This window comes from Poeciliopsis prolifica, unplaced genomic scaffold (assembly GCF_027474105.1).
Source record: "Poeciliopsis prolifica strain line A6 unplaced genomic scaffold, Auburn_PproV2 SCAFFOLD002, whole genome shotgun sequence".
Lineage (NCBI taxonomy): Eukaryota > Metazoa > Chordata > Actinopteri > Cyprinodontiformes > Poeciliidae > Poeciliopsis > Poeciliopsis prolifica.
Window position 1 is genome coordinate 23,783,288 of NW_026562377.1, and position 58,544 is coordinate 23,841,831.

The 58,544-nt window shown below is 40.7% G+C and overlaps 2 protein-coding genes across 5 annotated transcripts; one reads left to right on the forward strand and one right to left on the reverse strand.

Annotated features, from left to right (window-relative positions):
* Nucleotides 1-438: 438 nt before the first annotated feature.
* gabra5 (gamma-aminobutyric acid type A receptor subunit alpha5) lies at nucleotides 439-27,465 on the reverse strand. Of its 3 annotated transcripts, none has more exons than XM_055020191.1 (10): nucleotides 27,330-27,465; nucleotides 25,415-25,499; nucleotides 25,176-25,300; nucleotides 22,863-22,930; nucleotides 22,140-22,360; nucleotides 17,788-17,870; nucleotides 9,053-9,196; nucleotides 3,671-3,823; nucleotides 3,181-3,392; nucleotides 439-2,972 (listed from the first exon to the last, which is right to left on the reverse strand). In XM_055020191.1, exons 2-10 carry the CDS (start codon nucleotides 25,495-25,497, stop codon nucleotides 2,682-2,684), a joined length of 1,380 nt encoding a protein of 459 aa, XP_054876166.1. In that variant the 5' UTR covers nucleotides 25,498-25,499; nucleotides 27,330-27,465; the 3' UTR covers nucleotides 439-2,681. The 3 variants fall into 3 exon arrangements, with proteins under 3 accessions (XP_054876166.1, XP_054876173.1, XP_054876170.1); XM_055020198.1 differs by lacking the exon at nucleotides 27,330-27,465 and adding an exon at nucleotides 27,129-27,244; XM_055020195.1 differs by lacking the exon at nucleotides 27,330-27,465 and adding an exon at nucleotides 26,804-27,089.
* On the forward strand, nucleotides 6,538-52,543 carry gabrb3 (gamma-aminobutyric acid type A receptor subunit beta3). 2 transcript variants are annotated; one of them, XM_055020182.1, is made up of 11 exons: nucleotides 6,538-6,767; nucleotides 28,579-28,626; nucleotides 30,489-30,580; nucleotides 30,710-30,777; nucleotides 41,217-41,437; nucleotides 42,626-42,708; nucleotides 43,087-43,224; nucleotides 44,123-44,275; nucleotides 47,018-47,262; nucleotides 48,259-48,342; nucleotides 49,191-52,543. In XM_055020182.1, the coding sequence occupies exons 1-11, from the start codon at nucleotides 6,673-6,675 to the stop codon at nucleotides 49,536-49,538; spliced, it is 1,575 nt and encodes a 524-aa protein (XP_054876157.1). In that variant the 5' UTR covers nucleotides 6,538-6,672; the 3' UTR covers nucleotides 49,539-52,543. The 2 variants fall into 2 exon arrangements, with proteins under 2 accessions (XP_054876157.1, XP_054876150.1); XM_055020175.1 differs by lacking the exons at nucleotides 6,538-6,767; nucleotides 28,579-28,626 and adding an exon at nucleotides 30,159-30,417.
* Nucleotides 52,544-58,544: the final 6,001 nt, after the last annotated feature.

A 58,544-nucleotide genomic window follows, 5' to 3' on the forward strand; every position in this document is an offset into this window, starting at 1 on the left:
AGCAAAGAGCTTTTATAACTTCAACATTGTCTTCAATGTCAACAGTCACATGGTTGGATGGCCATTATAACTCCATAACATTAAAACAATAATGTTATGTAATTTTTTTCGCGAGACAGAACTTTGAGAGTTTTTGTTATCTGTAAGTTATAGACATCAAAATGACGAAAAAAAAGTCTTCAAATATTTTACTCTATGTATAATGAACCTATAAAACATACATCCAGGTTTCACAGTTTTCATTTAGTTCAGTTTGATTTCCGTGAGAAAAAGAACAGATGTTTTTATTTTTATTAAGCACAGACAATCTGGATTAGCCTGTCTACATACCGCGTTTCTTTCAGAATGAATGAAACATCAGTCAGCAGCCTTTCATTAAAGCTTAAATGTCAGCAGCAACATTATTGCTTTATTATGACTGAGCACTAAGAGCCGGAAGACGGTGCGAGTGAAGCTTTATTGGAGTCAGATACAGAACAAAGTGCACGTTTTTGACATTAGCACAGGCCTTGACATTTGTCACATGAAAAATGGGATTAAAAAAAAAATCTATAGCAATGCTTTTATTAAAAAAGACGACTGGCGGATTGATGAAAACCTAATTAAATACATGTAAAATGTTGACAGTTTTAGCATGAACACACACAAAAAAATGTCATTCACTTCAGCGTTATTTATTGCTTCAGGTATTTGCTGTTAAAGCACAGACAGTTTCTGTTTACTTCAATGTCAATACAATATTTCTAAAAAAAAAACAAAGAAAAAACAAAACGGTTGTAAAGCGGGCATTAGGTCGCTTGATAAAGTTCGGACATTTAAGCAAATTCAGCTAAAAATAACGTTTGTATTTTCTGAGATATGGGTGAAAGAACCATTACATTCCATTGTTCTGTTAAAGTGATTTCCCGTTTTAGAAAAAAAGGAATATGGGTACAATAAATGTAGCTTCGTTTTTAAATAGACTGAATGAAAACATCGTGGCCACTCAAAATGTCGACTGCGGCTGTGGAGTGAAGAGGCTTAGTTTAAAATGAAATAAAGAAAGCGTGGCTGCATTTAATTGTCTGAAAGTACACAAACATGAAAACAAAACTCCAAAATGAACAATTGAGGTTTTCAAGGTGTCAAAAATCTTAAATTTATTACATTGCCAGAAGTACTGAGACATGCCCTCAACGTGCCAATCCCCTCCAAAACTGTTAAAATGCAACCAACTAGCATCTAGTACGAGCTAGCTTACGATCAAGCTAACAGTTTGTGTTTGTGGGTCACGTGAACTAAACTTTACTTCAAAGTCTTTTCATGTAACTTCAATAAAAAAAATAAAAAAAAACGTGACACATGAATGGAATAAAATGAAGCAACAGCAGGCTGGTTGTTTTTCCCCATTCTCTTGTCTTTATGTTAACTAGGGCTAAGCTAAGCTAAACAAAGCTAAAGACATCAGGCAATAGCTGTTTTTTTTGTTGCTTTGTTGTTTTTTTTTAATTAATATTGTTAAATATTTCTATTTGAACCCTGGTGATATGAATTGGTGTGGTCGTGACGCTTTTCTCCAGCCAGCATATGTCCGTCTTATTTTCATGCCAAAACAAGATATTTTCATTTATTTATTTTTTTTCCTCAAGGCTAATTGTCAAGTATGCTAGCTTTTAATCGTCAAGTATGCTAGCTTTTAAAAAAGACCAAAAAAACAAACTTATATCTATGAAAAAAAAAACCTGAATGTTTTCCTAAGCATAAAACCTTTTTAACTTGCCAGGGTTTAAACTACTTGACTCATTCTCTTATTGAGCACTAAAACTAGCAACTAACAATGCTGTTGTGTAAGCATTACATCGATATAAGTGCAAACTTTACCGGGCGAGTGGTGCTTTTCTAAAAGCAGGGCAAATATACAACTTTCTTAAGCTACTCCCGTACCTACTTATGTACACGGTTTAACCTCATAGTTTAGAAACACACCACTTTCAAAACGTTTCCCGCTTGAACAAAAACTCAGACTGATTAAACTCAATCGAGGACAAGCCACCGTAAATCTAAAGTAAGAACAAATAAACAACAACAACAATAACAAAAAAAAAAAACGTGAACGAGTCCACTAAATGAACTTTCTGAACCGGGTTTCAGAGTAAGGTTGTTGCAGGAGTGCAGAGTTCAGTGCATTCATAAGGAGTTATCGCACTCTGAAGGCAACACATTCAGCATGGCTATTCGGCTGCTTTTAACAAGAAAGCAAAGTTACATTTGCCTTGGTCCTGTTTCACATTCGTGGACCTCAAGGTTAACATTTACTGTACAAAGACTTTACAAAGATAAAAAGCGGTTTTGAATGATACAGTACAAATTGTTTACTTTGCATAGCATTTGGCCTTGCTTTTCCATTTCCAACTGAAAACTAAACGACAGAATACAAAATGCCAAATGCTCAAAATAAAAAATAAAATATATATATATATATATTAAGTACAACCAAGTTCTGAGTGAGCAATCATAAGTTAATCTTTTAGGTCGGTAATCATACATGAACTAACTCAAGGCAAACATGGCAGCACTTACCCGAAGCAACACACATGCAATAACTTGTAAATATCTTAAAAGAACAACAATTATGGTACAAGGACAAAGTGCTTGGCATTTGTTGATTGAGTTCTCGTCATCGCTGGCCTTCAGTCTAGAACTCACTCAGCTCCTTTAATCACCGGCTCCCTGTTGAGGTACGTGGCCCAGTACACCAGGTTGAAGGTCCCAAAAAGCACGGGGAACACAATCCTGGACATCTTGTCGATCTTGCTCACGCTGTTGTAAGTCTTTTTGGGGTCCGGGGCCTTGCTTTCAGACGGTTTGAGCTGAATAGTTGTGCTGTTTGAAATGGTGGAAATGGACGCGTCCTTGGTGAGGTTGGCTGTGTAGTTCACACCAGCGGAGCAAGTGTTGTTGGGCTTCATGGACAACGCCAGTGGGTCTTTTTTCTGCGGAGAAAGAGACGAGCTGTGGTTCTAGTAAAACTGTGGTGGTAAATATAGGTAATACAAGTTAAGGCGATACATGGAACAAAAGTAAAATCTGATGACCTGATGCTCATTTTCTAGTAGCTCAGCAAGTTTTGAACAAACTCTTCAAATGTTTAGCTCTGAAGTCCCCATCTTTGTACTTCGACATCAAACCCAGCGTACGTACCTTGGGCTGTTGGGCCTCCATCGCTTTTTTCCCGTCCCAGGCCCAGCTCCTTTTGGTGAAATAATTTACTGTGGCAAATTCAATGAGGGCTGAGAAGACGAAGGCATAGCACACTGCAATGAACCAGTCCATGGCGGTGGCATAGGCCACTTTGGGCAGGGAGTTTCGAGCGCTGATGCTGAGAGTGGTCATGGTGAGGACCGTGGTCACACCTGGCAGTGAGAGAGAAAACTGGGTCAGTCTTAGATATCAGAGTTGCAGTTCTGTTTCTATCACAGCAGATTAGGGCCTGGAAAACAGCCGGCTGCGTAGGAGAGTATTATAAACAGATCACGTAGTAGTAGTAAGAAAAAAAAAAGAAAACTACTGAGAAATATTCAGCCTCTAATCGTGGAAAGAACAGCTAAAGGTCTCTTTGGGAATCCTCCTATGGGTTCTGATGCTCAAACATTTCGACCACTGCGCAGCTCGACCCGTCTTCCAGACTCACCAAAGACGGTTCTTGCTGGCACAGACTCTCGGTTGAGCCAGAAAGAAACCTGGGACAGGATGACAGTCATGAAGCACGGCATGTAGGTCTGGATGACGAAGTAGCCGATCTTCCTCTTCAGGTAAAAGTGGGCCATCATCACCGTGTACTCGCCTGGAGACAACAAAACAGATGGACCGTCATTTCTCCATGTGCTTAAAACAGCACACTCAACTGATGGGAAGAATATGAGAGCTTTCTCGGTTTAGACAGGAAGCTTGTATTTCAGAACTTCAGAATGAATGGGATTGATTGCAGTCATTTTATAGTGAGAAAATGGCAAATGCCTGAAAAGTTATATTTAAACTGTTTGGACAGGTTGTAATGTCACGTAGAGCTGCATACTGAAACCTTTATTTAAAAATAACAAAATAAAAATATGAGTTCCAGTTTGTTTGGCTTTTCAAACTTTTGTTCTTTGTTTTTCAAGTAGTCACTATGAGTTTGAAACGATTAATTAGGTTAATTGTGATGTTTCGATTATTGGAATAATCGTCAACCGATTTAGCAGTCGATTAATCATTAACTGGAGTAGAAAGACTCAAAAAAAATCCCAAAGAACACAATTTGCTGAGAGAACATATTCAGAGCAGTAATTAATCCAGAATTGCACAAAAACATATCAATTTTGCATTTTGATGGCCCACTTTTTAAAAAATACTATATTATTGTACTAAAAGTCAGAAAATGTTCACTTTCTTATATAAAAAGAAATTGAATTATTTGTTTATAAGCATCTTTTGGGTGCATTTTGTAAAACTGTTCAGTGAAAAATCGGTAGAAAGCTTTAACCTGATTGATCGATTAATTGTCAGAATAATCGATGGAATAATTGATTTCTGGCCCTAACTCGCTGCAAGACTCTCACACGTCTCCCCTTCTCGTCACCGCAGGTTTAAGTTTTGTCACTAAAGCTTTGTTTCTGCTTTGTGGAAAACGTAAAGTGGAGACGCCGGCGGGCCCGGGCGACGTTCAAGTCGTAACAGGGAACTACTCCAACATTAATATTTGAGAGTTTGCTCTGAAAACCACAACGCCGTGGTTTGTTTGTTTGTTTGTTTTAAATGAAGGACATGCTCAATCTGTGGAATTTCTTTTCCTTCCTCTCATTAAAGCACCTGCGTGGCGCCCGGCCCGCCCTGATAAACCTTCTCTTTCTGGGTCATCCCGCCGGTAAACTCTGGCGACCCGGGCCGCGCTCACAGCCTCACTCTGCACGCCCTCTCTGCGCAGTTGCTGTTTTTCCATTCAAATGTAGCCCAGATTAAAAAGGGATTTTGAAAAAAAAAAAAAAATTGGCAGATTTCAACGCTCATACAAAACCACACCTTCAGTAACTTCCAGTAGAAATAAACATGACTATTCTCCCCACACTCCCTGTCTAGGATTTTCTGCTTTTAATCACAATACTTTACGGTAATTATTGTGATTTGAGCTGCAACTAACGATTATTGTGGTAACCGATCAAACTAATAATGAAAAAAATGCCACATTGTTCAGCTTTTTCACTTGACCATTCAGACATTATTAGAAATACATTGAACGACACAAATGCAAAAATAACAAAATTCTACTTTTAATTAAGAAAAACATTTTATTGTCTGAAATGTAACACTATAGCATTCCTTCAGAAAATCTGAACCAGGTGAAGTTCAAACTATGACACTGAGGAGTGGTTTTGGTTATAAAGGTGTTTTTATCTTATATACAGTTTTGGCCTCATTACTGCCCTGAATATGCTTTCTTTCTCAGAAAATTACCTTTTTTTTTTTGAGTCTGTACGCTTGAGTTAGCTCGCATTCCACGACGCCCGGCTCCAAGCCAGCGAGCCGGGCTTCTTACCCATTTAAAGTTTGAGAATAGGTTGAGATCGTTTCGGCCCCAAGACCTCTAATCATTCGCTTTACCAGATAAAAAAATTAGCTGACGATTATTGCAATAATTGATTAATCGCGATTAATCCAATAAATTATTCCAGCCCTCATTGCAATGAAGATAAAAGTGATGAGAAAAAAATTTTTGGTAATAGATTGATAACTGAATCTCATCACATTTTCAAAGAAAGTGATATTGAAAGAAACACTCATTGTGAATAATAATAATAATAATAATAATAATAATAATAATAATAATAATAATAATAATAATAATAATAATAATAATAAAATTAAAATCCTGCCTGCACTTGCTGCCATTAAATATCTGATTTTCTGTCACATGATCTGACATTAACCAGAGTTTTCTCCTTTAAATGAGTGATGCATTTATTTTTACAGGGAAAGAAAAAGTAGGTTGTTGGAAGGGGTGGGGGGGGAGAAAAAAACATTGTATCCTGTTAATCAAGTGAAGATTGCATTTGAATGATTTCCTTGTTTTGTGAAATCCTGTCGAGCTGCCGAGTCTGATAAACTATAGAAAATCCACAGATGACTGCTGCTTTCTCCTGGCAAAATCGGATTTTTCTGTCTCGCTAATCCCTTGTCACAATCTGCACTCTCTCTCTCTCTTCCTCCCTCTCTCTCTTTCTATGTGCAAGAACCACGTACATGTGTGTGGGTGCGTGGGTGTGTGACACAGTCCATCCCATTCTGTCAGGCCAGGCCACTCTTGATTGGGGACGTTCATCCTCGCCTCGCCTGAGCGAGACCGCCGAATTGGACCTGGACCGCATGCAGGTGCGAAGTGAGGGTGAAGGAGAGCGAGCGAGAAGCGGAGGGGACAAGACGGGAGCAAAGTTTGGACGGTGCGAGCCATGCAACAGGCGGCGTCATGTCTTCGGTGGAAGGGGTTCCCGGGTCGCCTTCACTCTGTGGACTGGTAGCCTGCAGACCTGCCCTGTGGGCGGGGGGCCACGGCGTGGGGGTCTCTGCTGTGATCTGACCTCACCTGACCTCACTGCCTTCTGGGACTGAAAGTGGATGGAAACCTCCCGGGTGTAAACAAACAAGCAAACAAACAAAACAATGCGGTTGTGGTGGATTTTACTGTCTGGGTTCTGGAGCGTCTGTGGGGAGCTGCCATTTATAGCGGAGAACAACGCGGCCATGCTGGTCAACTGGTGAGTACAGGTCCATCTGTTGGGCTGTGATCTGGAAGCAAGGTCATGCATTTAATAAAATAAATCACAACTTCTGCTCCTGCAGCCGTATTTGCATCCAGTCTGGTTAAACCGGTGGCTTCCACCACGTGTGCGTCCAGCACTGCTGATCTATTCCGGGCCCGCTAAGGAGGGTTTGGACCTCAGAATAGCTCGGCTAATTAAGCCCGTGCTGGCTCTGGGTGACTCGCCTTTACCTGTTCAGGCGGCGCTTTGCTGCGTGTGCAAACGGACCGCACTCTGCAGAACCTGCTCTGATCCAGAGCTTCCCACCACAGATTTGTCTCATAAACTGTTTCTCTTTCGTGCATCATCCGGTGTAAACGGGGCGTAGCGCCTGTTTGCATCTCTGGGAAGCCCGTCTTGCTCTCCCCTCCTCCTTTGTGACAGACTAACAACCAAAAACCAAAAGTATTATTCTTTACATAAGGGAATTAAGCAGATGCTGTCCAGCCCCTCCGTCTCTTCCTCAGCAGCCAATCCCTGCGCTGTGATGTCACTCGGTAAAAGCACAACTGATGGGCCTGCCTACGGATTAACCCTACAGACCCAGTGGCTCAGACCATGGATAAGTGATTTTTTTTTTTGCCCCCCCCCTCACCCCGTCCGCCCCTCCATGCGTCTGCCACCTCTCCTTCTGACAGCCCCAGAGACAGCTGGCTGTGTGTGGGAGGCCCACTCAAATCCTGGAGATTCATTCATTGCCCCCCCCCTCTCCTCCCCTCCTCCTGCCCTTATCCAGCTTGATTTGAAAACCAGGTCCAGGCTGGAGCGACGGTACGACTGCTGAGCTGACTGGCTGCTTTACTTCCTCCAGGTTCTTGAGGGGGTTAAATAAAGCCTGGTGGCCTGCCAGGCTTATAATACACTGAGGGAAACCCTAAGTAATGACAAATAGCCGTCTCTGTATTCAGTGAGTGCTTCTTCAGGTTAAATATTACCAAACATCTTTTCACAGTGATATTATGTGGCAGTATCCAGATATATATAAAAACAAAAACCTGCTTGGATTTGACTGGTGAAACAACATTTAAGCAGACATCTGTTTTCCTGATGGCTCCATATGAGTTTAGTGGGGCCACATAACTGGGTATTGTGGGCCAGATTTGGCCCATATGCCTTGAGTTTGACACATGCTTCACACATGCTTAGGACTGGACAATAAATCAACAACTATAGATTTCAATATACCAATAGATAATGCATCTGATAGAATGTTCAATGATGTCACTGAACTCCGACCCAGAACCGCACAGCATTCTGGGAGATGTATGCAGAGGAAAGGCTTTAGCTCTTAAGCACCCAAGTCTTAAAATTCATTGAATTTGTACATTGTGCCATGATTCCACTCTTGAACTGGACCTCCCCAGTAAACCAGTAAACCAGTAACTAGACATGAGCAGCTCTGAATGATTTTAGCTCAATACTCCAAAGCAAACAATGAGATGTTTACGGGTCTTTGGGTGTAAAAATGCTTTTAGCTTCTTAGGGGAAATTTCTATTAGATTGAGGTCAAAGCTTTGATTTGCCCACATAAGAATATAAACTGTATTCTTTAATCATTCTTTGGCAGATTAAATCGTGTGCTTAGGCTCACTGTCTTACTGCTTGGCCTATTTTCTCCAGAGACTTGTTTCAGTGTCTCAACATTTTGCTTTAGAGTACAGTGGTATGAACCCAGATGTGTTGCTCCAGCAGAGGCAGCAGGTTGTCGGGGCCAGGAAGCAGCAAAGCAAAGTGCAAGGTCAAGGATAGAATTATAAAGACATCATCTTAAAAAAGTTTCCAGAAAACTTTTATATTCATTCTTCAGCCTGATCAATGAATCTGTTGGCACCGACAGACTGCAGTAGGTGGAGTTCACCTGTGTGCCACTTGATCTCCATGCATGATCTGCACAGCGACTCGGAGATCGAGGAACACAGCTGACACACCAGGGAGAGTTGTGGGGTAGTTTAAAACAACAAAAACAACAAAACAACATCTCACAGAACGCAGATCAATCCATCAGCAGTCAGAGAGCGGTACAGCGACCAACCTACCAGAACAAGGCCGTCTACCTAAACCGAGAAAAAGGGCGAGGAGACCATAAATGCTCCCACACACTTTATCCGACACGCCGTTCTCGTTAACACAGACGCATGATGAGCATTTAGTTCGCAGAGCAGCATGCGCCCCTTGAACCGGACACCAGGCCTGGGTCAGTGCTCTAGAGCTGGAGTGAGTTTACGGTCTGTCCGCTGTACCCCGACTGGTGTAGATCTCCTCCGTTCCCGCCGTCTGGCCGATCAGGTGGTACTGGTTGAGCCTCGAGCCTTCCTCTGCCACCACCACAGACTTGGCTGCGTCCTCGGTCCACTTGTAGATCACTTCTGAGACGGGGTAGGCATCTAGGAGAGAGGAGACGATCCTACAGGTTCATAATCGAATATGTAACTGATCATGATCCATTTCATTTATGTTTGAGATTGTAACGTTTCTTGTCCTCCTCCATTTCATTTCTTGTTCTTGGTTGTCGTGTTTTTACTTTGAATATTCAAAATGCCTTCCAGCTCCATCGTTGAGTTCTTTACTAAATTAAACTTCATTAATGTTTATTATGTTATCAGTCTATCAAAAATGGTCTCAAAACAACATTTATTGCTATAATTAGTGGGAAAATTGGTCGTCAAACCAAATGTCTTATCGTGACAGGCCTGGTTTAGAGGTAATATTCCTGGATTACGTTTGAAACAAAATGGCTTCTTTTAAACCTTCCTTCGTATAAAAACATGGAAAGCGTAGACGTTTGGTTTGAGGCAAGAAAAGATTTTTCTTTAACATTTTTAGGACAACGTGTATATTTCAAGCTTCTAGCATTAAAAATGCTGTTTAATCGTGGTTAATCGCAGCGCTGGACTGTGACGAATCTGATTTAAAATTTTTATTGACCGTCAGCACCAGCCTGGACCGTCAATTATCAAGACGCAAAATATTTCAGCTGCATTTCTCAGCCTCCGTCACATTTATTGGCATCCCTGGTGAAGATTTGCTGAAATTCTTGTTCAGGAGGGTAAACTTCCACAATTAGAAACAATTGTTTTTAAAAGAATCATGCTAGTTGTATTTGCTTATCATCAAAGTGAAAACTTGACTGAAGCTTCGTTTATTTCTATTTTACCCTTTTGACCTGATCTGCGTTTCTTGACATTTCTAACAAGCCACGTCTTCCTGTGGTGTAAAGTTGACATGAACGCAGCATCACAGCAATAACTAAGAAGTAACAAGAGAGGACGTCCAGCTGTCTTATACTTTGGATTATCTCGTCCTGCTTCTCTTCCAAAGGTCCTAAACACCTTGTTGAAGAATCCAGCATAATTGACTCTTAAATAAAACACTGAAAACAATTTGGCATCCGATTATTAACATCTGTATTGGTATTGGTTCTGACAACAGTTCTAGATCCGGTGTGGCAATGTTTTATAATTCACTTTGCACCATATTTAAAATTCCTAGTTGCCCTTTCTGAACCATTTGGAAAGTTTGTTGCAGTTTATTTTTTGACCAAATGTAGGCAACCTATTGTTTTTGTAAGTTTCATCATTATTTATTTTGCATTTTTAATCGCACTGACTGAACAAATTCAAGTCGTTTTTACATGCTTGACCAAACCTGTGAAGCTATTGGTGCATTTATGAGTGCTTTATTGGTGCAGACGTAGCAAATAAATGTGTAATTCTGTACATTTATGTCTCTGCTTGGGAAAATAAACGTCTGTTTTTCTGCATCCGATCGGTATCGGCCAATACTAAACCTCAGATATCTGTATCGGTATCCGAAGTGGACAAAAGTGAATCGGTGCATCCCTGTAGAATATTAACCCAACAATATTAACAAATCAACGCTCAATAAATAAAACACCACAATAATATAAAACAAGCACACAAAAAAAACCCTTGTGGGTTTATCTTATGAGAGGATGCTCTTATGTTGTGGTGGGCCGTTTTTACATGTGGATAAATCTTACTTTAGGCCAAAAACTAACAGCATCTAAGATTTAATTCTGAACCCTTCCTAGTGTCAATATTAGCTTCTCCTCCTCCACTGATAGACGTTACGTAAAAACTGAGCTGCAAATCACCTCTCCAAATGTCACTATGTATTTACATGGCCCCTGGACGCATCCGTGAGGGAAAATAAAGTTTGATGAATGATGTATTACGTGAGTGTCGTTATGTAACGGATATGTTTCTCACAATTTCCAAATACTACAGGTGCACTGTAATATTTAATCCTGTGTTCAGCAGATGAATTAATGCCGATCCATCCTTCTGCCACGACGTGGAGCTTAAAACGCATTAAAGTCACGGATATTTACACTCAGATTCACCGATACACTCATAACCACCATGGAAAATGTCCATAGTTTATGTAAATAATATTCTTATTTGACGGTAGGAACATTCAGCTGAAATGCTCTGCTAAAATGCTGAATTAAGAAAAACAGTTTTTTAGAAAAATGAATATTTTTTAAAAATCACTAATGTTGTGCAACTGCACTACTTACAGAAAACCTTCAGAAACCGAGAAAAACAAAGCAAGAGGCTGAAAGCCTTTAGGCATCGAATTCAAATAAAACATTACAATAGTAAAACGGTCAAGTTTTCCTTCATTTTCTCTCAACGTCACTCAAGATAAAAAAATAATAGCAGTACCCACCATTGCATTTTACATTATAATAACCACTTATTTTCTCCTGTTGTGCATATTCTGGGACCCAAAACCTTTTTCCACGTGGCTGAGAGAAACTAAACCAGCCAATTTTGTTTTTAGTGAGACAACTGAGAGGCTAAAAGATATTTTCTCTCCGAGCTTATAGCTCCTCTAATTAATCAACTTTTTTATCTCGACAAACTCCTAGCACCATCAAGAGCGGACGACACAAACCAGTAATATTAAATATTCAACACAGTAAGCAGATTTTTTTTTTTTAATTCTCATAAATTTACTTGACTGCTTCTGACTGGGGCTAATTCTTGATGCTGCTAAATATCTTTAGATAAAAAAAATAAATAAAAAAATCAGTCATGGAGATATAAAAAGTTAACGTAGAGATGGCCGAAAACAGAAAGTTGTGAGAGGGAAAGCAGACCGGCCACTATGACCTAATAGAAAAATAAATAGCAAAATAATAATAATAATAATAATAATAATCATCATCATCATCATCATCATACCCTTTCACAAAGTCACATAAGATCTTCTTATAGTAACATAAAAAGCAGAAAAAATAGGGATCTAACTGAAGAGTAATGTCTATAGTTTCCAGCCTCATCACTCAAAAAGGCCTTAATAAATTAAAATATGCCTTTCAAAATTTTACTGATTCATGCAAAAATATCTAAAGCGTTGCATTTAAAACTAGACGAGCTGCTTTAAGTTCTTCCTTTGGCCTTCATGTACCTATTTCTACATAACGTCTGGTCAAAGTTATTAATAGCCACTGTGAAGGGGCGGCATTAGAGCTGCAGGTTGTAGACTCCTGGGTTAAAAGCCATTACATAATGCGTCTTCAATCTGCACTACAGAAAAGACACAGTCTTGACCTACAAAGCATCTGGGCCTGTTGAATGGCAGACCTGATAAAAAGAAACGCATGATTTCATGTCCCTGGTTGGTTTGTGTCAGATGATCCTCGACATTAACCCGTGAAAAGTTTCGTTTCGCCACAAATTCTGCACAAGCACAGCAAAAGTGCTCCTCGGAAGCGGGTCGACGTTCACAGATGTGGAGCACGTTCACGAGGAAGCGGGTCTGGTTTCGCAGCTTGCATCGCTGGCTATTTTTTGCCGTGAACTTGAGAACAAACGAGTGGAAGCGCGGCGTCAGCAAAGCCAGGCAGGTGCAGCGGCTCCTCCACAGTCAGCCGCGCGCCGTGACCACAGAGTCTCTCACAGCCTGTGTTCCGCGAGACATCACGCTGCTCATAGGAGGAATGACGGGCAAATTCCTTCATGTTTCGCTTTTTTCTCTGCAGGGCTCAATTATTTTACTCACAAACTATGGTTAAACACACAACAAAAAAATTTTACCCTAGTAATTTTCCAACCTCGCATCCAGTCGAACAACATGTGCGAGTCTCTTTGCAGGCCCTGCTTCATTTTTGGACATTTAGACACGTTTGCGTGTGTTTTGCTGTAATTATATGAAACAGATAATGTAATACGAGGAACAGCAGTACGCTTCAAAACGGCCATTTAGAACCGTAAAGGCAAGAGTGTTGGATACAGAGCAGCAGTTCTTAAAGGCTTAGAATGACAAAAAAAAAAACATGCCGACATGCAAAATCTGTCTATGGTATCGACGCACGTTTTAAAACAGAGCTACAATGATTTTGTCAAAAGACAAACAGAAAAACAGCAACATAATTGTTTTGATCCATCTTTACTGTCAATCAAAATATGCAGTTAATTGAACGCTCCATTTTTGCTCAAAAACTGGAAATTTCTAGGTTTTAAATTGGAAAAGTGAATCAGAGGTTCGTTAGGGATAAATTCCCATCTCAACTCTCCGACCTCAAAATCCAAGATGGCTCCCTTGCATATAACACCTGTGTTAGCCTCAGTTTTGAAGCGTCACCCTGTAAAATAAACGACAACATAAAACATATTATATTACTGGAGGTTAAATTAGATTAAGTCAGGCTTGATATGGCAACTTTAAAGGTAATTAGTTGCCTACAGTACATGCTCCTGGTTAGATTTTGTTCTCAAAATGAATAAAATTGAAGTTCTAAGTTAGGTTCAGGAACTATTGTCTTTCAGGAAACCTTTCGTTAAGCTGGCAGGATGCGGCTAGCTCTAAGTTTAGCTGTCCCAAATAATGTAAAAAGTTGCCTATTTAGCAGATGTATGTTATTTCTAAAAGTTTGAGCCAAAGCTTTAGGTTTCCGAGTTACATCAGTTTTTCAGAGTGATGCTACGGTGATGAGCAGAACTCATGAAAAGAGTCTCATGTCACTGGGCTACCTGGCCTGTCTAAACTACTTTAAACATAGAAAACTGCTCTATTATGACTGTTGTCATGTCTTGAAACAAATTCTACATTGAATTTAGGTCAAGACAGTGACCTTAAACATACAGGCTGTTAGCATACAGTCAAGGTCAACCATCTGCCCTTCAACTCTGACCAAGTTCCCTGCTTCTGTTTAAGAAACGCGTCCCCCACCGCCGTGTGGCGGTGATGTGCAAAACACGACACTTTGTTTATCGGGTGGATTTAGCTCTCGTCTTCTACATGCTTTCCTTGTTGTAAATTCGCTTCACCTGGTTTTCTTTAAACAGTGGCCTTCTTCTTGCTGCAAAAAGTCAACAGACACTCTCACCTGCTCTGTGGATCTCCGACGTAAGCCTGCCTCAATAAGCAATTGATCGATTAATCGCATGATAAATTCAAATGAACTAGATGTTATCGAAGGTCAATTTTGGGTACAGAGATTGCATAATGCGTTTTATTTCTGGTTTCGTTTGTTCGTGGTTTTAGTTTCCACTTTACTTATTGTTTTTGGTTGTTGTTTTTTATATGATATATTTAAAATATCTTCCACTTCAACTCCTAAGTGTTCTTTACAAAATATGTAAAGTTTTCTTTTTTTGTCTTTTGGTCAAAAGTCTTTTGGTCTTCGAGAGAAACAACTTGCACCGTCGCACCATGTTACTTGAAAATGGGCTCAATACAACCATATTATTGTTAATGCAGTAATTACTGGAGCAATTTATCGTCCAAGAGACTCAGGTAACCATGAGTTACTTCCATAACTCTATAGTTTAGTTAGACTTTTCACTTTTTTGTGTGTAAAAAAAAAAGAAAACAAAACAAAAAAAATAAAAAATACAATTCTTCTACTTTACCCTTATGTGTTACTTTGTGTCCATCTGTAAATAAACTTTAAATAAAACACTAAGTTTTATTTAATGCGCAGACTAAGAGGGAATAATTGTCGCCAACCAAGTTTGACGTAAATGGAAGTCGTCCTCACAATACGTGTGGGGCCAAGCGCTTCTGTCCCTCTCAAACTCTGCCTTATAAATCACTAAGCAGTTTGACGGACACAAGTTACAGCAGAAAGAGAACGAGGCTGATGGAGGCAGAGTTCAGTCCATGAAAGGTGATTAACTCAGCGCAAAAGGACAGGTCTACTTTTGCTTTGAAAGCCTTGAGCTCCTGGGTTAGTGCTGTCCATTAGGTCAAAGGATTAGCTGAGGTTAATGGAGTTTGAGGAAACAGGATATACGGCCAAGCAAATTTTACAGCTACACAACCGCAGAGTGCCGAGGTATCAGTGCTCAAAGTGGAGCTTACACTTCCTTTTAAGGCCAGTACAAGACGTCTTGTGACAAGACATGTTGCTCTCCACCTTCAATGTATAGAGTGTACACTTATCTCATAGCTGCAGGGTATAAATGTAGTGAATATTGCTGTGAATGCAACTTATGGTGTCCTGCAAGTCTTTCTAACCATATGTCTGTCTCGTTCATGAATATGTCTTGATCCAAGCCACTACATTGTGGGTCGGTGTGTAACGTTCAGAGTCTTTTGCAACGACGAACCACTTTCTTCCAGGATTGCTCTTAGTTCCACCAATCGACGCATTATCTCTGACCTGCTTCATGATGCTGCCACCACCATGCCGCTCCGTGTAGCCTTCAGGGCGATGTACAGTGTTTGATTTCAAAGCCTTCTTTAAATGTCTGCAAAATCTTACAACTTGCTTAAGGCGACGACTTTCTTTCTGCTTCTCTTTTTAGAAACGCCAGATCTGTGAAACATTATAATTGTCCTTTCAGTTGATCTGTGGATTTCTATAAGTCCTCCTGGTCATTCTCATGGTCTTCTTTGCTGCTCTCCTGACTAATGCTCCTCCACCTGCCAGTTCAGGCCGACCGCCATGTCTTGTTGGGCTTGTACTTGTGTCAAACTCTTCCAGTTTTTGGCTGACTGCTTGAACATCGTTCTGTGACATTTTCCCTCTGATTTCTTCCGTCAAGCGCCAAAGTCTTTTGGATGCTGTTGGGGAACTTTTGAAGCCTTCGCAGAACAGCTGAATTTAGTTTGAAGGCAAATTGTAGAAATGGATATTATTTATGGGTATCTCTTCTTTTTGAGATGTGATTAAAAACCCGCTGGATGGAAAGTCATTCGGTGAGTTCGGATCGGCTGAAGCGGCACCAAATTACGGTAAAAGTCACCACGGGGCAACATACAAAAAAGGGAAACGGGTTTAATTCAAATCCAATTATACACAGTGCAGTTCAGTCCATTTACAATCCAATCCACTATGCACAGATTGAGCAAATTCAATTTTCTGGCTGAGAAGTCTCTTTCACTGTTGTTATTCCGTCTTTGCCTACAAGAACCATAAACCTCCTGGATGAGCTGGAAACAACTGGGATAAAGTGAACTGAATTGACAGTAATCCATCAGAAATTACAGCCAGACTGAGTCTGAAGTCCACCAGCCAAAGCCCTGTGTGCTTAAAGTTAAGATGAAGAGCAAAGGCGGCGTGATGAGCGTTCTCGCCGGCGGCGTTACAGACAGAGTGGAAAGGAGCCTTGGTCCGATTATCCCCACCTCCGCGTGGATAAAGTGGGCGTGGCAGGGGGTAAAAGTGGTGTGAGGCCCGGGATCACCCTCCATACGTCAGAGGCAGGGAACACTTTAAATGATCATCTTAAGCCTGCCGGGCAGGAACTTCCCAGATCGTTTTGGAGCTTTGTGAATCGATGTTGCAAAGATGTTGCAAAGTGTACAACTGAAAGCTTAAAGGTTGAGTGGAAAGCTCTTTATGTTTCCGTTTTCTGAGCGTGTGCACATGTTCACAGATACTGAGTCTTATTTAGTTATTTATTTTTGGAACATGGCAAATAGGTCAGGGAGAAAGACAGAGTTAAGTTTAAACTAGTGGTGGAACTCAATTTTAATCAAAAATAATGATTTAATTTGATTTGCTTTATTTGGTAGGGACAACACACATTAACTGGCATTTCTGTAAGTGTGCCAGAATTTGCCAAAAGGACATTTTGAACAATTTGCCCAGTTTATCTTGTTAAAAACAAAGGCTTTGCAAACTAAGTTAGAATACCGTGACTGCGCTAATATTGTCAATTTAAAAAAAAAATTGCAATCACTACAAATAATACAGACAAAACAAGAATATAATTAAGAACACACAAAAAAAAACACATTTATCATAAAACGTATGAGAAGTCATTAAAACTAAATGAATCCATTTAGATGAGAAAACACAAGTGGTCCCATGAAGGCACTAGGAGAAAGTACTTAATTAAAATGTTGAATAATAACAAGCATAATTCATCACATTTTAATCCAAAACCATATTTTGATAAAATAAGCAATATTTTCAATGAAAAAAAAAATTTTTTGTGCTGCTAAACGATTGCGTAAATAAGCATATATGCGCTCAACAACAAAGATATTTGAATTTAAATTTTTTTTAGACGATTTTTTTGTAAAAAAAAAAAAAAAAAAAAAAAGAAAAGTATAATTTTCCCTCCACTTCAAATTCCTTGAACGTCACTTAAAGTTTGCAGTTCTGACGCAGCAGCGTGCGGGAAAACATGACGGGTTTTCTGCAGTAAGCAGAGGTGAGGTGGGATAACGGAGGAGGCCGGGCCGCAGCGCTGACATGTTGATTAATGGCTCAATCAGGAGGAGTGTGTCAGAGTCTAAATGGTTGTCTCCTGCACCACCACAGCAGCTCTGCACCTGAAGGATGAGGGCTGTCACACTCTGAGCTGAGCAGCATAAAGACCCCGAAACCAAAGCAATGTCAAATCGGCTCCTGTTCAGATGCCCTCGTGCATCCCGCTATGGCTTATATTCCTTTTCCTGTCCTTCATCTGGTAAAGAAGCAGGTGTGTGGGCATGTGTGTGTGTGTGCGTGTGTGTGCGCGTGTGTTTGGCAGGAGGTGGGTCAACTCACAGCTTCCAAACTTAAGGGGACAGGCGTGGGCATCCATGGGGAAATCTTCCAGCTGCATGGGGCATTCTGCTGAGATGGTGAGCCTGAAAGAGGAAACCCAGATTCAGAAACTGAGCAGAGATGTGACATGTCGTTTTCGTTTCTTTTTTTTTTAAAATAATAATGACCTTGTTTTTCCCTGAAATACATATAAACACACTGTGTGAAACGATAGAGAAATAATCCTTATTGTTCTACTCGGTAGCAATAAATAACCACCAGAGGAACTTTGGTACAGCTAGAAATAACAGGCTGGTGCAGCTTTGGGTGTGTGGAGTTTCCACCTATCTGTGGAAAGGAAACAAATGAGCTCCAAGCCTCGTGCAATGCCGCCCTCTGCTGGCTGCGTCGTGAACATCTTCAGTTTCTGGTGTGCTGGAGTCAAAAACACAGCGGCTTGCAAAAGTATTCATACCCCTCGAACTTTCCCAGATTTTTGCCACATTGCAACCAGAAACAAAAATATATTTTAATGTAATTTTTTGTGAAAGTCCAACACAAAGTAGCATACAATCATGAAGCAGTAAGAACATTATGCATGATACGCATGAGAAATGGGGGCTGAATCCATAAAAGCACTGATGGATGGATGGACAGATGGATGGAAGGATGGATGGACGGATGGATGCAATCGACTTTAACAACAGAGAGAGAGTAAGAAAGTAGATGTTTAATTAAGGAATTTGATAGATATTCTGGTTATTAATTTATAGGTGATCTCTGGTCATTTAAAATTATTTCACAACTCCACTGGAAGCATAACAAATTAGAAATATTTGCAGTCGAAATCAGATACTGTTTGATACCAAACCAGAAGAAAAGATTGATCTTACAATTGACAGAAAATTTCAAAAGCTTTTTGCACAACAAACATTCTCTCAGTAATCGGCAGTAATGGTTTGATATTTGTAAGATAGAGAACTTGGTTGAAATGTGCCAAATTTACTATTTTGTGACCTTAGGAAATAAAGACTTTAAATTTTTCGAAGCACAAACACGGTCCTCTCATCACCTCTTAGGCTGATTGTAAAGTCGAAGTCTGCAGTGAAGATAGAAAGCTGCTGTTTAATTCCGACTTCACAAAATTAATATTTCAACTCTGAGTGAAATTGATTTGATTAGAAATGATTGATTAGAATATATAATGACTCAGCTTCCATTAGTCATAAGTTCAGAACTGGCCTAAAAAAAAAGAAAGAAAAAAACCCCATAACCAATCAAAACAGAACACACTACTATGGAAGTCAGAATTACAAAAAAAATAAAATAATTGCAATTTCTTTTGATACACACGGTGTGTAGTGGAAGGTGTTGCACAGCATCAACTGGAACTGGACGTTTCCTGAGAGAGAGTTTTTCACGCCAGAGCAGCTGCGTCTCTGCAGACGACAGTATTTGCTCTCTGAAGCAGGGAAGAAGAGAGCAACGCGTGCGTACCATGTTTCTGTAATAACCTCGTTCACAGAACACAAACCCTGTGACGGGTCGTGAGCTCATGTGTTCTCGGTTGCTCCACTGGGAAAAACGTAGAGTAAATATGAAGGAGTCAATCATCTTTTTTTTTTTTTTGACACACAGCCCAGTTCATCTGCTCATGCTTTCCGAAGTTAATGTTTGACTTGGTCGATTTCTGGTTGTGAAAGGATGATGACCCAAAACTGAAATGCAAGTTTATGCCTCTCCTTCTATTATTAATGATGCTTATTAAAGCTGGGAGAGGGTGTAGCGCAGCGCTGCGTGTGGCGTTGTTGTGTTTAGATCTGTCCCAGGTTGTCTCAGTAGTTCTGACGATAATGTTGTTGTTTTGAGACCATTTTCGAGTGATATAATAGTAATGCTGAAATGATGCAAGCAACACATTCTCAAAAATGGATAAACCTTAAATTCTAATAAACTTTTAACACTAGACCTGGAAGATATTTTGAATATCTAAAATGAATGGAGAGAAACAACTAAATAAAAGAAGACTTAATAGAATAATAAAGTACCTGTAAGAAAAACTGTCCTTAAATAAAACGGGCAACTTGAGATCAAAGCACCAAACTGGACACTTTTTTTTATCCAGTTTTTGGTAAAAAGAAAAATGAGAGAATAAAAAAACAAAACATGAATCACGCAAATGTAAATTATTCAGCTCGTTTCATGACACAATGCGATTCATTGATGCGTTACTTATTGTGACAGGCTTTCTTGTGTTTGTATAAAGCTTTCACAAATCCAGCAACACATTCACAGCGTCTCGCACCCGTCAAACCGTTTCACCGTTTGTCACATCGCAACCACAAATCGATACGTTTTAATTTGATTTCATGCACTGGACCAACACAAAATAGCATGTAACTGTGAAGTGGCAGGAATGTGTGGCTTTCTGGGGTTTTGACAAATAAAATCTGAAAAGTGTGGTGTGGACTTGCTAGACAAGTTTTGCACGTGTAAAATACTTCTTGTTCACACATGTTCACAAATCTCAAAGGCCTTCAGAGGAAAGTCTTTTTATCAAGACTATTTACTGATGAACTGACTCATATTAGGGATTAAATTTATTAACCTGACAGGCTGAGATGTTTCATGATAAACTCCAAACTAATGATGTTTTAAAAAAACATAATGTAAGTTTTGCTATTTTCTGTTCAATGAGAGAATCAATAGATATTATTGCATTTGAAAATGTGATTAAGTGCGATTGTTGTGCGTCGTTCAGGGATGCACATCACATTTCTTCTGTATGTGTGGTGTCCTAAAGCAGCATATCTTTTTCAAGAGCAGTATTTGTATTTATGAGGCTGTAATTGTATGAGTAACTTGAAAAAAAGTAATGAGTAGTTCTTATCGTCATTTTTATTGTTATCACACTAGCACCAAAAAGTATTGTGATAAAACGTTCAGTCTGCACTGCCCACATTCTGAAGGGAAATTAGTTGCGTTGGACTAACTCCATATCAGAATAAGGAGGAACAAAGACAAATGAAGATCTTAAGTGTAAGAGTTTTTAAAACCTCTCTAATTCATGGCTAAGTGCTAGTTTGTGATGATCTGTTAAATAAATATAAGGATTATATTCCTGACTGTTTCTGAGTTTCCAGAGCATTATGAAGAAGAAAACATAAATAAATATATATGTCTATCTGTGTGTTAAAAAGGTAACTATTGTGGAGCTACGGAGAGTGAGGAGGGTCAAAGCAAACACTTAAAATTTGCCTGCCCCCCTCCAGTTCAGAGTACGGGGACAACCACGATGATGCGTCAGTGCCGGGTCGGCGAAAACAAGTGTGTGGGCTGTTTTCAGTGCAGCGGTGCTCCAAAAAAAAACCCACTCAATGCAAAGAAGCAGCAGGTAGAGGTTTTAGTCAACACAACATTTTTCACTCAGCGCCGACCAATCAACAGCTGCGTTTCCATTACAAACGTGAGAAGCAAAGGTTGTCGATTTTCTGCTAATGTCAAAAAACAACACAATTTAACGTGTGTGGTGTTAAATAAGGAATAATATCAAAGGCAAGTTGTGAATAAGTTTGTCCACATGATATGTCATTGAAAATCACGCCTCCATCTGCTTCCTGTTCGTCTTCTTTTTCGTCTTCTTCAGCGGCGACATCCGGTTGTTTGTCGTGTGTCTCGTTTGATGTGAAAAAAACCGTCTCCTTTGCCGTTTCGCAAAACAAACCAATTTCAATACGGCCGCAGAACCGCTTCATACTAGAGGCAAAACTTTTCATCGAAAAACAAGTTTTCTTCTGTAATTGAAGCATTTTCTTTAAGTAAACTTAATTTCAAAATGTGAAATTGTGCGACTTCATGTTGAATGAAGAGGCAGCCTGTGTTGTGGAGTGCAAAGCCTGATTGAAAAATAAACAGTTGCTGCCTTTCCATTGACCACGTAGTTGCGCGATTTGACATTTCAAAGAGAAATCTGCTTGATGGCAACAAATCAATTTAGAAAAAAAGTTGTTTTTCAATAAGTTTTGGTGCTGGGATGAGGTTTGTCTTGTGAAACTGATCAAATCTAGTGAAACACCAATCACATCACACAAACCACATGATCAAAAATCAGACGTTCTACTGGCGCGAACCACAAAGAAGACAACAGAAAGTGGTAGGAGGATGATGGCACATTGTGATTTTTAAAGACTTATTGACTGAACAAACTAAGCTACATGGGATTTTAGTGGTGGGGTCTTATTCAATGGAATCACCGCATTTGCAAAATTGTGGTTTTTTTCCCTTGTTGTCAGAATATCGACAAACTTCTGAGCACATTTGCAGTCGAATCGCAGGCCCTGGTGCGGCAGCAGGCCGGTGGCCTGAGAGCCCACCTCATGGTGTAGAGGAGCGTCCCGTCGTCTTTCAGCCGCAGCAGCTTGTTGGGCGTGGTCATGTTGTGCGCAATGGACTTTTTTCCGTTGAGGAAAAACGTGTCGGGGGTCCAGATGTTGCTGGCCAGCAGGTTGTTCAGGGCCAGCATCTCCATCGGGCCTTTGAAGCAAAGCCTTTCGTCTTTCCAGCTTTGACGGAAGAAAACGTCGATGGTGTATTCCTGTGGAGAGAAGCTTCAGTTGCACCGAAATGGAACTTTATGTGGACGTGAATAATGTAGGCTTCGCCTCTGATTGGGCAGATTTGTACGAGAGCAGACGTTTTCCCTGATGTTTTTCTGGAGAAAACAAATTACTCTTGAGAAAACAGAGATTCGAGAACACAAGACTATTGGTGTGTGTGTGTGTTAAACTTGACTCTAATGTCAGGTTGTCCTCGATCTGACATTGTCAGCTTGAGTTTGTTCTTGCCGAGGTTTTAAGGACACCGAGAAATTGATCGTGAGCATTCAGGAACACATTATCGTCTCCTTGTCTTGCAAAAGTGGTCATTGTTACTGTGTGATAAAGACACACACATCTCATTAACTCAAGAACAAATGCTACTGAGCTCAGCTTTCGTACATTTGAGGCATAATTTATATAAAGTAAAACGTTTAATAAGAACTACGGTGTGAAAGATTTATAAAAAGAGCTAATCTGGGAGGAAAATAAATTGCGTACCATTTCCGTGTCGGAGACCGGACCGAAGCTTGTGACAAAGATGTTGGTTTTGATCTCCGTCACCTTCTCTGTTGGAAAACACAGAAAATTATTACATAATTATTAAATATACAAATAATTATTATACATATGAATCCCATTATTAAAGTGATGGTATGTCGATTAATCCTAATGAGGTTAACCTGGATTTTTTTACTGACTCCACAGGTGTTGTAAGTTGTGGTGTTCCTCAAGGCTCTATCTTGGGGACATTTTTTTGTGTGTGTGTAGTACTATGTATTCCTCGAACACTGCATATGCAGAGAGAATTATTTTTGAAACTTTTTAAAATTCCTTTTCTCAAGTAATCCCGGAAAAAATCATTTAAACAGTTGGAGTGATCATTTCTACAAAAAAGAAAAAGAAAGCAGGTGATGTGCAGTCCTTAAGTCAAGTAAGATAAATTCTGAACAACATTAAAGAAGAGAAAACACGGTCAGTTTTCAATCTGTGACTGTTGTCAGCTGTTCAAAGTGTGGCAAACGGACCAACTCTCTGTCAAAGATATTTCTTACAACTCTGAAGCATAGCAACCCTAAAATCAGGGATCAGGAATGTTTTCCTCCATCATCTGACATCAGGAAGTGTTTGTGTTGGTTTTTTCCTGGGAATTCAGCAGCCAGAAATCTTACTGGGACCGGAAAAAAAGCAACAAAATCACTGATGTTGGCCTCTTGTTAAGCACAGAATCAATTCAGAAAAGCTCTAGTAAAAATACATATTTTAAAATACATTGGATGAATTTTTTCAATTCACCAAAATTGTATCGTCATAAATAATAAATGAATAAGTCATTCCAAAATAGAGGCCAGAGCAATAATCGTAAATATACTTATAGTACATTCATAATTAGCCAGACTGCAAGTATACAAACGTATTATGCTCAGTGCATGTGTCAAACTGAAGGTCTGGGGGCCGAATTCGGCCCACCATAACTTTTTATGTGGCCCTTGGGACTCTAGGGCCTTACAAAAACAACTTTAAAGATACGTTGTGCTCTTAAATATTATTTTATCAATCAAATCCAAGCATTTTTATATTCATACAACCCAATTGCATGATTGTGAAAAGATGTTTTTAATTTCAAAAATGGAAAGCAGAGACAGCTACTCAATAATACTTTTAGTTTGTTACATAGTTTTATCAATACACTCTGCCACAACCGGCCTTTTCAGAAAATTCATGACAGTTACTGTAGTTTTTCTTTCCTTTAAGATTTTTATTGTCTTGTTTTGGGGTTGGGGATGATAAAACTATCCAGCATTTAAATCAATTACATTAAAAAAAGAAAACAGCCTATGGGATAGTCTTGTATACTAGTATATGGCGCCCCATGTACTGAGACATTGGCCCTTGTTCCAGCTGTCTGGGAGTCAGTTCCCAACCCTGGGTCCTTTGCTGCATGTCTCTTCCCTTTTCCTGTCTTATTTCCTGCAAATAAAAGTCACCAGTGGCAGAAAAACCTCTACAAATCTAATTTAGTTTGACTGAAGCATGCAGACTCTGGTGACACCTAGTGGTCGCAATAAAAAAGACACTTAAAACTGATTATTTGCAGCATATTGTCACCTTCATAAAATAATGGCCCATGGCATTTTAGTCTTGCCAAAGGATAATTTAGGGAAACAAACAAACAAACAAACAAAGATTTCGGCCGTTGTATTAGGAAGGCGGAAAAAATATTAGGAAGGTGGAAAAGTTGGAAAACAGACTTTTCCAATTTTATTCAAGGCCTGAAAATGTCAGTTCTTTTTATTCCCTAAATGCTACAAAGCATAATAGAAAAATGTTTCATTCTCCAGTTTCATTTTGATAAAGTTTTAGTTTAAAACTAACAGGAAGGTAAGGATTGTATCCATTGAGCTGAGTTTTACTAAAATGAAACTGAAAAGTGCATCACAGATAAGCATATGGTTTAAAAAAACGGTTAAAGTTCTTAGTTTTATGTATTTAATGAACAGAGGGAAAGAAAGTTGATCTTTCATTCTTTGACCACACTATTATGCCTCATCACCAGTAAAAATTAAAACAAAAATAGCTTTTTTTTTTTTTTTTTTTTGCAAAACCAGAGCTGCTTTGCAGTCACACTGATGTTAGAGCTCATTGAGAGAAGGTCTGATCAGACCAGCTGCGTCTCATGTCACATTTCTTCTTCTGCAGAGATCAAACCGCGGTTTCATCAACACCTCCTCTCCCTGCAGTAATATTCAAGCAGTCCGATAAAAAGCCTGTAACACAATGAGTTGTAATGGCTTATTGATCCAGCGGACTCACCTCCCAGACCGGGCCGGAGTCTGTTGTCGTAACCGTCCAGCAGTCCGTCCAGGATGCGGGTGAAGATGGTGATGTTGTCATTTATCTCCGCCTGTTTGGGGGTTCCGGCTAAATCCTGGGAGAGACTGGATGAAAGGCAACTTTTTGTTGTAGTTGGTGTCTTATTTATTTCTTTTTTCTTTTTTTTTTTAATGATAGCCTCTGCAATACGTAAACATGCCAGAAACTCGGTTCCTCACCTCAGACGGCAGGTGATGCTCACAAGCAAGACACAGAAGCATAGACGTCTCATTGCAACGCTGAAGCACATCCCATTGCCCATTCCTGAAAATGCACACACACACACACACCCACACACGCACACACACGCACACACACACACACACACACACACACACACATAGTGGTGGCTTCAGCATGAATGGTGCAACAATAAGGATTCCCAAAATCAAGTAAAACAACAAACTGCGTCTTATAATTCAGAACTCAGTGAAGAATAATTCAGGTGAAATTAGAGCTGTCTATATATGTGGACATTTTTGAAGAATAAACATGGATGAAGTTCAGTTTTCAAAAAAAAATGGATGAAGTTTAGTTTTCAAAACAAAAAACAAAAAAAAACACAGAACTAGCCCTTTAATTTGGCACCGATTTATAAAATCAGATACCAACTTCAGCAGCAGCAGAGTTCACACTGGATACACTGCAAAAGGATTGTCAACAACAAAACACGTCAGTGGCTAAGATTTTTTTGTTTGTTTGTTTTTTAAATTATTTCAATTGATTGTCACTTTTTTTTTGAGACAATGTGATTTAGGTAAAAAAAAAAAAAAAGACAAAGGCCATTATTTTAGGATGTCATAGTTGACAGATTTGTTATGTTCGTTGTGTTGCTGCCCCCACAGTCCATGCCGCTCTGGGCAGAGAGCCATGCTGACATTGCCCCCTGCATGCTTTTAGCATGGGAATTTCACCAGCAGCGCGGTTCAGTAAGTGTTTTATCTCTGAATAAACTAGATTAGATTTGATATCTCTGCAAAAAAAGAAAAAAGAAAAAAATAGAAAAAAGAAAAAAATCCTGTTTTTGTTATGCCAAATTTCTAAAGGAGGATTAATTCGCACATAGGATTACGCTGATTTCATTTTTTGACTGTCTGTTTGTTTGTTGATATATATAAATATAATGGTGTAAAAAGGATGGAGAAAAAAAAGCCAGCATGCACTGAAATCTCCAGATCAGGTGTGTGCAGGGAGCCAAACACAGTCGCTTTCCTCTATGCGCAAGAAGACGTTCCTTAAAACAATAATAATAATTTTAAAAAAATAAATAAATAAAAAAAGACAATTCAAACACACAATCAAAAATGCTCAATTCCTCCAAACATCAGAGCACCCCCATCTGTTTTGGACCCCCCAACCACCCCACGCAGCCCACCCGCCTCTTGCCTTCCACTCCTTCATTAAGCTCCTCTCTGCTGAGGCTTTCACGCAGGAAAATACCCTCAACCCCCGACTGTCTCCACACATCCTGCACCACAGCTGGAGCTCGGTGAACCCCGAATCATCACCACCATCATCATCATCATCACCCCAGTCCTCATGCACATCCACGACACATCCCAACTAACCGACGACGAAAATCCGTCACGATCTCGGCAGAAAAGCTCCCCTCTCATCTGAACGTCTAACCGACGCAGCAGCGTCTCCTCCTCCGATCTCCCCCCCACACACATACACGCACACACACACGCACACGCACACACACACACACACACACACACACACACACACACACACACACACACACACACACACACACACACACACACACACACACACGCTTCCCGCTACATTCCCCTTTCTGCTGCCGGACGACGCCGCGCCGCTCGTGCCGCAGTTCGCCGAATCTCACAGCGGCGGAGGATCAAACTTGTGCTGCTCTGACAGACTCACCGGCTCATCCACACCCCCTGTGAAACAAAGACTGCTGCTCTCAATGTCAGCCGCAGCTCTCCCCGGAACGATTATATAGGGTATATATAATCGTTCTATATAAAAAAATAATAGAAGGAAAAAGAAGTAGGCGGCAGAAACGAATAACACCCCCCCCCCCCCCCACCCCGCTCGTCCTCCTCTCCAGCTGTGAGGACTGACCATCCTTTAGTTGGTCTCCAAGGTGCTGCACGGCGAGCGTTGCACTAAATCCAACAGCGTGTTCAGCGGGAGAGGACGTAGTAAGATCCGGAATCCACTGCGCACTGAGCAGAACTGGGCGAGAGAGCAGGAACAGCAGGAGGATGAGGAGAGGGAGAGGAGGAGGAGGAGGAGAGGGAGAGGAGGAGGAGGAGGAAGAGGAGGAGGATGGATGGATGGAGAGAGGGTGAGAGGAAGAGAAGAAGAGAGAGAGGAGTCAACAGAGACATGAAGAAAAGAGTGAAGCCGTCTTTTGAAATGAACGCGCTCATCTGACTCGCCTTTATGTTCTTTGACTGCATTACGCACTTTATTAGCGCGGCCCTGACGGAGCCAAACGTGTTCTCCTGAAAGTTTCACCAGACAGATGAAGGTTTCACAAATCCCACACCTGGTTATGAACAGTCTGCTATCAGCTGAGAATGTCCTAGTCCAGGTTCGGGCAGTCTAGGTGATGGAATCGCCCTTTAGCCGAATTGGAAAACCAACTTCAGCTTCAACCAAGCAGCAGGGGCCAACATGCTGATTCTCGTCAGCGTTTTCAGTATTTAACAGCGACGTGTGCGCGCGCGCGCGTGTGTGTGTGTGTGTGTGTGCGTGTGTGTGTGTTCAAACTGTGTGATTAAACTTTAGTGACTTGACATTGGGAACTGACCCAGTCTTATTTCTGCTGTCATCGTGCTATTTAATGATCAAGGGTCCAGTAAGTGTCAAACCTAAGGTATTGTGACGTTTCCATAGCGATTAAACAAAACTCTTGGCCTAAAGTGGTTAATTAAGCTCCACTCAAACAAGCTGGTGAAATAAACTCAAACAATTTGATTTCTAAAAGGCTACAGTCATCTCTGGGTTTTTTTGTTTCATGGCCTAAGTAGGACACGCAGCTGAAAACTGCTGCTTTTGTTGTCGGTGGTCTAGATTAGATTGCAGGAGGCGAAAATATGTCACACAGAACCTCTGTGCGTCTCCTTCAGCTGCTCTCTGCATTTTCTCTCCCTAACCCCCCAAAAAATGTGGATCGGATCCCTTTCCCAGAATGCCGCAGAAAGGCGGGAAAGTGGCGCCAAAAGTGGACACGTCTCGAAGCAGAGCGCTCCGAAACGAGTCAGCACCGCAACGAGTCAGCACCGCAACGAGTCAGAACCGCAAAGGCAAACGGCAAAAAAGGGGGGAAAAAAGCAAAATAACGTTCGCTCTTCTGTTTTCACAGGAACGCCGTGGATGGGAATAAAAAGCTGTACGCCATTTACGACACGAGGTAAGGGAACTCCTCGCCCTCCAACAAGATCAACCTCTTAACCCCGCTTCTTTAAGGTTTGTGAAAATAGCGCCCCCTTCATTTCCGGAATGCAATAGTCCCATTTCCAAATAAGGTATGGAACTGACAGTGGTCCCACCCGCCCCTTTCTGTTTGCTACAGAAGTCCTTCTCTCTGAAGGGAAGCAACAGTTGGATGCTTTTTTTTTTCACAAATGTTTAGTGAAATCGTTGATGAAAACTTGTGCTGATCTCTTTGCACAAATAAAGAGAAATCGTTTCTGAGGGTCCGGTACATTCCAGTTCCGTGCCGCATTATTGAACCTCCTTCTCTCTTTCTCTCTCAACCGCAAACGCATTAGCAAGCTGACAAAAAAAAAAAAAAGCTTAAAAACATTCTCAGGAAATCCTCACAAGTAACTGTAACCACTTGGCTGTTCGTTTTCCTTTGCTCCTCCACCTCATCCCTGAGCTGCTAATGCCCTCCGAAGAAACCCAACCAAAAACAACCAATCAGAGCCAGGACTGGCTTACTGCTGCCAATCATCCTCATGTACTCACTGGGGAAACAACTTATCGTTACACAAAAATCGTTTATCGATGGCTATGCTAGCTAGCCTTAGCATTCACGACATGCTCTGCTAGCTGCAGCGTAGCTTAGAGGAAATGGGGGGAAGTGAGCAACCACAGGAAATGGGGGGAAGTGAGCAACCACATGAGGGTGATTGTCAGCGCTGAGACCCGCCTCTTGTCTCTGCTTGGTTGTTCCTAGTTAGCAGTGAGAGAAGGCAGAAAAGCTTGATTTTTTTCTTCTTTTTTTCAGATTAGCCTGTTTGTCTCCTACTGTACTGTCAGAGCATAGTGACTGTTTCTAAAAAAACATATTTGCATTAGTCAAAATTGTTTCTACGGATGCAAATGAGTAGAAATTTGGAGAAATCTGGAGCCAGAGCAACCCACACATTGAACTGTGCATAAGTCCTGAAAGAGTTGATGCACTTTCACTTCTCTGCTATGGCAGAGAAGTGAAACTGCACAAGAACTTCCACTGGCTTGTGCAAACTGCACAAGAACTTCCACTGGCTTTCCACAGCGTGCTACCATCGAGGCAGATTTGTGGAGTGCGTCACTCATAGTTGTAGAGACGTGCATCCATAAATAAATGAATAAATAAATAAAATGCAGATGAAGTTGAAGCAAAGTGCGGTTCTACAAAGTTTTGACCGCAGAACGGCAAACGTGCAAATGCACAGCGCAAGATTTTCTTTGCGGAACATTTTGAATGCGCATCACTTTCCTTCCGTCATCTCTCACATCATCTCCAGTGAAACACGCTGCAGTGTGTGGCTGGAATGGGACAAAATATTACAAGGTGCGAATTACTTTTGCAAACAGAAGCACGCGCACATCAAGACTCAATTAGAGCATTTTGAACGCCAACGTTGAACAGCAGACCAAAAAAAAAAAAAAAAACTCCCCGCGGTTGGAGCGCAAAGTGCTCGGTCGCTGCCTCCACCCAGGATGACGCTGGGAGCGCGGAGCGGCCGCCGCGGGGCGGCTGTCTGCGGCTCCGCCGTCCACTCACTCCGGAGCGGATCATCCAGGTTGTCAGACTTGACACAGAGGCGCAAGTGATGCGGAGCGGCTCCCGCGGCAGCCCGAGTTTCTCTCGCGCCTCCGTTCGGTTGTTAAATAGCCAAACGCTCAGAGTCCATCAGGCAGGCATGTGGGGGAGCCTGCAGGACGCTGTTTCACTGCCGCTGGTCGCGGCTGTGATGTGTTGCGCCCAGAGGTGAGGGGCTCTGCCGGACGCCACGGCGTTTCTCCGGGAACCGACTGACCGCCGTTTGTGTTGTTTTTCAGCGTCAACGAGCCGGGAAACATGTCGTTTGTCAAAGAAACTGTGGACAAACTGTTGAAAGGATATGACATTCGTCTCCGGCCAGACTTTGGAGGTATGACTCAGGATGTTTACTGCTGCTGTTACATTTCCTGTCAGTGTTTCTCCAACTGCTATTTTGAATGTTGACAATAAACAATTGTTTTTCTTCATTTGATTGAATCTTGTTTGCTTTTCGTTGCAGGTCCACCGGTTGCTGTTGGCATGAGCATTGATGTGGCGAGCATAGACATGGTGTCAGAAGTTAATATGGTGAGTTTATGCCTAAACTGTTTGTGCTAAACTTTTCATCAGATTCTGCGACATGGGTTGAGTTGCTGGAACTGAGTTTTAAATGTAAAACCGCCTTTTCTGAGCTTTGCGTCATGTTATCATATTATTTACTCATAAAAAAAAAACGCCTAGAATGTTGCCTTGATTCTTTCACGCATGTTCCAGAAATGGCGAACGTTTAGCTTTGCAAATTGCTTGGGAAAGACTGAGTGCCACCTTGAAGGAGCGAGCTTCTCCTCAGGTGCACTCTGCCTCAGATTTCCCACTCAGCTCCTTCAAACTAGCCAGCAGCAATTAGCAAACTGCACATCTGCTGAGCTCGTTGTAGGAGTAAAATGGCGGTAAAAAAAAAAAAAAAAAAAAGAGAAGTGAAGATGGTGAGTGAAAAGACTCATGTAGGCTCTGGTTTTCAAAGTCTAAAGTAAGCAAACAAATGATCCCCATATCATTACATCGCTGCTATTGATGTAAGCCTAAGGGAGTCCATGTCTTTCCGTTGCTTTTGCCAAAAATCTGATCATACCATCTAAATATCACTGAAGTTTTCACTCATTAAAGCAGGCAATGTTGAACAGTTCGTCATTAGGTTCGGTCAGGCTGCGTGTTCTGTTGATTCTGTGGCCTGCTCTCAACAACGTGAACATCTAGAATTATGATGATTGTAGCTTAACTCGTCGTCGTTGTAAATATGTTTTTGTTGAAAGAATCAAGAGAGCACAAAACTACTGGTATTTTCAGATGTTCTTGAGGCTCTTATTGTGAAGGTTTTCAGGAAGTTCCATCTTGGTTTACCTCCTGTTTTCACATAGTTGACGTTTGACAAAACTAAAAGCGCATTGTTCCGTCCAGCCGAGTTCAAAAGCAGGGCCTCTGCTGCGAAGCTGACAGTCCAAGAAAATTTAGAAACAACTTAAATAAACAAACTTGGTAATTAAAGTGACTGAGAATTAGCTGTCAGGGTGATATGAAGGCAGAGGGTTTGGATTGTGTTGTTGCATGTGGTGAATTTTCAAGAAACTTCTCATGATTTGTCAGACTGAGAATAAACCAGGTGCATTTAACACGTGGTGCAATTTAATGGCTGCTGGATAATTTCTCTTTTTTGGAGCATAGTCTGTAAACCTGAGAAACGGAAAAACCCCTGTAGAGCCGCGGTTTTTGAGACTGATTAAGAACGACTCAAACCTCCTGTTTTCCTCCAAGTTTGAGCCACATTTCTCATTGAATTCTGTCCTGCTGCAATCACAACCCCTGAGCCGCTTGTAGCGAGAGCACTACAAAAGTTTATGAATAATTTAGCAACAATTTACAAGCACCAACTGCATGGCCTGGCAGAAGATGCTAAAACTTGTGCACCACCCGCTGTAAGTGCCAAGAAAATCACCAAGTCCAAGTAGTTAGCACCGCCAAACCTCCTCCACCTCCACTATATGGCCCTCTGGTCTGTTCATTCACTGTAAATGTGGATTATATTGGATTTGCATGACATATCGAATGTCACACAAGCAGCTGAGGTGGACTCAGCAGACGGCAAACATCACAAATGGAAAACCAATGGAAACCTCAAAGAGGAATGTAGATAATTAATAGTTTATGTCCTGAAACCCATCATTAACCTCGTTGCCATTTGCTTCACATTAGCATCCGTCAACGTTTCTGGACCAAGAGACGTATTCTGACATTCAAAGACGAATCCCTTTTCTCTGGCTGAGAAAAAGTTAATTTTTGCATTTTTTTTTTTTATTATATCTATTTTTATATGAACATCATTTAATTTAAGCTTTTTGCTCTTTGGTAAATCGTTGTCGGACTTCATATTTTCAAGCTTCCACAAAACATTGTGGAAATAGAACAATAATAACTTTTATTTTTCTTGCAGGTCAACGCTGTAGATTGCAAATGAAGATGCTACGTTTTAGGTTATAGCCTTTTTCTGATTAAAGGGTACGTAATGCTGTAGACATAATGTCTGGCATTAGGAGGGACAGTGTAGTTGAAGTTGAGATTAGGTCACGTTGCAGTCAAAGTGCTTCATAACCCAATCTGGGAATGGATGACTTCACAGCTGAGTTGAGCAAGTCGGAACATCCGAGGCATTTTATGACAACTTCAATTTGGTGCTGCTGGTTAATATGACAGAGTTTGTTTTCATTCTTATTTTTAATTATTTTTTAAGTGTTTGATGAGAGTTTCGTGATGAGCAGGGAAACGTTACAGTGCTCACTTGCAATAGAAACTGTAACAGAATCGACTCTTCACCGATGATTTATGATTTTTGTGTATTTCCTACACGAGACCAAAGATAATTCATGACAACACTCCAGCAAAATAATGTATTCCTCGTTCATCGTGGGCATATGGTGAAAACGATACGCAGATTTGCATTCGTGTCAATCGTTGACTCGTTTTTTCTGAACATTTTTCACCTTGTATCATAAAAAAAGGAGCTCTTAATTGGATAAAAGTAAACACCACCCCCACTTGTAACTTGGTTCTCGCTGTCCACTGGGCCACGTGGAAGGATGCCGTCTCGTCTGTGGTGATCGGATCAGACTGTCTGTGCTAATGGCTCCGGGCATGCAGATGGGGACCCAGGAAGTGCATTTACCCCTCCAGCACGAGGAACGGTCTCATCTAGAAGATAACACCCCCTCCACCCTCAAATGGCACTTGAGCATGTGTTAAAAACGATCCGGCCCTGTTAGCGATAATGGAGTTGTGTCTTATGACTCGTGAGGCAGCTAAAAATAGCTTCAACATCTTGATGGGCTATACATTATCAAACACACGGGATCACTGACAGCGCTGCTTCAACTCCACCTCAAAGCCTTTATTTTTAATGCCTGCAGCGACTGTATGTATGACTTCACCATAGGTGTGTTTATAAAGTCCGTCAGTCAGAGAGGACTGACTGACAGATCCACCCATCTGCACGCGTGCGGTTAGCAGTAATCACTCCGATGTCGCCAACTGAGTTACTTTGTTGAGAAACGTTTCCGACAAAAGAATAATTAGAATCGGTAGATCAGCAAGCCTGTAACAAAGTTTGCCTGACGATAAATTGTCCCAGGAGTTATCGCGATAAACGATAATACTGTTATTTTGAGACCATTTTCAAGTGATATAATGTCAATGGCAAAATAATACAAGAACACATTCCTGTAGATGAGTAAACCGTAGATTCTGATGAACATTTAACACTGGAAGTGGAGGGCATTTTAAATATCTAAAGTAAAGTTACCAAACAACAGAAGCAACAGATGAAAACAATTATAAAATCTCTGTAAACAAAATTGTTCGTCAAAAAATTAGCTAAGTTGGAGACTTTCATCATCCAGTTTTTGGTAGAAACTGACAGAGAAAAGAAAATGATCAAGTATTCAACCTGAACTTATTGAGCTCATTTTAATTCATGCAATCAATTTGATTTGTTGCTTATAGCAGCAGACACAAAGACCAGGTTTTCTTAAAGGGGAATTGTAAGTAAGATAAACCTTTTTGAGCTTTTCTTCATGTTATAATGTTATTTCCTCGTCTGGAGTGTCGCCTTGACTTTTTCACGCAGGTTTGAGAAATCCTTTCATCTCCCATGGCAACCATTCAGCTGTTGAAATATTGTTAAAGAGTTAGTAGAGGATCGATGTGATGAACTCCTGAAGGTGAAATTTCGGAAAGAGCAGGAGCTTCTTAAAGAGACACACGCCCAATTTCAAGTTGTTGAATCAAAAGCTCAAATTTCTTTGAAGTAATATTATATACATGTGCATCACTTTTATAACAACGCTGAATAACATGGTGACACTTTATTGTGCTACAAAGTGGCACTATATGCCTGGAAGACGCATATTACTGCTCCCTTTAGGACCGTGATTAGCCAGAAACACGACTGCTGCTTCAAGACATCTGACTTTTGATTATGTCCCTTGCTGTCTGATGCGGCTTCTCTGCAAAAGAGTGAACTTCACCGTCTCTTGACCAAACGCAGACAAGCCCCAGTCCAATTCAAACATAGCTTATGCTGCAGAGTTGGGACAACAGCAGATTCAAGACGAACAAGAAAAATAGTCGCCTATACAAGACATTTTGTGATAAAAGTCACTGGCAAGAAACAAGCAACTAGTTGCATGTTTTTATACCATGTATAGCAATTTATCTGTTTTCTATTAAGGTATCAAAGAAAAGAAAAAAACACTTCCAATCTGCAATGTTTGCTACTTATCTCTATTCCTACTTCATATTTACTTTACATAATTGGCAAATAAAGGACAAAAGAAATGGGACAGATACAACTATTTTAGATCTTAACTGCCCTCCCCCCTCCCCCCTCCCCCCGTCCATGAAGCTCCTAATCCAGTAAAGCTCCCAGAGGTGTTTTTTTTACACACCGCCTCGGTATGAGTCAGCTGAAAGACAAGTCCACCATGTGCTGAAACGTCCTCATCCATTTTGACACTTTAACAGAAAGCAACTTTCTGCCTGAAGGAAGCGTTACCCTTAGAAACTACAGATGTTCTCCAGGATTTTAATGGAGGGGCTTCAGTTAATAAGTCAGACACACAAAGCGGTAAAAAGCTGCAGGCTCCAGCTACTCATAAAGTAAGAAGAACTCAGCTGGTGCAGTTCTCTGTGAGCAACATGCAGGGCTTCACACTCCGTTACACAATGCTAAGGTGTGAGCCAGTAGGAACAGAAACCCCCTTAGCTCCACTCTGTCGGGGAGCTTAACGCTGCAGGATGTAAGTTCAACAAAAATATGTCTTTTTTCCATATTTGTTAAAACTCACCATGTCGTGACAGTGTAATATGGGACAGGTAATCTGTGAAAAGATCAAACTCCTCCCCTAGCTGTGCTATTACCATCTGAATAAAAGCACCGCTCTGGGTCAAAAGCAACCAATCAGAGCCAGGAGGAGGGTCTTAGCGCTGTCAATTAATGCTAATGGTGAAAAAACAACTTACCGTTCCAGGAAAACAGTTTTTAAGCCGTCATCTATGGTTGACTAGTTATCTAGTTATCACAGATAACTAGCCACACACGAGCATTTATGGCTACATAGTCATAACTAGCTAAGTAACCTTAGCTAGCCTTAGCATTTGTAGTGGTTGCTACACATAAATAAAGGAAGGGAAATAGAAAGAAAGGAAAGAAGAAAGGGAGGGAAAAGGGAAGGAAAGAAAAAAACAAAGCGACTAGGAATGAAAGAATTTTGATTTGAACATTTATTTTTCAATAACTATTCATTGTGACATAAAATTTTACACCCAAGAAACATTCACATAAACACAGAGTTAAAAACTAATTGTCCATCAACCCGCAGAAGGCACGACATTGTTAAAAAGCCACTGAGAGAGAAAAACCCTCAGTCTGGTTACTCATTATTGAAAGAAACAGAAACTCGGCTTTTAACCGTCCAAGTAGACATTTTGCCATTGTTTCCCACTCAGTAACTTAGTTTTTTTTTTTGTACAGCCTGCACTGAGTATGAAAGCCATTTGAGAGCAATAAACTCCACATTTCTTAAAAACCAATTCCAAGAAAATAATCCGTGGTGCAAGTCACTGCCATTTAAGAAATGATCTGAAAAGTAGTTTCTATTTTCTGGCAAGGGAAGAGAGTGTTTTTATTTTTAGACAGTTAGTATTCAATTAAAATACATGATGACATCAGAGTTTTACAGCCTATTCACATAAACAGAGTTAAAAACTAACAGTCTGTTCAGGTTATTAACCATTTACAGAAAATCAGCCTTTGCTTTATATTTAACCATGACTTGTCTACTTCTTCCACCCTTTCTACTAATATAAAAGGAAAAATGTGCTTATGAACAATTTTTTCTTAGTAGCTTTGTTTTTTGTATAGCCTGCTCCGAATAAAAAAAAAAGCAATAGCATGCTGCTGACCTTGATCTGCTCCACGAGACCCTCCAAAGACCCAGTTCTATCAGAAGTTCAACTTCTGTTTTCATTCAGCGTAATGAGGCTGAATAAAATTATCCAGCTTTACACCTGGCCGAAAAAGCTAGATTCACTATATATAGTTAAAACCTGAACCTCATGTGTCCACTGCATGTAACAGAAAAGACATTTAATGGATGCACAGAGAGAAATCATCAAATGCTCAAAAAAAAACAAAAAAACATCGTCTTGCATTTGAATCCTACAGGGATGCTCTGACTGTCTGGTGAGGCGATGATAGACACTCCTTACACAGGGCAGGAGCACTGAGTGCTATTCTTGTACTCCCAGCAGATCCGGCGGTGTTAAGTCGACATAAACAGTGTTTGACTGGCACGTAGGAACCATGTCTGAGTGTGAGACAGTGAACTCTCCACACTGGAGATGGCGGGCTCACCCTCCCACCGGGTCTCATTTAGTTTCTGTTGCTGAAAACAAATGTTTTTCAGGGTCCCCTGTGGCCCGCATGACAAGCGGCAGCCTGAAAGCGAAGTCCGTCTGCAGGCGGTTTTACGCTCGGCTCTTAGAATATCTGTGTTTGCGAGCAATTTTTAGATCGCAGAGGTTTGTCTTAATGTTGATTTGCAAAGTGACGTTGATGCGGAAGCATGTGGCAAGTTTTAGGAGTTTTGTTGTCAACGCTGCTGCTTTATTTGTCGAACACTTAGCTCGTAATGCAAAACAATACGTATTTTACAGAAAGTGCACTTGCATTAGTTGAGGTTTCATGCTCTTTAGGACACATTCACACCACTCTTGTTTAGTCTGCTTTAATCAAACTCTGGTTCATTCGTAGAAGGTCCGATTTGTTTGGGGAAATACGAACGCACAATCAAACCTAAAAAGCTAACTGTGGTCTGCCTCAAATCCTAAGTCTCTCTTTGGTTGAAGTGAATTCTAGTGAAGTTCGAACGTATATGAATGTATGTGAACATCAAGCGGATCAGAGACCGCTCCAACAGCAGGGCATTCTGGGTAAATACAATCAACAGAAACACCAGGGTCTAGTGCTAGAGGAAGAAATGGCCGGTGGTCTTTCGCCAAAGACAAGAGAAATCCTACAACTGACACGACTCCATTTTTGATTACATTACGTGAAGGAGGAAGTTGCGCTCATGCCTTCTTCAGAGGTTTTTGTTTCATTTCCACCATCACAGGTGAGGAGGGGAACAGTTTTTTCAAAGTTTGAAAGCAAACCACACCAACTGAGAATGTAGCAAATGCTGCAAATTTTGGTCCTGAACCGAACCGAGTGTGGAAACAGCTTTAATCTCCTTTATTGTTTGGCCACGTTCATGTCAAGGTTTGACCCTCAGATGGACGTCTCTGGTGTTTTTTGTCACATTTGAATGTTACAGATTATCAAACTATCAGACAAAGATAATACGAGTAAAAACAAAATGCTGTTTTTAAAATGCAGATACTTTTTAAGAACATTTCTAAACTATCCTGGTCCCACTGTATGTGGAAATGTAACAGCTCCCTACCTCTAAGATATCAACAACTCCAATCCACAGTCAGAAAGTCCTGGTATGTTCACCGCTCTCTCCATTTGTGGGTAAAGTCTCTCACTGTGGTTCCCATTAGTCCTGAAGCCTTAGAAATCAATTTTTTAACTCTTTCCCGTGTCAGTGTTTATGTTTCTTATCTATTCGTGAGTTCTGGACGTGTTGTTTTTTGTTTCCCTGGCATGTTTGAGCCGACTTCTTGTTACCAGACAAGTTCTGGTCACGTTTCTCGATTCTAGAGGGAAACAGGAAGATTGTAAAATTCAACTGAAAAATAATGTGGTTCAAATAGCTAATTCCAGTTAATAGATAAAAGTCTAATTTGCAAACTGCATTTTGTATTTACTCAAACTATGTTTGCTGGTCTTAAAAAAATAAAGTTTGATAATCCGAAGCAGTGAATTTGAACTAAAAAGCAGAAGCAGCTGACATCTGCAGGGCGTAAGTTTGTTTGCATTAAACTGCGTTTACCAAGGAGCAGAGGGTTTGTTGCTGTTTGGACTCTTGACATCTGGTTTTAACACAGTTGTTGTCTTTCACAGTCATTAGTTTGTTTCACTGAATGAAATCCATTAATAGCCATCATTCTCCAATGTCGCTTGAGTTAGAAATAGAAGTGAATTTAATTTCCCGCCCACTAAGATGTTTCCATTATAGGGGATTGGCACCTAAATGGGCGCCAGTGTTTCTTTTACAAATAATAATAATGCGGAATAAGCTGATAAGGATATTCTAAAATGAGGGAACATCGATGTTCGCCCCTGCAGCGACTGAGAATATATTAACAGTGGGGCCGTTGCCTCTTTTGACCCAACTAAAAGTCCTCATTTTAGTGTTTAGCTGTCCTACTTTGTGGCTGTAAGAAGTGCGTTGTTGGACTTCCCACTGCAGATCTCTATCTTGGGTTCCATGTTTCCCTCTAAAATAAAAGGCGAACTTGGTATAAAAATTGCCATTGATGCATGTCAGGGGAGTGCAAACCCTTAATTAACCCCTACATAGAGCAATTTTAATAATAGCCACATGCAGATTGACGCTATCTGAAGTTTCTTCTTTTTGCAGCACTTTCTAGCAAAATCGGTGGATCTTGTTCTGCCCACAGCAGAACAAAAACACAGGAACCAGGAACAACGAGGAACTAACCCGGATCTCACTGCAACCCGGCAGAGGCATGAGCAAACGGGTTGCAGGAACCAGACTGAGGAGAGAGAGAGAGGCTGCAGGGGGCGAGGGCGAGCTAATGAGGAAACTAAGAAAAAGAGTCTGGGAGATGTGAGGAAGAAATAAACACTGTTAGGCAATCACTAAATAGAAATGAGCTAAAACAGAACCAAGGCTGATTTCATCAAAGGAAGAAACGAAGGAACAAGGAATAATAATAATAATAATAATAATAATAATGACATAATCAAAGCCCCAAAACACCTCCTGTAAAATAAAATAGACTTGACTCATCTAGACTGAATTGTTCATCCCACAAAATGCCTGTGAACATAGATTATCACGTGTTTTTCGGAGTTTTCCCAGGATTGCTGCAATAATCTGTAGTTTAATCTAAACCATTCCATTAAAGCTCTGGTGTGTTCAACCAATAACTAATTTAGAGATTTTCTTCCATTGTTTTCCTGTTTCACACCATCCACTTTCATTTCAACTGATGAAAAGCATCCAGCATGCAGCGCTTACCCTAAAACTTATTTAGGGATTTCAGGGCAGACAAGACTGGATAGTAATGAGAAAACACTTTTCTGAAGTGATCTGTGTGGAGAATAATTTCAAACCACAATGAAGTGAGAAAATTACCAATTTTGTACCTTGTGCATCAGTGGTGTAGAAAAGTGTTTCTACACCACTGATGGTGTAGAAACAAAAAAAAAATGCCTTTTTTTTAAATGATACTGTTCGGTATCGAGGGAGGAAAAAATTGCAAGCCTTACATGGCTCCCTGCGAGACAAAAAGTGATTTTTTCGGTGGTGACCAACCGAGGCCCGGAACGTGTCCCCGCTCGGACCGGATCAGCGAAGAGACATGTTGGAGGCTCTGCTTCGGAGAAGCTCAGGTGTTGTTTTAGGAGAGCTGCTGACGTGGGATCTGAAGACCTTGAGCTGTTTAAAATAGCCACAACCCAGACGTGGAAGGAGTGTGTCGGTAGAACTTCTTTGCCGAAGCGTAAGAGCTGTTGCGCAACGCTGATTCATCAGCCCACATATGCAGAACGGTGGGGGGTGGAGGGGGTATCTGTAAAAAAGCAGGAAAATCAACCGAATAACCCCATCAGCATGAAACGGGTTTGGAGAAAATAAGGTGGATCCACTGCGCAGCCATCATATGAAAGCGCCTGCTGCATGGTTTAATAAAACAAATGAACCATGCGCAGTAAACAGGGACGAGCTTTCAACACACTGGAAGAGACACTTATTGTACACCGGCTCAATAATTTATAGGACTACATCTGGATCGTATTACATTCTCAGTGTAATTCATTCAGCTCAAAACGAGCTGGAAGTTCGTCAGCGCTCCCTGGAGGGAAGAGGCGCTTTTTACGCGCGGGTCGTTTCGTCCCGACACGCTTGCTTCGGTGTGAGATTGATTTATTTATTTGCCCGTTTTTGCAACGCTACATCCTGTAAATGTGCCACTTCAGCGAGCATTTTGGGCGTTTTTATTTATTTCCCCGAGACCCGCTTATTTATTTAAGAGAGCATTAGTCAGCAGAACCAAACCAAGAGCGCTTGTAAAGAGCTCCATTAAGAGCCGGGAGAAGCGCTTGTGTTTGATGGATCAACTTATTGGTGGCTGCTGCAAATGAAAGCTGAATGAATGATTCATGCCTCTGCAGGTATGGCTGATAGTAATGAATCATATCTAAAAAAACAACAAACAAAAAAAAAAACAGCTTCAAACTGCATTGATTGTGTTGTTTCAGAGTCCCCATGTTCCTTTATTTTCCACAGGACTACACCCTGACCATGTACTTCCAGCAGTACTGGAGGGACAAGAGGCTGGCCTACGTGGGGATTCCCCTCAACCTGACGCTGGACAACAGAGTGGCGGACCAGCTCTGGGTCCCAGACACGTACTTCCTCAATGACAAGAAATCCTTTGTGCACGGGGTCACGGTTAAGAACCGAATGATTCGACTCCACCCGGATGGAACCGTCCTCTACGGACTCAGGTGAGAGGCTTCAGGTCTTTCTGTGAGAACGCACAAGAACGCACGTCTAATATTATTTGAAGTTAGCAGTTTTGACAAATGTCTTATTACGACTGCTTCTCAGTCCACTACTCCCTGGTATGTTGTTAAAGGTTCAATGGACAAACGCTGTTTTGATGATGTGCTGAAGGCGGAGTTTTGGAAAGAGCGGGAGCTTCTTAAAGAGACAGAGACCTAATTTTAAGGCATTCATTTTCTAAGTCAAGTTTCTTTTAAGTCATGTTTGACGTTGCACTTTCATTATAGCTTAAGGTAACATAGTTTCTTGACTGCACTAAAAGATGGCTCTGTGTGCCTTGAAATACATAACGCTTCCCTTTTAAAACAATATCAGTGAAGAAGTGTTTCCACTGCTACACATTTTTCTCTGTGTCTGGGTAATAAATGGATATCATTAATAAACAGAATTTTTGGTTCCTTGAACATTTAATTTTTTGAAAATCTGGATTTTTTGCCATAGTTCTGAGTAACAGCGCATTTTGTTTGACGGCCATGTTTTCTTAAGTCAGGCTGCAATTACAGTGTGAGAATAAAGTCCTAAAATGACTAGAATAAAGTTGTAAATTTATGACAACTCCAACACAAAGAGAGTTATACCAATTAAACATTGGTATAAGTTTTACATATAAGTAAATACTCAACTCTGTGGAAGCATGTTTGTCATTAAAAGCAACTTGTTTCTCTCTTATTTTTAAGACATTCTAGTAAAACCGAGCCTTATAATTTTCCAGTATTATGACTATATTCACTATAGTCCGGCCCTTCTACTCCGTTGTTCAACTCACAGAAGGAATGACTGTAATAAAAGCCGCTTTTGAAAATATTTTCTATAATTTGTAATTTAATTTTTTTTTATTTTAGAAAAGAAAGCAAGAAAAAAATATTAAAATCATAATTTGGATCTGGAATGAAAGAAATGTTATTTTTAAGCCATATGTTCCAGCTAACTGTGGTCTGCCTAAAAGCCTAAGTCTCTCTTTGGTTTGTCCATTAAACCTTAGTGAAGTTCGAATGTATATGAATCTGACTGATTTTGGTGCAAATCCAGAACATGTCAGGTCGCGCCCTGCTCCCTCCTACTTTTGCTTAAGCTGTGGTTCGAGGTCAGCTTTTTGTAATCACTTCCCCACTTTTCTGTTTTGGCGTCAGAATCACGACAACGGCGGCCTGCATGATGGACCTGAGGCGATACCCGCTGGACGAACAGAACTGCACTCTGGAAATCGAAAGTTGTACGTCTCGAGCCTCTTTTGCTTAGTAGAAGAAACGGGGGCAGATGGCCTCACTCTCCCATCACTTAAAATTATGACGAGCGCAGGGAGTCTCATAAAGAAGACCCTTACACTCATCGTCTCGTGCGGGGCACGGAAACTGCACAGGCAGCTGAATTGCTCTGGATTTATGAGCCAGTCATATCTGGGCGATGTTACTGGCTGCAGACTGGTTTTAGCATTGGCAAGCTCCGCTATCTGAGGCTGCCGTCTGAGCGGCCATTAAAGTATTGACAGCTATTGATCCCATGCAGCCGTTTTTATCTCAGTCAATCGAGAAATTCGTTTTGTCCGTCCACCTCATGAGAATCACACCGTGTTCCTGGCTTTTCCTCGCAGACGGGTACACCACAGACGACATAGAGTTCTACTGGAAAGGGGGAGACACGGCCGTTACCGGTGTGACCCGGATCGAGCTGCCTCAGTTCTCTATAGTCGACTACAAGCTCGTCTCCAGGAACGTGGTCTTCTCCACTGGTAGGTGGAAGGGAGTCGGGTCAACGGGGGTCAAAGGTTGCGGATCGGATCTTACATTGCGTCTCTGCCAGAGGCGGGTCGAGCACCCAAACATTGTCCTCAAGTAAGAGCAGAACTACTACAAATTTCTACTCAAGTAATGGCAAAAAGAGGAAATTTTACTCAAGGAAGAGTCGCACTGCCTCATAACAAAGTTGCTAAAGTAAAAAGTACAGCATAGTAGTACCCATAAAGTTAAATGTAACTAGTTGGTACCCAACTCTCACGTCTGCGTGTAGCTTGAAGGATTAGAGACGGCTCTGTGTGTCCCTGTTTGTCTTGATGAACAATAGAGTATAATGTAATCACACTGCCTTTACCTTAAGCAATAAATTATTTTCTCTTTCTCTTGTTGGAGGGAAAGGAGAGCTTGTTCTGCACAGTTAATTAGAATGTATTATGTACAGAGGGCTATAAAATCTTGCTCGCTCTATTATGTTTACAGATGCATCTCAATAAATTATAACATCATCAAAGAGTTTATTTAGCAACACGGAAACTTTATTGTGCTGTACAGATTCATTACACACACAGAGCCATTTATTTTTCTAGTGTTTATTTCTGTTAACTTTAGTGGCTATGGCTTACAGAACATTAGGTTTTCACCCAAAATCTGTGTTTAATAAATCCATATTGTATATGTGTTCCCTGTTTGAGCTGATTTACTCATACGAATAAACTTTTTTAATGATGTTCATGCCCGTGCAAAACACCACCCAGCTTTCAAACGCTCCTCATTTGGTCAAATCTCCTTTTTCTTTTAATCAGAGTATTCAGAACTTCGACTCCAGTCCTCAAATCAAACTAAAGTGACGGGCGAATCAAAGTCAGCTGCTTCCTCTTCCGCCTTGTCTTGTAGGTGCCTACCCTCGCTTGTCACTGAGCTTCAAGCTGAAGCGAAACATCGGATACTTCATCCTGCAGACATACATGCCCTCCATCCTCATCACAATCCTGTCCTGGGTGTCCTTCTGGATCAATTATGACGCCTCAGCTGCCAGAGTGGCTTTAGGTATGATATGACCCGAGCAGGAAATGTTAACATACTGGTGTTTGTTGGAGAAGAAAATAGACACATTAAAATGTACAGTAAGTAGAGAAAGGAATGGCAGATAAAAGCATTTGCATACGTTGAAGTTTTTGCTCATTCTGTCATGTTGTGACCGCAAGCTGTATTTTATTAGAATTTTATTGCTAGCTCAACACAACATAGATCATCACTGTAAAATTGAAAAATATATAGACAATATTCAATGGTTTTACATGTTATATGTGAAACCCATGTCATAATACATTCATTTGTTCATTTGCATTTGTTCCAAGGAGGATTAGGGTAACTAAAAAACAAAAAATACATTTTTGTCTCCAAATTCTGACTTTTTTTCTCAGAAGATCAAAGCCAGAATTCAGAAGATCAAAAGATTCAGAATTCAGAGATCAAAGCCCAGAATCAGAAGATCAAAGCCAGAATTCAGAGATCAAAGCCAGAATTCAGGAGATCAAAGCCAGAATTCAGAAGATCAAAGCCAGAATTCAGGAGATCAAAGCCAGAATTCAGAAGATCAAAGCCAGAATTCAGAGATCAAAGCCAGAATTCAGAAGATCAAAGCCAGAATTCAGAAGATCAAAGCCAGAATTCAGAGATCAAAGCCAGAATTCAGAAGATCAAAGCCAGAATTCAGGAGATCAAAGCCAGAATTCAGAAGATCAAAGCCAGAATTCAGAAGATCAAAGCCAGAATTCAGAGATCAAAGCCAGAATTCAGAAGATCAAAGCCAGAATTCAGAGATCAAAACCAGAATTCAGGAGATCAAAAGCCAGAATTCAGAAGATCAAAGCCAGAATTCAGAAGATCAAAGCCAGAATTCAGAGATCAAAGCCAGAATTCATAAGATCAAAGCCAGAATTCAGAGTAAAACAAAGTTAAAAAATGTACAGATCTAAAATTAAAGTTAGAATCCTGAGGAAAAAAGTCTAAATTCCTTTATTATTATTATTATTATTATTATTATTATTATTATTATTATTATTATTATTATTATATTCACTTGTTCGTTCCCATCAGCCTGTCTGAGGCTGCAGCCTTGTCATGTAATAAGATACTCATGTAGATCTACTGGCACTGGGAGTAATGGTGCTTTCATATGGGAACATCCTTACAGGAAGAGTCTTTATAGCAGTTAGAAAGTTAGAAATTTACAGAAAGCTCAAAGTCCTCCAGTAACGGAGAGAAAATTCAAGCTCAGCTGTTTCCATTCGAAGCAAAAGTTCCAGAATCGGTGTCAGCTGTGCTTTCTGAAAACACAATACTCCTCCTAACTCAATTGCCTTAATGGAAACCCTCATTCAGCATCGCTGCGCTCTAAGTGCTCCCCGCGTTAGGAAGAGCACATTATGGCAAGCGATCATTAAATCTCAGCTTTGCGTACAAAGTGATGAGATGATGTGGAGTATTTCAGGAGCTTCTGTGGACAGGCGTGTTGGGAAACTCCTCCTCAGACGTGTAGCTCGTAGGAAAGCAGGCTCCTGGCGTTGGTCTCCTCCAGTGCCGTCTCCTGGAGAAGGCCGCAGTCTGAGGCGGCGCAAGATCAATGAAAGTTAGTCACTGAGTCGTCTCGGTTCAGTCACAGTGCGGGTGATGAGTCACAAATTCCTTATTTTCTCCTGCTGCTCGGAACTTCCTGGGTAGTTCTCTGGCGTCATACAGACGCTCATCATCCACTCATCATCTGGATCATCATCATATTGGGTGTGGGCTTTTAATGATGCATTTGAAAATATCTTTTTCCCCATGTTGGAATAACGACAATATAAGAACTACTTGAACTGGATCAGTCGTACAACCTTGAATTTTTTTCTCTGCTCCCCATGCATTCAAATACTCACATATAACATGAATATATTATGCATATTTTACACATTTCAGACATATATTCAGCTATATACAATACACACCCCAATAACTAGGGCTGGATGATCTAAGACTATTTTTTATGCCATAATTCAATTTCCGATTTTATTTAATTATTTTTCTTGATTTCTGCACTTTAATAAAAGTGTGAGACTTTTATTAAAAATAGTTTTTCAACATATTTGTTAAAACTGTCACCATGTCGACAGTATGTCATGAGAGGTCTTCTGTGACAACATCAATCTCCTTCAACTCCTCTCTGTGCTATTGTCACTGTCTGAGGAACTGCACCGCTTCCAGTCAAAAACAAGCAGTCAGAGCCAAGAGGAGGACCTTAGCGCTGTCAATCACTCATATGCACTTGCTGCGAAATTTTCTAATAGCAGAGATTACAGGAAAACCGTTTGTCCGCCGTCATCGGTGGCAATACTGAACATTTATGACAGGCTCTGCTAACTGCAGTGTAGCAGAAAGCAAAATTAAAATTAAAATATTAAAATAAAATATGAAAATGACATCCTGCAGCTTTGAGATAAATTACAACTGAAAAAACACATTTTCAAAAATTCAATCGTCCCCTCTGCGAGTTGACCAAATTCAAAGTCCAGATAACTACAAACTGTATGAGCTGTAAAAAACATATCATCTTTTTTTAAGATATTGACTTTTTATATCAAGTTGGTTGCTTTCAAAATTGAGGCTCTTTCTCTGTGTCGGCGCTGTCAGTGCTGTGAAAAGGTTTTCAGAGAACATTTGGCGGAGAGGGTGGCACAGTGACCAGCAGGCTGACATCTTTCGTTGCTTTGAGATTCCCCCCGCTAACCGGACTGCGATTCCCTCCAGGGATCACCACCGTGCTGACCATGACAACCATCAACACCCACTTGAGAGAAACCCTCCCCAAGATCCCCTACGTGAAAGCCATCGACATGTACCTGATGGGCTGCTTCGTGTTCGTTTTCCTGGCGTTGCTGGAGTACGCCTTCGTCAACTACATCTTCTTCGGACGCGGCCCGCAGATGCAGAAGAAGCTGGCTCTGAAGGCGCTGAAGGCAAACAATGAGCGTGGCAGGTTTGACCGACCCAAGGTGAGAGCGACCAAGTTGATGACAAAGTGGAAATTGCCGGCGTCGTGCTACCCGTGTTGTTGTTGTCGTTTTGCACGTTGCCTGGAATCCAATATTGGCAGCAACAGCAAGATGAAAATGCATTTGAATGTACTTGGTTCTGCTTCAGCCTGGAGTCATTAAAGTTAATAAAGTTACAGCAACTTGCGGTTAGATTAGATGTCATTTTTCCAAAAAAAACTAATAGGCGGGAAAAAAATTAGATGGTAATGATTTGCTTCATTTACAGTTTTTTTTAACTTACTGCAGTCTCTGCTGTGGGAGAGTCCTGACTTTTATTCTTTTTATGGTGGCAGAGCTTTAGCAGCAAATGATTTAAGCTGCTGATTCAAGCTGTGTCATCACCATTGATTCGTATTTACTGCTGCAGGCAGATAGCCTCCATCTTTACAAGTCAGCATGGAAGCAATAACATTATCTGAAGGTTAAGAGCCAAAGTGAGGATGGAGACTGCACCTAGTTGTAACAGAAGGACGGTCTGGTCAGAGGTCAGAGGTCGGAGATTTATCTCCATTGACAAGGAATCGTGGGTATGGCCATGAATTAATTTCAGGCTGTTAATTTTGCATTTGTGCCTTTCTCTCTTCCTCCAGTGTGAAACACCAAACTTCTATACAAAAAAAAAAAAAAAAAAAAAAACGATGTTTCACTGATTGAATTTTGTCTCGTATCCTCTGGGTCAAAATTATGCTTCCATGCTTGATATCTACATACACCTTCACTATTATTTGCTTAACTGAATGTTGCAAGCTTTTTTTTAGCCTCGGTGAGGTTTTCTGTATGTGTGTGGTTTTGAAAACTACGTTCGACCAAATATTACGATACCTTTGCGTATATTTAATGCTGTGAGTAACAGTGACTCTAGTTAAATCGTCTATTGGGTGACCTTTCTGACTCCTTTATAAGAACCTGATCAAAACTCAAAGGACGTTATTTCTGTTTCTTTCGTCCGGCTAGTCCATTCTGGAGGGAGTCAACTGGAAGACCTCGTCGTCTCTGAAACAGTCCAATCAGGTTCAGAGTCGCCGCCAGTCGCATCAGGTGAGCACCTGCTCCAGCCAGCTGGATTTTAAAAACCATCATTTAAAAACATGTTTTAGTTTCAACTTAAAGCTGCATTCTGTCACTTTTACCTGCCTTCTCTCAGTGCCAGATAGATGTGTGTGTGTGTGTGTGTGTGTGTGTGTTGTGTGTGTGTGTGTGTGTGTGTGTGTGTGTGTGTGTGTGTGTGTGTGTTGTGTGTGTGTGTGTGTGTGTGTGTGTGTGTGTGTGTGTGTGTGTGTGATTTTTCTTCATTGAATTGGATAAGTTTATAGACTTGTACTAACTGTTTTTACTAACCAAATTGGCCCGTGTTGGTTGTTACACATTGCAAAATATGTTTGTATAAAAAATTTGAGTCATACCACACTGGACTGGAAAGTGTCTCAGTTTACATTGTCTTATATTGTCACCATCCTCAAATAATGACCCAAGTCATTTTTTGATAAAAGTTCTTTTTGTCAACAACAACAAAAAAAAAAAATCACCATCTTTTTCTTTCCAAAAGATGTTTTAGCCAAAACAAAAACAACACTTTTGGCCATAATTTGAGACAGTATAGAATTTGCTAAGTTGCAACGTTGTGCCCTTTGTATTTGTCTCAGCTTCCTGTGATTTATCTCATCCTGTGTGGAAAGCTGCACTCGCCATGACAGTAGTAACAGGGGCACCCAGTGCAACCTTGATCTGATTTGTGTGAAGCGATTTAACTTTGGGACAGAGGGCACTTCTCTCTGAAGGCCGCTCTGCGTTTTATCCCCTCTGTGACGTCATCGAGGCTGTTTTTTTTTTGTTGTTGTGTGTTTTGGGGGGTTTTAAACCCGGCTGCCGTCTACGTTCTCTCCCAGGTCGACTCCCGCGGGAACGTTCTGCTGACGTCCTTGGAGATCCACAACGAGGTGGGGAGCAACGAGGTCACCACCACCCTGAGCGAGACGCACAACTCCACCTCCATGACGTTCGACAACTCGGGGGTCCAGTACAGGAAGCCCAGCGCGCCCAACGAAGCGGGCCGCCACAGCCTGGACAGGAACGCGCAGTTCAAAAAGACCCGCCTGCGGAGACGGTCGTCGCAGCTCAAAATCAAAATCCCTGACCTCACTGACGTGAACGCCATCGATAGGTGGTCGCGGATTATATTCCCCTCCGCCTTCTCCCTGTTCAACATCATCTATTGGCTTTATTACGTCCATTAACACACTGCGGTTTTGTTTTTCTTTTGGGCTTTTTTGTTTGTTTGTTTTTTTTTAAACCCATCTTTGTCTCGTTCCGCTTCCGGAATCGGAGAGAACGTTTCGACGCAACGCGCCTGACGTGGTGAAAATCCCGAACATTTCTGGGTGCAGCGAGCGCAGACTTTGGCCGAGAGAGCCGTCATTCAGACTGTGCGACGTCACGTGGGCTTTTACCGCGGTGCGGGGGGGAAGTGGGGGAAAGACTTGCGTGTACAGACGGCCACCTTCTGTTGTGACCTCTGCAAACAGCTGGGAGAGGAAACATCTTTGCACCGCTGGAGGCCTGTTGCTTGGACACCGATGTTTTTAACGTGATCGCATTGTCGCAGGTGTCTTTACGACAGTGATGCGGCTTTGTTTGTCTACAAGTCTTCACTTTGGCCAACGTGGACACTCCCGATTTCCACCTGCAGACTAAAATCTGTCTTAATCTTTGGCTGTTTTGGAGAAATATTGTTGTTTGTAGCTCAGTTCAGGTGAAAATCACTGAGGAGTCTTACAGTGCCTTGCAAAAGGATTTAAACCCCCTCAATGTTTCCACGTTTTATCACATTTCAACCACAGATTCAAATGTATCAATGTTTATTTTATGTGATAGACCAACATGCAAAATTTTTTAACATTTTAGGGATGAGAGAAGCAACTTTGAAAATCCACACGATTCCATCGTTTCTTGGAGTTCACGACGCCGTTTGTTCTCTCACAAACTTCTTCAGGGAACAGCTGGATTCTTACTGAAATTAAATTACACACACATGGTTTCTGTTTACTAACTAAGACTCCCGGTTGGACTGGACTCCAATCTCATTTAGGGCATTAGTGTCGATCTATCACATAGTCCCGGTAAAATCAAACAAAGTTTGAGTGTGGCATGTGATGAAAGGTGAGAAGTTCAGGGAAGTTTGAACGCTTCTGCAAGGACAGGAGAGCCTGCAGCCTGTTGCGGCAAAACTGGAATGGGGTGAGAGCCGGCAACAATGTTGCCAAAGATCCAAACGTTGCTTTAAAGCATATTCATCGTTACGTTACTTAACCTTAAAATTCCTACTGTTGTTACCGCAAGAAAGCGCGATCACAGCCAGCACATCACTCAATCCTACTTTTCTCATTCTCATCCCGTCAGACAAAGAAAGCTTGGAAATTTGTTTACATTAAAAAAAAATAATAATAATAATAATAATAATAACTGATGTCGATCTGTGTTCGTAAAAAAAAAAAAAAAAAACCTTAGGTTTAATTTGGTTTATCTTACCTGAAACAATTGATGTCATTGTGTATTTGATGCTAACTTACACTATCTAACATGTTTGTTCAACACCTAACAAATATAGCCTACACTTTTGCTTTGTGTAACATACAACATACTGCTGGAAAGGGAAGATATTTATTATTAAAAGAATGCCAAGCCGACAGAAACCTAAACTAAAATGTTTACCTGAAGGCAACTGGTATATAGCACTTCCAACATTAACATATATATGTGAAAATATACTCTTTTTTTTTACCAAGATTTTTTTTCTGACAATCCAGTTAAGTAAACAGGGCTCTGTTATGACTTGGACAAAAGGGATAGGCCATAATTCACATTGGATGGATAAAAGTGAAATAAAATGAGCATTATCTTCATAACACCTTAAAGGTTCATCAACCAGCCACAGGCTCCGCCCACAGGAATACAAAAATGAAACAAAGCAATTACCTCTAACTCAAGTAAGCTCTTATCAATGTTTGAACGATAAGAAAAATAAATAAGCAATCACAGGAATGAAAAAAGAACACTGAAAGCAAAAGGCAATGCTCAATTTGATAGAAAACCATTAATATACAACGTCTTGATGGCGTTGCCATTGCGTCTTCACGTGACTCCCTCCCGGCGCCCCTTAATCCGGAAATAGTATTGTTTGAAAACCTCGACCGGGAAAATCTTTGACACTGGAAATTGAAAGCTAGGAAGGAGATGACGGCTATGTGCAGCCACGTCGAACCGCGATGGTTTGTGCTGAAACCAAGAAGACACGTGTGTGTGTTTGCGTGTGAGCACGGACTTTGCTGTTGCACTATGGCCGAGGTCGCGAGGGCTCCTCTGTCACACTTCCAAAGAGAATCGGGCGTGAAAGCAAAAAAAAAAAAAAAAGAGTAGGAAGAGTATTATCATCCAATTTACATATTGGTTGTTAATATTAGCTCAGTCAGTATCAATCTGGCAGTGCCCATAAGTTACATAATGACTAATACCAGCTGATACCGATGTTGGTGCCGATGTATCGTTCAAATCTCAACTAATAATGGAAGTAAATAAAGATGAATTTACTCCTTTCCCAAGTCAAACAGAAAAATCCTTTCAATAAAACCTTCAATTATCTTTTGTACTGTTAACAACTCTGGACAAACAGCTGGCAACGCATCAGGCTTTGATTAGACCACAAAAAAGTTTTGGTTAAGAGCTAAAGCTCTGACTGGTCTGTCTTCTTATATCTAGAATGAGCTTCTTGTTTTAATGTGAAGCTCCATAAACAGACGTCTGGCTGTAAAAAAAAAATAAATAAAAATGCTACTTTTTTTCTTTTTTTTTTACTAAATGTTGGGTTCATATGAAAAACAAAAACTTGAAATGATTTCCCAGTTTTGTCATCATGCTTTCTGTACCAATCTGTTCTTGATATTTTTGTTGAAACCCTCATTTACAGCGAACTTCACACTGGACTTTTCTTTCTTTTTGTCTCGTCGCATGGCGTTCGAGAGGTGACCGGGGTCGTCGTTTCAAAACACTTGTCCTCAAGCTGTTTCCCTTGCAGTCTGGATGTACATGCTGTGACATTTTCTTTCAACTCACTCTGGCTATGTTGTCATCATTGTTTTGCTCAGTGATTTCCAGCCTCGCCTTTCGTTTTGGTTAGTCCTCGCGAAGTATTACAATTTCCTGGCTGTGATTGAAAAATATAAAAAATAATGATAATTTTTAAAAATGGAAGAGTTTCAGATGATCTTCATTCTTTTCCTGAAGGCCCAGCCAGGAAGTGGACTCCCAGCTTACCTCCAAATCCTCCCCCTGCAACCTCAGGAAGGGCCTACAAAGTTTTTACAAAGACTGGGAAAAAAGTGGGGTAAAAAAGAAACGAAAAGCTGCTGGCAGACGCAGCTTGTGATGCACCATCTGCACTGCTTGCCTGAGCGGCTTGCGGCGCGTAGGAGTGACACCACCTGTCAGAAGTCCGCCGCGCTCCCGCCTTATGGAGCACTGGTCTCTATAAGAAATCAAACAAAAACAGAAGAAGAAGAAAACGCTCATGTGAGTTTGGGAAGGTTTCTAATTATTCAACAAACGGCTCCTTTTGAAAACTTGTCCACCACCACCTGCCTCCACAACTAAAAATCAGTCATCGGGTGAGCTGCACATGGGATCCGCTAGGGGGAGCTAAGCTCTCTTTTGTTGAACAGCGACAGATTTTCTTCGCCGTTTTCCAAACGTGGGCCTACGGAAGAGGATTAGGGCCACTGAAAAAAACAACAACAAAAAAAACAATTCTGACTTTATTTTTTCAGAATTCTGAGATCAAAGTCAGAACTGTTTAATTTTGTGTTTTTTCACTCTTAATGCAAAGAGTGAACACATAAGGTGCTCAAAAAGGTTGCAATTTTCATAGGCTTGACAAAGTTGTCCTTGCGCAAAAGTGGCAGTAGCACAAAAAGTGCAGTCAGTTCGGCGACAACTTCCCTGGGAAATAAAATGAGCTGACAATGCAGTACGCTCCACCAAAAAACAATAAATAAATACATTTACACACAAAAAAACACCCAGCAACCCTGCTTTTAGTGTTTGACTGCATAATTATCGTTTTTTAAGGGAAGCTGTCAGATGGGTGGGTGAGAAAATGTCAGGCGCACAAAAAAGACCAAAAAAATAAATAGCTTGATAATTAGCATTCAGACCAGTGCCCATTCAAAACGGGCCTCCACAAGTGTTAGGAAGACGAGGTGAGACTGCAGTGAGTGAAACGAAAATAAATATGGAGGCACATTTAACCACTGGGATCAGACAACGACGAGAAACAAAAAGATCCTTAACTCTGTGTCTTCATGTCTTCTGATAATGGGGCCCAGGATGTGTGTGCGTGTGCGTGTGTGTGTGTGTGTGTGTGCAACAATAATAAAAAATAAAACACGAAATGGGAGATTTGATTGAGTTTCTTTGGAAGGCTGAGAAGAAGATAATTAGACCGTGGCAATAATACATTTCTTGGTGTAATGAGACAGAGCTGGAATATCTGCACGCTCGCCCACAATAATGAATCGAAAAGAGCGATATTAAACCTGGAGGCGGATGCAACAACACAAGCTTCCAAGAGCGAACCCCCCGCAGCGACTTGGACCAATAATGCAAACGGTGATATTACCAGCAGCCTCCCTTTTGCTTGTTTATTGGAGCCTTTTGGCAACAACGCCTGAGAGGAACAGAGGCGGAAACGCTCCCGAGGAGGATCGAATTACCATCAGTCTCCACACTAATTCGACGAAACAAAAATCAAACAAAAAATTTTCAGCCACCTGAAAACGCCACACTGAGTTTCTTTATGCTCTGTTTTTGTTTCTTTTTTCCATGCAGGCGTCTCCTCAAATTATGTCGCCGACTATTCGCTTGGAGAGCAGGCTCACTCAGTTTGATGTTTTCCCGGTCCTTCAAATCACATAAAAAATCCTCTCTCTGTTTATAACTTGTCCGGCATTCTTTGACTTTCAGGTGGTGCACAGTCCAAGCTCGGCAGAGAAAGTTGCGCTGAGATCAGTCAAAACACACAGTTACAAAACCCCGGTTTGATGTATTTTTCATTTCATAGCACAATCAGCCGTGCTACCAATCGTCAAAGAAAAAAGCTGTATATTTCAAATATGACTTAGAGGTAATCTATAATTGAATACCTTGAAATTTTACCTCTGTCTCTTTAAGAAGGTCCTGCTCTTTCTGAAACTTTCAGGACGTCATCATGACATGTCTCCTCTGTTCGCAACGACGTTTTCACCAGCGTTTCATTGGGAAGTAGCTCCTGAGCAAAGCAGGCGCACGCTTCCAACAGGCGTTTACCAATCGCTGCTGGCTAGTCTGAAGGGGCTGAGTGGGCGGAGGGCTTTGAAACTGCAATTCTGTCTGAGTCGGGAGCAACTTTGTCCAAGAAGGTGGGAGATTAAAAGATTTCTCAAACAAGCATGAAAGATAGCAAAACTGTTTTTGATGAGGGAATGACATTACATATAAAAAAACATAACCCTGACAGATAAAACTCCAAAGGTAAAATAATTACAAGTAAAAGGTAAAATACTAATAATAAAAAAGCTGGACATAAAACCTAAATGTTTTTCCATCTAAGAAAAAGTGAAGCATCGTTCAATAACTGCATTTTAAATAGACAGTTTTTTTAAAAACTTATTTTCACTGTGAAGGTCACACTTCAGAGATCCTCTATTGCTTTAAACAGTCGTCCATTTTTTTATTTGTCTCAGAAATTTGCATCAAAGCCTGTGCTGAGTGCAGAAAAAAAAATTTAAATTCAGAGTTTAATAACGCTTTTTGCGTTACAGCATCTTTTAAAAAGTAAAAAATGCTTCACCACCAAGCAGCAACGTTTCGATTTTAGCAGCAGTAATTGCCAAAACCGTTCCCAAAGCATGGAAACAAGGTTTAACACGTTGGAAACAAAATTTTAAAGTGTTGCACATTTATCGTCATTCAGTTCCAGGACAGCCAGTGCCGGTGCGCCACAAGGGTGAGTGTTTGCCCCACTGCTCTTCTGCTCCCTAAGTTTTCAAATTGCCCGATCCAAGATGGCAGTTGGAGGATGGATGACTCGCAGTTTGTAACGGTTACATTTTTGTTTTCATGCCATTTCCATGTTTCATGCTTTTCCTTGGAGTGGAGAGGAGCACTAGCTTCGAAACCCAGAACTAGCTCAGAGCAGCTGAGCGTTTATTGACGGTATGTCACTCAGACCCGCTTCACCACAGAACTCTTGAGTGTTCAGGCTGGCAAAGCGAAAAACACCAAGGCTTAAAAATCCATACAGTCCCATAACACAAGCAGTTTACGTCAGCTGTTGGCAAATTATGGCAAAATATAGTCAAAAATAATTTTTAAAATTGTATTTGTTGTTGAGTATTCATTGCTTATAAAAACTAGCAAACACTCTCTAAAATCGAATTGATGTAGACTGATGAAAAGTCACAGCAAAATAAAACTAAACCAAAAACTCCAAACTAAACTTTGTCATCAAACGCTTTTCTGCCTCTCAGATTTAAGCTGATAAGAGCAAAGTTTAGCTTGCAACACCGGCTTTCTTTTATCCTCTCGTCGTCCGAAAAATGAAAGTGAAATGGTGTGGAATTGTAAGGAATGCATGCGCTGCACTTCAGCCGCTTCGCAGGGCTCATTTTTGTGGGCATTTAGATCATTAAGCTTAAATATCACTGGTTTCCAGGCGGATTTAGCTGAGCGAGTGTTTAGCTGCTCCAACAGCGCTCCACCATTAGCGCAAGGTCAGTAACCATCACAGACGGCAGACAAAATGTTTCTTTTTGGGTTTTTATATATATATATATATATATATATATATATATATATATATATATATATATATATATATATATATATATATATATATATATATATATATATCCATTCACATTTCTTATAGATAAAGTAAAGCGACATCAGAAAACAACAACTGATTGCTGATGTCATGTTTGACCTTCCTCTGCTTTCTGGTTGGTGTGAGTCCAAACGCACGTGTCAGTTCTTCAGTTTTTCTCTGCAAACCCCCCCGCCGCCCCACCGCTCCTCGTCTAGTGACCAAGTGTGTTTTCCCTCCATGTTTATGTCGTGTTTGCTGGCAGGAGGTGAAATGGATGTGATTAGTCAAGTGTATGAAATGAAGCAAATTAGGCAGCCAGGGAGCTCACCCACATAGCTCACCGAGTTCAATTATCTTCTGTTCTGTGTACAGTGGGAGCTGCTGCAGCTCAAGGTAATGGAGATTAAAGTGGCCTTTAAGTGTACATTTGTACTGATACGTGAAGGTTTTTTTTGTTTTGTTTTGTTTTGTTTGGGTTTTTTTTTCCTCTTGAACCCGCACGCTTTGTCCTGTTAAATGTTTTCATGTGCGCAGGAGACAGAAAGCACAAAAGTCGCTTCTGTTCATTGAACCCTTTCACGTTTTTTCCACCTTGAAAGCACAAATTCCACTAATGTATTTTTTTTTTCTGTAATCAACACAAATTAGAGCTTATCCAACCATAATCTGATGAAAATCTATTGCAACCAAATAGCAGAAGTTTGTAGAAAAGATTAAATGTGGATCAAAAGCTTCACTGCGTACCAATTTGCTGAAATGTGCTTTATGAATGAACTTGGCGTTACTCGTCTTGAAGAGTTCGTACACATATTTATCAAAGTTGCCCTTCATTTTTGAGGCCTAGTAAATACTGTAGAATAATTGTCCTTTTCCAGGCTCGCATACTAAAAAGCTCCAGGGTTCAGAAAGTCTCTCAAGTTGAAATGCGACTCCAGAGAAGCACAATTTGTTTTAAAACGGCATAATCAAAGTCATCCGAACCCAGTGCCCTCGATGAAGTCTTTTACATCTTCATGTCTAGAGAAAAACTTTCATCCAATCTCTATTTTTATCAGAATCTTTTTTTTTTTAATTGTTATATATATTTTTTTGTAACCAGTGCAGGCCGATCTGTGGTAGAGAACAGATCTTGTGTGCAAGAAGCAGCTGAAGGAGCAGCTTTGAAAACAAAGAGCTGATGGGCCAAAAAAAAGAAAGAAAGAAAGAGAGAAAGAGAGCGAGAGAGAGGAGGAGAGGCTGCCAGCTTCAGCAGCATCAATACGCTGCTGTATCTCCATAGGAGCACGTCACTGCTACTGTACATTGAAAATGTAGGAACTGAAACACACACACACACACGATTCGAATGTAATCCAACTGTTAAATCATAACAGATATGTCAGGGTTACTCCGTCTTTCTTTGTTGCTTTAAAAAAACAAACAAAAGAAAAATGCTATTTTTATTGTTAAAAGTACAAGACGTCCAGAAAGTCCCTCCGGTGAGATGTGTGAGTCGGAGCTTGTCTCGTACAGGGGCTACTGCATCAGACTTTGACGCAGCACCAGACTTTTTTTTTTTTTTTTACTCTGAGAGGTGTGAAAGAGCTGCACTCTGCTGCGAGAAAGCAGAACCCACGTCTCTGCTTTTGCTCCTCCACACGAAACGTGTCACTGTTTTTCTACATGAATAAAAAACTGAAATAGAATCTGGCTTTTATTTTTATTCATTTTTTTGTAATTTTAAACGCTCATTTTTTCTGCAATTTTTTCTCGATCATTCAGCGACGAGGCAGTTCAAAATGCTTTATGTCATAAAAACACAATGCAGTGAAACAAGCTATTGTTTTTGTTTCAAACTTCTTTCTCTTTTTTTTCAAATAAGAAAGCATGTAATCAGTAGGACAAGAGAAAACATGTGCAAGAACAAAACAATTAGCTGACCATTTCCTTTCTGTTTGGAAAGGAGTAGAAAGAAGCAAACACTCATTATCTCAGTTTAATGAATTATATCACTCACAGACTCAACGATTATCAGAAATTTGTAATTAAAACCATGTTATGGTCTTCAATATGCTGTGCTAAAGAACCAAGACAAAAACCGTTGCATAAACAAAACGACTACAAACTGACTCATAACACCACAAGAAAATCTACAAGCCCATATTAATAATAAAGGCAAAATGAAAATTTCAAATGACAACCAGATATACAGTGTCAGAATGAATACCAACTCCTTTCCAAAGTACGCCATATATATATGTAATTATTTAAGAAATATTGCATCAAAATCCTCCAGTAAATATGTTGATCACCAGCTGCATTTTCCCTACAAATTTGCGCAGAACTTTGTTGATATTCCACTAATGTA

Coding starts and splice junctions, on each gene's coding strand:
- gabra5 (XM_055020191.1), bottom strand. CDS start 25,497: ATGGGCAATGGGATGTGCTTCAGCGTTGCAATGAGACGTCTATGCTTC. Junction 3,393..3,670: donor GCCAGCAAGAACCGTCTTTG/GTGAGTCTGGAA, acceptor TCTCACTGCCAG/GTGTGACCACGGTCCTCACC. Junction 2,973..3,180: donor TGGAGGCCCAACAGCCCAAG/GTACGTACGCTG, acceptor CTTTCTCCGCAG/AAAAAAGACCCACTGGCGTT.
- gabrb3 (XM_055020175.1), top strand. CDS start 30,260: ATGCGGAGCGGCTCCCGCGGCAGCCCGAGTTTCTCTCGCGCCTCCGTT. Junction 43,225..44,122: donor GAACGTGGTCTTCTCCACTG/GTAGGTGGAAGG, acceptor CTTGTCTTGTAG/GTGCCTACCCTCGCTTGTCA. Junction 48,343..49,190: donor GTCGCCGCCAGTCGCATCAG/GTGAGCACCTGC, acceptor GTTCTCTCCCAG/GTCGACTCCCGCGGGAACGT.